Here is a 60,948-nt window from a genome sequence, read left to right on the forward strand (position 1 = left end):
TCATAGCTATCATCCAGCCATGTCTCAGTTATTCCCACTGTCATAGTTATCATCCAGCCATGTCTCAGTTATTCCCACTGTCATAGCTATCATCCAGCCGTGTCTCAGTTATTCCCACTGTCATAGCTATCATCCAGCCATGTCTCAGTTATTCCCACTGTCATAGTTATCATCCAGCCATGTCTCAGTTATTCCCACTGTCATAGCAATCATCCAGCCATGTCTCAGTTATTCCCACTGTCCTAGCTATCATCCAGCCGTGTCTCAGTTATTCCCACTGTCATAGCTATCATCCAGCCATGTCTCAGTTATTCCCACTATGTCATAGTCCTCCTCACACATCACTAATTCCAGTTCCCCGGTTTATTAGTCAGGCTTCTGCCATTAGTATACATACAATTGAGAGGTTTATGTATATTTTTCACCCTACACCTTTCCTTCTGAGCTGTTGTAGTCCCTCCTTCCATTCCTCCCCCAGTCCCACTACCTGCCCCCGGTCTCTATCTGCCCTATCTTCTCTCCCAGCACAGCTGCCCCTTCCCCATTGAGGTGCAGCCCGTCCCTACGATAGAGCCTGTACAGAGAAGTCGGCCCAGTTCTCCAGGAACCCAAACCCCTCCTTCCTGCACCAGTACAGGGAGCAGTGATCACTTGTGTCATCGCTCGTCCCCAGACAGAAGCGGTCCTTCCCCGCTCGTCAGTGGAGGAGAGACATTTACATGCAGCGATCTCCTCCACAGTACAGGGAGCAGTGATCACTAACGCCATCGCTTGTCCCCAGACAGAAGCGGTCCTTCCTGACATAACGCTCATTCATCTGGTGATCGGCGGCGCCTTTACACCGACAGCTCCTCTGAGCGCTGGCGATTATCTGGCCGATCCTCTGTCTCATCTTCTCAATAGTGGCCGCATCTTGTACCCTCGGCCCATATAAGTGACTAGAAGGAAGCTGCTGTACCCGGCCCCGGGACCACTGAGCAGACGAGGCTGCAGCGCTCGGGCGGTCGCCACAGGGTGTCCGGGTCATTCCCTCTACAATCGGACACCAAGTCCCCGCCATATTCCAGTCCTCCCCATCCGTCTGTGGCTGCGCTAAGGAAGTGACCACAGCAGCCAATCACTGGCCTCAGTGCTCTGGTGCTGTATGCTGCTGAGGTCAGTGATTGGCTGCAGTGGTCACATGGGTATACGGGCACGTGCTGCTGCGGCTGGTAATAGTTTCATCCCTTCCCCCGCTTTCTCCAAGGTTTCAGAAATGGACGACCCCCTTAAAGGATTTCACCCAAAGGTAACAATTTGCGTATTTCCGATGATGTCCGCGGCGCAGTCGCTAGACGCCAGTCGTTTGCAGCGGATATTGCTGTCCGGTGCCCGGCTTCGGTGATGGCTGTTGCTAGGCAACAACCACACAGAGGGTCGCCCTGATTATGGGTTTAAAACTTGCTCCAAAAACTCCTGAAACACCTCCCCCAAAAAAAATATAAATAAAAAAAAGTTACAAACGGTGAGTAAAAATGTACTGGCAATAAAGACTGATCCGGTGACGTCATGACACTAGCGATGACGAGAGCACCCGGCAGCCATTACTACTAGACCCATGGGGCTCTGTTTTTAACCCTTCATCTCTAGGCGGAGCCATGACGTGCGCTTAGTCACGTCCCACAGCTCGTGGGAACATTCCGCGTCCCGGCACCACCTCAGTATTTGGCTTCGTGACGTAAGACTAGCGCAGGAGGTCGCCATTTTGAGACTCCACCTTCTCCCCTCCTCCCTCTCTTTCTGTGAAAAAAGCAGCCAGGTAGGCAGCCTTAACCCCGCCCTCCTCCACAGACGACCGACACTATTGGTCGCCTCTCCCAGCGCTCGTCCCATTGGCCCTCATCTTCGGCCTAAGCCCCGCCCCCCCTTCTCGCCTTGCCGCGCGCTGATGTAGGTGTTCTATAGCGTTGGCGAGAAAGGGTCAGCTGCCGCGACGCTGATTGGCTGCTCTTCGCTCCGCCTTCCTCAGTCGGGCTGTTCCTATTGGCCGCCGGGGGTCGCTCTCCTGTCCACGCACAGTGGTCTCTCGGCGGCGGCGGTTGGAGCGAGTGTGAGGCGCGCCTCCGTTCTCCCGGCAGCTCCTCCTCCTCCTTCCGCTCGGTGTAACTCCCTCCCGGCAGTGACGGAGCTCTCTTTATCCTCCTGACCCCCGGGAATATGCTGAAGCAGCAGCCGTCGCAGGCCAATCGCAAACCTGCCACCACAGCAGCGGCTATGGCTGTCTCCACGCCAGGAAGCGGCTCTCCCGGGAGCCCTAACGGCAGCCTCCCCCCGGCCGGGAGCCGCAGCCAGGACAGAACTGGAGCGGGCAGGTGAGATGCGGGTAACCGGGGGGGGGGAGGGGGCTGCTAGAGAATAGAATCTACCGGTAACGGGAAGGCTGCGGATGACTGACGTGCTGAGCGACCAATAGCGCGGGAGAGGGGCGTGTCCTTTACTCCCGGCGTCACGTGGTCTGATCCGCCGAGGGGAGCCCAGTGATCCGCCGTTACCGGCTGTGCGCATGCTCCGTGAGAGCTCCGACCGGCCAATGACATCGCCGGCGTCCGCCCTGCCTGCTGCTCCGGGGGCGCCCCCCTACTCCCCGGCCTGCAGCCGTGACCTTCCCGTGCCCTCCTCCTGAGGAGCCGGGGCCACGTGAGGGGGCAGGGGCCGTGCCCTCCAGATGTGGGGTCCCTGGTCAATGCAGAGCAGATGATGGGCGTCCTCCCGGGGCTCTGAGCTTGTAGTCTAGGCTCGGTGCCTTGCGGTCCAGGATCTCTGCTGGATGTCAGTGAATAAGAACTGGCAGAATTTCAGATCTAGTATCTCATTGCTGTACACTGTCTCCAGCAAAACCACTACCCTCAACATGCGCAGGTCTGGATGCAATTGTAACAAACCCTCAGCTGTGAAGTATGAGGTGTGGGCAGGTTTTCAGCCTCCGGAGAGTCTCCTGTAGATCCTGCGCTCAGGCTGCCGCTGGATCGGTGATGAATCTCGGGACCCGCAGCCAGGGAAGTGCTGGGATCTGGAGGAGACGTTCCCGGGCCGGGCGTTATCCCGCCATGGGAGGACAGATGTGGCGGTAGTGTCCCTGGTATCACTAATACGGGGTGACCGACTGTATGAGATGGGGGCAGGATGGAAGCTCTCACCACCGGTCCGGAGCAGTCCAGTTTTCTCGTTCATGACCCCTCTGCAGATGGCGGCTGCGGTCAATGGCAGGACACGTAATGGGCGCGGGGACCGCAAATCTCCTTCTCCTAAGTGCCTGGAAATGCCTGTGTCTGGACTGGGGACGACGAAACTGGAGCTGCTTGTTAGGGGATCACATGATCCTCGCTACTGGTGTCTGTCTGGACCTCCCAGAGCCCGTTCTCAGTGTGTGCCATCATGTAACTACTACCCCCAACATCTCCCAATAGTGAGGCTGGAACAGTCTAGATGGCAGCAAGTCATCTAGACCAGGGATGCTCAACCTGCGGCCCTCCAACTGTTGTAAAACTACAACTCCCACGATGCCCTTCTGTAGGCTGTCAGGGAATGATGGGAGTTGTGGTTTTGCGACAGCTGGAGGGCCGCAGGTTGAGCATGCCTGATAGTCAATGATGCCTCCTCTCAATCTAACTGGGCAAAACGTCTTCCAGTGCATCATGGAGACATGCCTAGCAGTCACCGATCTCTCACCAAGAGGCACACTACCCCGAAGTAGCCTCTGAGAGTGTCTTGGGAGGACAGTGAGGGAAGCACTTATACGCCCTCTTGTGGCAAGGCCCAGTGTCTAATCAGACCTCACCTGGAATCACTGCGTATCTGCCTGAGACAGAAGTGCGGCGTCCGACATTCGCCTCTGACAACTATGTGCCATCTGACGTGGAGCCTCTATGGTGGGCATTGGTGGAGCCGCCCTGCAGGTTCTGATGATGGCGCTCAAGAACTGAATGGGGTGAAGGGGGATCGTGCCCGCTGCTGTGCCATGCCTGATCTGCATTCGGCTATCTCCAGCAGTGCCATAGTGATGAATCGGGCAGCAGCGGGCACGCTCAATCATCCCATTCAGTCGGATGCAGAAGCCGTGTCCTTGTAATCGGTGCAGGTTCCAGCAGTCGGACCTCCACTTACCCATAACCTGTGGGAATGCCCCTTTAACCTGTTCTATTCCAAGAACAGAAGCCCACGGGGGACATCTGTCAATGCTGAGTGGTGCGTAGAGCAGCGTGCTCCTCTTCAGCCTGGTTGATGCATCTGAACGCCGTTCTTCCCCTCGGCTCCGTCTACTTTTCTATATTAAATCCCCGGTAGACGCCATCAGTGTCTGAATGAATGAGGGTCCTCGGATCTTTGACCAGCCAGGGTGGTCCCGTAGAAGTGGCTCTTTGCAGGACGCCCACATAGCAGAGCTGGTACAGCATCCCCTGATCATTGCGCCGCTGCTCTCCTGTGATGTTACTGATGGCTGTTTCTTGTTGCAGGGGTCGGAGCATAGTAAAGGGCCTCCAGCCGCCGGTAAGTCGCGATGAAGGGCGCGCTGTTGTGTTTCTCGGTGCCCTCGCTCTGTGAGTAATCAGTAACCTCTCCCTTGTTTCTCCGCAGGTTTTTGAAGGCGTATATAATAATTCTAGGATGCTGCATTTTTTAACTGCCGTAGTGGTAAGTAGAAAGGGGGGGTGGGCAGTATGTAGTCATCGGCCCCGAAGCTTCTGCCCGGCCGCAGGGTCTGTTCTTGCTTTCTGGAGATGGCTTGGGCCTGGAAATCTGCCCCCACGTACCAGTGCCACAGTGACTGGTTCTCATACGTGTGACCTGTTCGCTTATCCTACCCCTAGTTGTGTGTCCTCAGGAGGACGCTGTATGGCTCCCCTACCGTTGTCTCTAGAGATCTGTGACCCTCTGGCAGAGGTCGCCCCAACAGCCAAGATGATGAATGCGTTTTCTCTTTAAGGGCTCAACGTGTGACGTGAAGGTGAAAAATGGCACCACTTACCAAGGCGTCTTCAAGACTTTGAGCTCTAAGGTGAGAGGCTGACCCCGGTCGTGCGCTGCCCGCCCGCCGGACTGTCGCCTGGTTTACATTAACATTCTGTGTGTTTTTTTCAGTTCGAGCTGGCCGTCGATGCCGTGCACAAGAAGACGAGCGACCAGGTCCCAGGACCGAGGCGAGAGGACATTATAGACACCATGATCTTCAAGCACTCCGACGTGCTGCTCGTCCACTTCCACAATGTAGATTTCAGCTACGCTACAAAAGGTAGGAGGCTGCAGGTCCCTGTTCACACGTGCACATTTTCCACGGCTCCGTCGTCCACCAGCCCCTATTGATGTACCTGATATGTTTTGGGCTGAGTTCACGCCGGCCAGTTAATTCCCTCCATTAAATCAGAGACTGCGAATTTTCCGTGCTTCATCGGTCACGCGCCGTATGTCGTAACCCTTATGCAGAAGTTCCTGGCATCTTCGGCTACTTTCTGTGTAGGTCTGTCAGCGCTCACTGTGTGATCATCGATATGTCCTCGGTTTTCAGACTGGTTTTACCCCCTTTCTCCTCTTGTGATCATTCACAGATAAATTCACGGATTCGGCCATTGCAATGAACTCCAAGGTGAATGGGGAGCACAAGGAGAAGGTTCTGATGCGCTGGGACGGAGGAGAAACTAACAGTGATGACTTCGACCTGGATACTGAGACGGTGAGTGCTGAGCAAAAGGAGAGTCTGCGGGGGGGAGGTCTGCTCTCGGACAGCACCCACACCTCTCTCTTTGAGCTTGTGGAGGAAGCGAGGTCCCCCAGCAGCACAGAGTATTCCAGGAGAAGAAGAGTTTTCTGATCTTGTGGTGGGAGGAGCGTGGTAGTATTTGAGAAGTGTCCTGTGGGACGTGGTGATGTCATATAGACCTGCCGTAGCTTTAGTTTCCTGCGCCTATAAGCCTTTCTTTCCTCCTGTGCAGTGCAATGGCTGGGATGCCATCGACATGTTCAAGTTTAATGAAGATAACTATGGAGTGAAGACGACGTATGACAGCAGCTTGTCCTCATACACGTGAGTCCCGTCACATAGCGGGTGTAGATGCCGCTGTGGCCGTCATACCGGATGAACTGCCTTCACTCTCCTCTTACAGGGTCCCTCTAGAAAAGGATAACTCTGAGGAGTTCAGGCAGCGGGAAGCTCGTGCCACCCAGCTGGCCCGGGAGATCGAATCCAGCCCACAGTACCGCGCACGGATAGCCATAGAGAACGACGAGTGCAGGACAGAGGAGGAGAAGCATAGCGCCGTCCTGAGGCCCAGCTCTGACCGGGACAGCCCCAGCCTCGTCTCCAGGTGAGTCTGATGCTCGAGTCCGGTACACATCATGTCTGTGTTAGGACGCGCGGTGCGGGTCAGTGCAGCTGCTCTTTTCATACTCATTAATGCTGTTTGCTCCACTCAGGGATGGAAAATACAACCCTCTACCGCAGCGGGTCAGAGACGGATCACGAGGGGCCCTGCGAACAAACTCCTCCAGAGGAGGCAGGTCAGGGATGGGGATGACTTCTCGTGCACCCCCTCAGCATTATCCAGAAACTAGTTCAAGCCCAGCCCCCGAGCAGCGAGGCATTAACGGAGGTAAGGCAGATGCAATCTTGGTAATGGCCGTCTCTGGGCCTCAGGTTCAGGAGATGACTTGTCTGTTCACTTTTGTAGGGCCTTCAAGAATGTCCCCAAAATCCCAGCGCCCTATCCGCTCTACCAAGCCCATGTCCTCTCCGTCCAGTCGTCCTATAGAAGTGTCTACTTCCCCATCAGGTTGACCTTTTTGTGCCTCACCCTCCTTCCAGCTCATAGTGTGCGCTGTGTTTTCTGCAATCTTCTTCTAATCTCTGAGATGTTGGTTATTTTCCCCGTCCAGCTGCCTCTCGCATCTACACGCCCCTGTCGCCTAAATCCGCCTCTTCCGCTAGTTCCATGGATTCGTCTTCTCAGTCTTCAACCCCAGATCCCCGACCTACTGTGGAGGCTGGCATCTCCCCTAAACCCTCGTCTCCGAAGAACGTCGCCCCCAGCTTGCTTGGGGAAGGTGAGGAAACCTTGTCGTCCTGTCGCCGGCAGAGGCCTCCTCTATTACGTGCGTATAACAGGAGGAGGAAATACAGGCCGTGATTGGATGTACTTGTAGCTTCACAAACGAGCTGTAATTGATGTGATCACATTTGATATGTAAAGTGTGCACCTAAATTTACAGGGTATATTTATATTTTTTTATTCTATTGGTGCGGTGCTGGGGGAGTCACTCGTCACTGTGTCAGATGCGTTTATTACACTATATACTTTTTACATGTAGATTCTAAATGAATAAAACTTGAGCAGTTATTGTGTATATTCTTACGGCCAAGTTGTGCCACCTAGATATTAAAGGAGTTATTCCAGGCTTTTAATATTGATGACCTATCCTCGGGCATCCCCGCCAATCAGCTGTGTGAGCGTGCAGTCTCCTGTCTCTCTTCCTACTTGCTATAGACAGGAGACGGCACGCGTGCGCGGCATGTCACAGCTGATTGGCGGGGGTTCCTGGTGTCTGATACCCGCCTATCTGATATTGATGACCCCTACTGAGGATAGTAAAAAAAAGTATCTGAAAGCAGCACCAATATCCCTTTTAAACGTTCTCTCAGAAATGCCTCAGCCGGTCAGCAACCATAGATCCTCCGGTTGCTCCATATATGAAACCAAGCAGAGTAGATGGTAGCATATCCTTCGAGATTCCTTTATTTCAATTGGGACCATAAAAATGTACAGAAAGTGCCACAGCTATAGTGGAAACGTTGCAATATCTTTGGCACTTTCTGTACATTTTTATGGTCCCAATTGAAATAAAGGAATCTTGAAGGATATGCTGCCATCTACTCTGCTTGCTAATCCTGAGGATAAGGTCATCAATGTTAAAAGCCTGGAAAACCCCTTTAAATGTAATGCCAGACACTGCCCATGGACAAGACCGATGCTCACAGTGCTGAGGCCTGCTGGGCATTATTTGGGGGGGACGGGACTGTTCTGGAGGTAGGTGCGGGTCCCGGAGGTAAACCGGTTCTATCTGACGTTGATGGCATGTCCAAGCAATACGCAATCAATGTCAGAAATGAGCCAACCCCTTTAATGTTGTTTTCCACGCCTTTAAACTTCCTGCGCAGACTGGGTCACGCGCACCACTGCAGCCAGTGACTGACCTCTGCTTAAGACGTGTCCCCAATCGGCACATGACCCAGCAGTGACCTGTTGCTTGGGGACACGGCTGAGTAAGTCATTGGCTGCAGCAGTGCATGCCACCCCGTCTGTGCAGAAAGTTTTCACGTGGGCACTGGAAAAACAGTGAGGACCGCCTAGGAACCACAGAGCTACAACCAAGCGGCGGGGAGCCGCTAAGTTTAGTCTCCTTCACAGGTCAGATACGGTGGGATTTAAAAAAAAAGTCAATCTTGGAGAACCCCTTTAAAATAAAATGTCTGTGTCTGCATCCACCACTAGGGGGAGCTGTATACTGGTTATACGATGAACCAGTATGTCGTGTGCTCCCCCTAGTGGTGGCTGCAGGCAGACTATGCAGAATTGTCATGTGTTAGGATTTGCTGCAAACCTTAGATTAAGGTCGGAAGCTGCTCCGTTATCTGAGGCTTACAGAGGTAATTAACATGTATTTTTAGTGTAATTTTCAATTATAAAAGGTATAACAAATACAAGTCATAAAACAAAAAATGATATTTATTACACATTAATGCCTGTGTCCATGGACTGCTGTTGGCTCTGCCTCTGATGTATGCTCGGGCGCACAGCTTCCTCCAGTGACCTGGCCCAACCTCTGTGTTACAGGGCTCCGAGCCTGTAGGTCCTTATTTCTAACCCATAGGAATTCAATTTTCCCCCCATACATTCTGTACATGCCGCATTGCCCTATAAAATGACACCGGCCAACTGCTGGAAGGGTTACCTGATGTACACCAGCCCTTTAAATAGCTGTAGTAATGCCTTCTGACCACGTCGTGCATGGCTGGGTTGGGGCCTCATATAGTGACACCCTCTTCTGGCTTGTAATGGGGGAACCCCTTCCGAAGTCCTTTAATTGCTTTGTGGGGCAGCACGATGTTTTTTTTTTTTTTTTTTTTTCCTCTTATGATGGTATATACATTTAATTTTTTACCAGATATCTGTTTAAATGATACAATTTTATGACGTTATTTTCCCACTTTGTCTGATTTTATTCTTAATTCTATATATACTTTTCTTTATTTCAGGCAAAGATGCTCAGCCGCCTGTCAAAGAGCCGAGTCGGACGGTGGAGCAGGGCTCCCCATGTGAGGTTGCCAAGCCGCCATGTAAAGGTCTGCGTCTTTGCGGTGTAGCGCTCCCCCCGCTCGTCGTGATGTTTGCTGATACTTATTTGCTGATCTTTCTCCTTCCTGCAGTGCTGCAAACTGAGCAGAAGAGGAACCAGCTGGACGAACTGCGCAAATTCGGAGCTGAATTTCGGGTAAGTGGTTGCTGGGTGATCGGGAGGTGAAGAGCTGACAAGGCTCACTACAGAGATGTCTGCAGATCTCGCTGCTGTCCGTGGACTTATTCCAGCAGTGTTAGGTGGCTCCTTTTAGGGCCCCCATACTCCAGTACCCATGCCGTGCAGGTGGAGGGTCAGTGGCCTTCAGCGCAAATCAGGCTTTTATTGTAGTAGTCTGTGGGTAAAGCCCTTTAACAAAACAGAACGCACCCTCTAAATGTAGAGCCGTGCTTAGGTCTGCCTTCACACAGTGCACATTACCTGACTGCCGAGCCCCAGGGTCTTCCTGTCCTCAATCTAGTTTTGTTTTGCCTCCTTCATATTTTTCCTCTAGCTCCAAGCGAGCCCGTGTCCAGACACCTCGGTGGACTCTTTCCCATTGAGGCAAAGAGAGCAATTAGAAAATAAAATGGCTCAGCCGGATCCAATCCACACGGATGTCCCTGAGACGCGTGACCTGGGGCAGAAAATTCCAGAGCCGGTTGAAGAAACCAAGGAGGAGCGTGTATGTGAGAGTAATGAGCGCCAAGAGGAGGCGGCGAGTCCTGCCAGCAAAGCCGAGCCTGACGAGAAGGAGGAGCAGGTGGTGTGCGAGTAAGTGTCCGGGCGCTGGGGTAAGAAGTGGGCCGCTCGTCAGTTTGTGTAGACGGCATCCCCCGTGTGTGTGTAAATATATCTATATCTCTGTCACACTGATTCTGTGCAGAGGAAGGTCTGGGGGGCATTGTGTGCATGCGTTAGCTAAAACCGTAGCAAACCCTTTCAGTATAACTTCTAACTCTTTATTTTGCATTTTTTTTAGCCAAGTGAAGAAATCCACTCTGAATCCTAATGCAAAGGAGTTTAACCCTGCCAAGTCCCTCCTGGCTGTGGTGAGTACAGTGCGCACTTTGCATTCTTGAACCGTGTACTAGGAAATATAAGCCTAGGTGGCCATTTCCCTCCGTGTAACGTGCCTGGCAAAGAATCCTGAACTGGGACCCTGCTCATTGTCAAAGGGGCAACCAGTGTGATTCATGGTCTTGCCAGATCTGGTTGTTCGCCGGGTCTCTGCTCTGATTCTCATCATGCGCCCCTGTAGAGGTTGAGGGGAGGCGTTGAGATGTTTATTACATTCCGGGTGACTCTTTGCTTCACTTTCAGGTTTATCTATTCTGTATCGCACGTCTAAGCTTACCTCATGTATTTCAGAACAAAGCCACTAGCACGCCTACGTCCCCAGGTCCAAGAAGCCATTCCTCCACCATCCCAATGCTGACGGCCGGCCAGAGCGGTGTCTACAGCCCCTACATCTCCTACATCCCTCCCATTCACATGAGCCAAGCCGTGCAGGTGAGCTCACACCATCAGCGAGGCCTGGGCTGACGGATGGGTTTACCACCTTTCATTAGTCCGTGCCCGCTTCTCTGACATCTGTCGGAATGCGTTTGGTTGCTGTAACGCCCCTCTCTGTCTTTCAGGCTCCTCAGATGTATCCATACCCGGTGTCTAACTCTGTCCCCGGCCAGCAGGGAAAATATAGAACAAAAGGTAAGCGGTCGATACCTGCTGGTGCGGATCTTGTTAGATGACATTTGACTCATCTTTTATACCTTTAAAGTGGTTTACCTATGATATGTATTTATTGGGGCACATTTATTAAGACCGGCTTTTTACACCAGTCTTAGTTTCCCCCCTTGCACTGCCATTAGAGTCGTCTAAATTGGTTGTGGCAGGCTTTATGCCTCGTGTAAAACCCACGTACGCCTCTGTCTGGCGTAGTTTTTCGCTAACCTTTGCGCCTGTTTTCAGACAATGTTAGTAAATTTTCCGGGGCTGGAGTCCAAGCCCCAGCATACGACTGGCTGTGCTACTAAATACCAAGCGGGGGGGGGGGGGATTTGTGACCATTTTACACCTAAAATAGTTGCAGGTCCCTTAGCAAATATGTCCCATTGCATTTTGAGTGGTCTCCATCCAGTGCTTAAAAAAGGACCTTTCATTGGTTTGTAATAAGTGAGATAAATACCTGTAACTGCAGGGTACCCCCCGCTGATGCTGCCACCCTGTCAGTTTTTTTAAAATAACGCTCCTGCACCCCGTTATGGCCCCCCGCAAATTTCGCACTCAGTATGCGAACACTGAGCATCGGAGCAATGGGGAGGAGAAACAGTCTCTGTCTGTGGGCGTCTCCTTCTCTCCTGGCTGTAGCGCTGTCCAATCGCAGCGCAGAGCGTCACAGCCGGGGAGATAACCCCTCCCTGGACATCGCTACAGCCAGGGGAGAAGGAGACGCCCACAGAGACTGCGTCTCCTCCCCATTGCTCCGATGCTCAGTGTTGGCATACTGAGCGTGACATTTGTGGGGGGCCATAACGGGGCGCAGGAGCGCTATTTTAGAAAACCAGGCAGAGTGGCAGCATCAGCGGGGGGTACCCCGCAGGTACAGGTATTTATCTCACGTACTACAAACCAATGAAAGGTCCTCTTTAAGGGTACAGCTACACAACGAAATTAGTCACGTGACAATAGGGTACATGTGTCGCAGTGATGGTCACTCTATAGTGTCGCACTGTGACTGCAACACAACAGTGGATGGATTTTTGTGCGACTGTCGTGTTGCAGCAAGTCTGTGTGACACCATAGACATCAGTACAAAAAAATATTGCGCAAAAATTGTCCGTGTAGACCCAGCCTCAAAGCCTTTAGTCCTGAGTTGTTTTCCAGTGACATCACGTCTTGATTCTCTGCGTATTGAATGGCGTTCTGTTTTACTTCCCTCCAGGTCCTCCCCCGCGCTCCGACCAGCCGAACTCCGCTCCCCCCATCATGCAGGCTGCAGCTGCGGCTGGTCCTCCGCTTGTGGCGGCCACTCCCTATCCGTCCTACATCTCCTATAGCCCCCAGCAGTTCCCAGGACAGCCAATGATGCAGCCCATGGCTCATTATGCTTCACAGGTAGGGGCGATGGCAGCGCATTAATCTGCTGCGTTAAGTTGCTGCGGATTGTGTTTTATTAACGGCGCTTTTAACTCCCTTTGTAGCCTGTATTTGCCCAGATGCTGCAGGGTAATCCTCGCATGATCGCATCTGGGAACCATCCACAAGCCTTAGTTTCTTCTTCCAATCCTCAGTACCAAACAGAGCAGCCTACGCCCCAGACGCTATATGGTGAGTGCGTGTACTCCGAGGTCCGTGTGTTCAGCTGCCTCGCGTCTTGTTTGAAACCAGTCTCATAATATCTGTCATTTTAGCAACTGTCCACCAGTCCTACTCTCATCATGCGCCCCAGCTGCACCCCCAGCCAGCCAGCACCCCTACTCAGAGCCAGCAACAGTCTCAACATGCCAATCCTAGCCCCGTGCAGGTGAGTCTCCATACAGATGTCTGAAGTCCAGGTGGCGGTTGTGTTTTTAGTTATACCGACTGGCATTGGTCCTTCTCTCTAGCACCAGGGTGGCCAACCTCCGCACCTAGGTGGCGGTCAGCCCCAGCAGAACCTGTACCACACAGCAGCCTTGACGGCAACACCGCCCTCGATGACTCCTGGACCCGGCGCCCAGTCCCCGCAGAGCAGCTACCCACAGCAGGCCATGTATGCAATCCATGCCCACCAGCAGCTGCAGCATGGCTACACGAACATGTCTCATGTGGCTCAGGTAATGCCCTTCACGTGACTGATCTCCCGTCCCCAGGAGGCGTCTTCAGAATTAATGTTGGTGTCTTTTTTCCCAGGCACATGTACAGAGCGGTATGAGTGGAGGACCTCCTCCCCACCCTCAACATCCTGGTGGCCCTCACCCCACACCCGTCATGCTCCTGCATCCCTCACAGACTCATGGTGGCCCCCCACAAGGAGGGGTCTCACAGACTGGTGTATCCACACCTTCCCCCTATACCTATATACCACATCCTCAGGGTGAGTAAAGCTCGGCCGCTTGTACGGGGGAAATTTCCAAGGGGAATTAATGGGCCGTTGTCATGAGCTCCTGTAACAATCTGTGTGTTTGTCGTTCCAGTTCAGTCTCATCCGTCCCAGCAGCTCCCGTTTCATCCTCCCGGTAACTGAGCCTCTTCCTGAGCTGTGATTCCAACCTCCACACAGTCATAACCCCATCGCCAGCCCTGCCTCCGGCCATCGCCCCCATCTACGCTGTCCAGGAAACTGGCTGGGGCAGAATCCAGGGCCCCGCACAGAGATGTCCTGAAACGACGGATCGGTGGGCCCTTTGCAGCGTCGTGGGGGTCTGCGCCCCTGGCCCTGAGAGTAGGGGGGGGGGGAGGGGAAGCCTGCCGCCACACAGAGGGTTTTACCAGGTGCGGATCGTGCAGCTGGAGGCAGTTTGTCCCCTTGTTTTTGGCGCCACAAGGAGAATGTTTTAGTTTTTGGTTCTATAACGCAGAGGAGGGGGGAGGGGGTCGGCCCTTCTCTCTCTAAGATCCTAGAGACTGGAATAACAAAAACCCAAGATTTTATTTTTTATTTATGACTGAGAATCGGGCAGTTTCACGCAGGTCCACTTTCATCTCCCATCCCCTTGTCCTTCATGTCCCACAATGCCCCTCCCTCCATTTAACATGAACGGAGTGATGGACTACTTTTACTTTTTATTGAAATAAAATATTTAAAAAAAAATGAAAATAAAAAGTTACAAAAAAACTATAAAAACAAAAACGAAAAAAATAAAGTTTTAAACTAAACTCTCTTGATTTTGTGGATTATTGAGGTTTTGCTGCCGGAGGTGAGTTACATGAATCGGCAGTTTGTGCCCCTTGATCCTGCGCTGATCACCTGTATGTATCCTGTCACGGCGTGAGATGTGATTACAAGCGCATGATAACACGCGGACACACGTCATGTATGCCTATAGGTTAAGGGCTAGCAAGCAGGTGAGATTATTGCATTAAAGGAGCCCTGACCTTGTCTGCACTTTGCAGCGTTCAGTCTCTTGCTAGTCAATAGCGAGAGTATTTAGTCACTTTAAGGGCTCATGCACACTACCGTACGCCCTGAGCGGGCCATATGTCCCGGAGCGGCATGCATCGGGCTGTCTGTGGGGCTATTGTCCCTCACTCATAAGAGTCCCGCCGGCGGCCCAATGCACACAGCATCATAGTAACTCGGAGGGCATACGGTCATATGCATGAGTCTAGGGCTGCAGTAAACTATTATTATAGTAATCTAAGAAGAAAAAAAATAATAGACGGTTTTCCTTTATAAAAACTCAGACCCCCTGCCATTAGTCCCCAACACCCTTTGTTCCCCCCTGTGCGATCAGCCCAAGTGCATCAGTTCCCCCAGTGCCAACAGCTCTCCCTCGTCCCCATTGTGCCAACAGCTCTCCCTCGTCCCCATTGTGCCAACAGCTCTCCCTCGTCCCCATTGTGCCAACAGCTCTCCCTCGTCCCCATTGTGCCAACAGCTCTCCCTCGTCCCCATTGTGCCAACAGCTCTCCCTCGTCCCCATTGTGCCAACAGCTCTCCCTCGTCCCCATTGTGCCAACAGCTCTCCCTCGCCCCCCGGATTGCACAGTGTCACTGGTTTCTATGACGCTGTGCACTCCAGGCGCCTGGCCTTAGTTGCGCCCCCACCCCCTCGGTTTCACCAACTTACCTTTCCAGCAGGGGCGCTGCCAACACTCCATGGTTCTGCGCTGCTCTGCTCCTGACGTCATACAGTGCGTCAGGTCACGGCGTGCGTATGTCAGGAGGTCAGAGCAGCGCGGGACCATGGACGTGCTGTGGAGTGTCCGGAGGCCGCCTGCTGGAAAGGTAAGTATTCCAAGCGCTGCGGGAGACCACAGAGCGGGAGTAATAGCAAGCGCTTTACTCCCGCTCCGTGGTCACATGACAGAAACGAATCTTCGATGCAAAAAATTTGCATCAAGGAATTTTTTGTGTCTAATTACTCGATTTAATCGAGTAATCGTTTCAGCCCTACATGAGTCCTAAGACTGGTTGTGGTCTGGCTTCTGGGACCCCCCCAACTGAGCCTGAGAAGGAAGCAGCTAAGACGCTGCGCTCAGGGAACAGCACCATGGAGTTCTGCTGCAGGTCCCTGAACACAGAAGATTATAGGGACACACATCTGCTGCACCTCTATTCTCAGGACTGGTCGGAAACCCAAATCGATCAAGATGGCGAACCTAGTAGTGGAGTACTCTGAAATAGCTACCGGCATACAGAGCCTCTAGGGGAGAACATGGCGGGGATGTACAGTAGTGTTAAAAAAAAAAAAAAAAATGGCAGCCCAACATCACGAGTACAGAGGTCCCTCAAGTTCCAATAGTAATCTGTTCTGGGACAACCATTATATTTTAAAACCATTGTAAGTTGAGTCCATAAGGCCCCTTTCACACGGGCGAGTTTTCCACGCGGATGCGATGCGTGAGATGAACGCATTGTGCCCGCACTGAATCCGGACTCATTCATTTCTATGGGGCTGTGCACATGAGCGGTGATTTTCATGCATCACTTGTGCGTTGCGTGAAAATCGCAGCATGCTCTCTTGTGTGTTTTTCACGCAACGCAGGCCCCATAGAAGTGAATGGGGATGCGTGAAAATCGCAAGCAAGTGCGGATGCGGTGCGATTTTCACGCACGGTTGCTAGGAGACAATCAGGATGGAGACCCGATCATTATTATTTTCCCTTATAACATGGTTATAAGGGAAAATAATAGCATTCTTCATACAGAATGCTTAGTACAATGTCCATTGAGGGGGTTAAAAATAATAAACAAATTTAACTCACCCCATCCACTTGGTCGAGTAGCAGATCTCTTCTTTCTTCAGGACCTTTGGTGATGTCACTGCGCTCATCACATGGTCCATCACCATGGTGATGGATCATGTGATGAGCGCAGTGACGTCATCAAAGGTCCTTTTGCCAGGTCATGAAGAAAGTAGAAAGAGATCTGCTACGCGACCAAGTGGATGGGGTGAGTTAAATTTGTTTATTTTTAACCCCCTCAATGAACATTGTACTCTGCATTCTGTATTCAGAATGCTATTATTTTCCCTTATAACCATGTTATAAGGGAAATTAATATAATCTACAAAACACATAACCCGAACTTCAGTGAAGAAATTCGGGTCTAGGGTACCGAACATGCCGATTTTAAAACTCTTTGCACTCGCGGGGAAAAATCTAAAAAATTTTCCGCAACGCACCTGCATCTTTTCCCGCACGTCACCCGCAACGCCCGTGTAAACCCAGCCGAAGGACTCCTGCACACGACTGTAGCCTGTTTTGTAAAGTGCAGATCCTGGCCGTGTGTTCCGCATTTTGTCTGTAATACGGACAAGGATAGGAAATGTTAATGTCTAACGGATGTAGACATGTGGATGCAGACAACGCTCGGTGTGCTGTCTGCACATTTTGTGCCCCTGGGTTTGCATCCAACCCGCATAAAAATACAGATCGGATGTAAGAAGAAAAAAAATATATACGTTCATGTTCATGAGCCCCAACAATGTGCACACCGTATCACGGATGCTGAACCATTCAATTAAATGGGTCTGCAATCCATAAGATTCTGTGCGGAACAGAGGCACGGAATGCTTGCGTGGGTTTTCTGTCCGTACCGCAAAAAAAAAAAAAGCGGAGGACCCATTCTGAGGAGCTAGAAGTTGGTTGAATCCGTGCACCACGGACGTCTAGCAGTTCCCAGAAGCAATGGCGATGCTGCCAAATATTAGTCCACTCCTTCGGAGGAAAGGGAAATCTCGACTCGTACCTTGTTCTCAGTTTATACATTGAAGCGTTAATTATTTTTCATATTTCAGAGACCTCAAAAGCGGCTTGGCGGGGTCTGCGTGTTGAGACCCCCACCAGTCTCTAGGATGAGGGGAGGGTGGTGCACATACATCGCGCTCTTCTCTATGGAGCCCGTCCTGTGCAGCGATGAAAGTGAGCACGATAGGGACGTACTTCTCTCCCCTTATTCTAGAGCTTGGCGGGGGTCTCTGCACTCAGACCCCCCAAATCACAGCTTTTCATATAACACATCAAATGTTAAAGTTAGTGACGCTCTAAATGTTTGAATTTTTAAAGAAAAAAAACCAGCCTTAAAGGGAGCCGTCTCCTCTCCTGAGCCGCCTGTATTCCCCGTGTAATTCTGGAGCAATTGTCCTTATAACGAGATATTGTGCAATTCCTCTAGTATTCCTATTAGAAGTTTATAAATGGATTGGCTGCTACAGAGGTCCCGCTGGGTGCCCATCTAATGTGAATGGAGGTCTCTCAACTCTACCCAGACATCAGTTATTGAGGAGGAGGAAGAAGGATCAGACAAGCCGGATTTCAACATGTCCAGTTCTAAAGGGAGATAAGTGGCCGCCACATGGGTCTGACGACAGCTTATCCCCCACCGAAAAAACACAGGCATACTCGGCCAGCAGCGAATCGGCTTGGATAAGACACGGACATGGCGTTCATCAGCGTTTAGCAACCTCCAACACTCCAGCTGTTGTAAAAACTACAACTCCCAGCATGCTCCATTCACTTTATATGGGACTTCTGAGAACAGCTAAGCAAGTGTGCATGCTGGGAGTCGTAGTTTCACCACAGCTGGAAGTTGCTGATCCCTGATAGATGTTTGATTTGTGGCGGTTTGTAAAGCAGAATTCAGAGGCGCTGGTGACGATGGCCGGGCATTGACAACTCTCACAGCTCCTGGCTCAATCGGGCTCTGTTCACACCACGGTCAGAGGTCCGGGTCAAAAATAACAAACGCGCCTCTTATACTGGTCTAAGACCCCGTTGCCCCGTTGCAACCAATCAGAGCGCCGCTTTCATTTCAAAACAAAGTTTTGCAAGATTTAAGCTACAATCTGATTGGTTGCTACTGGCAACCCTGACTTAGAACCCGTTTTCTATGGGTGAACATAGTCCTGTACGGTCTTAGACATCTGCTCCTGGTTTATTCAACCTCCCCCAACAAAAGCAAATGCAACTTTAACTTGGGGCCTCAGTTCAGCTGAGAGGATGCCACGACCAAGAGGGCTGCTATGTTCTACCATTTAGGGGCGGCCATATTGCTTGTGGCACGCCGATAGCTTACCGATGTATTTCCTGTTCCGGGTCGTCACTTCCGTAGTCTCCCAAGATGGCGGGGCGTGTGGTGCTGTCTGCATGCAGATCTGCCGGTGAGCAGGCGGACGTGTGGCGGGGAGCCCGGAGGGAGGCAGCGGGGGGGGACGGACGGCCCTGAGCGGGGTATACCGGGGCAGTGAGGAGGCGGCGAGGCCACGGGCTCCCCCTTGTGGCCAGTGAAGGTCATGTGATTGCAGAGGTCACATGTGTGGTACATGGAGGCTGTGACAGGTGATGGGGTGCGGGCAGAGACCTCCCTGGTGTGACCCCCATAAAGCCTGACAACCCCTCTAAATACAAGCGCAGGCAGGGGGGTGAATCCTCTGTAGGGTTGTATCTGCTGTCACCCAGCTTTCCCAGGCTCCTGTGACAACCAGCAGGGTGTCAGAGCCATAATGGCAGCCCTGTAGTTGTCACCCAGCTTTCCCAGGGACTAGGTGTATTTTTGGGGGTGACGTGTCTATATTCACAGACTTGGGGGGGGGGGGGGGGGGCATTGCTCTTCATGACTCCCTGCTGGTCAGACCTGGGTGAACAGCGCCACACCTGTCTGTGGGTTGTGCCTGGTACTGCAGCTCAGCTTCATGGATGTGAGGGGGCCGGAGCTGCAGTCCCGCACACGACCTGTGCACAGCTGGGGCGCCGTTTATGGAAGAGAGAGTCCATATGGTGTCAGATCAAAGCTGCACTGCAGGGGGCAGTGTCTCCCACCCAAAGTCCTGTCCGGTCTCCAGGGACATGTGGCACAGGTGGCGAGCGCCCGTTATCTGGTGCCCGTTATCTTGCTGATGGTTTCCCTTTAAACATGTACTTAGATAGGGCGGGCCCCCTCACTTCGCTGTGCTCTGGTCCTGGACACCGCGGCCATCCTCCCCAGTGGACGTGATGCGTCGCTGAGTGATGGCGCTGGACGCCAGGGTGCTGTTTGAGTGACTCCACCCACAGCTCTTTGGCTGGTGGAGGGTTAATGACTGGTTGCTATGGAGATACGCCCTCCTCATTGACGTTCCCTTCTTCTCTCCGCAGTGTTCAGCCGCCTCCCGGCTCGCAGTCTGCGCATTGCGGTAAGTAATGGCGATCTCTGTCCGCGGCGCCGGGGAATGCTTCGGTCTCTCGCCCGTTTTCAAGGCCTCCGCTCACCGTCGGTGAATTGGGAGCATTGTCTAGACTTGGGTAACATGGGCAGCAGACCCTCAGCTGTGAGAAGGATTGGATCAGGATGGGTTTTTCTCAGCCTCTGGATGCCAACAGGAATGTTCCCGTTCACTGACAGCACGCAGAGATCTTGAAAATGATGAGGAATTGAAAGTCTGTTTGAGAACTTTTTGGAATATAAAAAAATAAGAAAACGAACCAGATAGTCCCTTTAACCCTTTAAGGACCCATGACGTAGCTGTACGTCATGGGTCCGATCCCCAAACAAGGCGCGTGCAGCGGGCGCCTTAGCCGCGGGGTTTCTGCTATTGTAAATGGCAGAGACCCGCGGCATCTGTATGCGATCAGCCATAAGGCAGAATGCATACATCTTACCTTTCAGATGTCGTGGTCAAATGTGACCACGGCACCTGCGCAGACCGGAACCGGAAGTTGTGCGCTTCCGGTCCAGTAACAGCGTTCCCCGGCTGTGATCGGGGAACCTGTTACCTCCATCTAATTGACTGAATCCCCAAGCCGGCTTCTGAGTCAATTAGATGTATATATTGATACAGGCCACTGGGTGGCAGCCTTGTATAGGTATCGTGTAAATGAAGTCTTCAATGATGAATATTTAGCCTCAACTGAATACTATCGGGCAATGGAATGATTGCCAGTCATTGTCACCCAAGGTGACGTAAAAAAAAGTTTTTACAAATCATCTAAAAAAAAAAAAAAAAAAAAAAAATGTTCAAATAACTCCCCTTTCCTTAAAATTAAAATAAAACTACTTAACCAATAAAAAAATAAACATCATGGGCATCGCCACGTGCGAAAATATAACAATATCAATGGCAAATGGCGTAGTGTGAAAAAAAAATAAAAACGGCCAATTTGCCATTTTTTGTCACATCAACTACCCAATCATTTTTTTTTATAAAAAGTGTTCATAAAGTCGCACACACTTAAAATTGGTATCACTGAAAAGAACAGATCGTCCTGCAAAAAATGAGCCGTCACACAGCCCTGTACACATAGGGGTCAGAATATGGTTATGGGGAAAAAAAACTTTCCTCAAAGGTTTAAGTTTTTCTTTTCAGTATTAAAACGCAAGAAAAATTATACAATTATACAGTGTGGTATCGTTGTAACCGTACTGACCTGGAGAATGAAGATTACAGGTCAATTTTACTGCACAGTGTAAAAAAAAAATTAAAACCTTTATCAGACTTGCGTTTTTTCCCAATTCTACCCCATTTGGAATTTTTTCCCCGCTCCCTACTACATGGTATGCAACCCTAAATGGTGCCATTAGAATGTACAACCTGTCCCTCAAAAAGTAAGCCCCCCATGAGACTATGTGAATGGAAAAATAAAAAAGTTAGGACTATGGGTTGTTCTCGGAACGTCCAGGAGAGAAGCTGATGTCTCCTCCCAATCGCTCCGATAGTAGTTATTGGCATACGGAGCAGGAGACTGTAACTAGGGCACGGCGGGCGAACGGAGCGGCGCCCAGAAATAATAGTAGGTGCAGGGAGATCCCTGGGCACCGCTCTACATGTCCGAACCCACGAAGGGTAGTCTTTAACTTTTAATACAGGAGGCGGGGGCCGGCAGCAGAATCACATTGCCGGCGCCCTGCCTCTGACAGGGAGCTGCGATCAGCGGCAGTTAACCCCTCAGGTGCGGCACCTGAGGGGTTAACTGCTGCTCATTTGCTGCCAGTACCAGCCTCCTGTATTAAAGGTTAATTATCATTTGTGGCGTAGTGTGCCCCCCCAGTATTAGAATCATTGGTGGTGCAGTGGCAGTTCTGATCGGAGCCCCAGCAGTGTAATCCTGGGGCTCCGATCGGTTACCATGGCAGCCAGGATGCTCCTGAAGCCCTGGCTGCCATGGTAACATCCCTGAGCAGCAGGGACAATGTGAGGTCCTATTCACCCTCATAGAGCTCTATCAGGGTGAATAGGACAAGGGATGAAAAAAATCCCAGGTTCTGGCCCCTAAGGGGGGAAATAGTTAATAAATAAAAAGTTAAAAAAAACACCAAAATAGGTATAAATTACATATAAAATATATAAACAATAAATAAATAAACATATCACACATCGCCACGTCCGAAAAGTCCAAACTATTAAAATAGAAAAAAATCTATGCGGTGAACACCGGAACACAAAAAATAAAATAAAAACTGCGCGATTCGCAGTTTTTTAAAAATGCGGAATGGACGTGGCTTTTTTGGTTTATTTTTTCCGCGTGGAATGGTATCGAGTATTGCAATACTTTTTTTATGGTATCGAAATCGAATCAAAAATTTGGTATTGCAACAACTCTAGTTAGGACTATGGGAAGGCGGGGAGTGAAAAACGAAAACGCAAAAATGGAAAATCCCAGGGTCCTTAAGGGGGAAGCCGGTGACATCTGTGACGTTTGTTTGCAGACATGGCCCAGCCCTGCCACCCGCTTCTGCCCCCTGCTGTACAGAAACTACGCTGCGGAAGCCAAAAAGACCTACTCTCGGGAGAAGCCCCATGTCAACATCGGAACCATAGGCCACGTAGATCACGGCAAGACCACGCTGACGGCCGCCATTACCAAGAGTGAGTGACGAGGGACTGCGTCCAGGTTATGGGAGAGGCGGGGAGAAATGGCCTGTATGCTAATGAGGCCCCACCCCTCAGATATTCCCTGCCTCTTCCCGCTTCATTAAGGCCCCTCCCCTTTTTGCTGGGGTTTAATTCCTTGTATTTCTGTCTTTGCGGCAGTCATCTTTTCATACGCTGACATTTTGCAGCACTCCTGCTTATGCACGGCAGCCAATCTGAGCAAGCAGAGCTGCAGGGTAAAGCAAGGCCATATCAGGAGTCCAAACCTCTGATGACAGGAGGTGAATTTCATGCTACTTTAGAATCCAATTCAGGAGCCAGCTGCTGTGAAACTACAACTCCCAGCATGCACAGTTGCTCGGCTCTTGAATGAAGCGTGCTGGGAATTGTAGTTTCAGAACAAATGAGTGCCAGAGGTTGCTGATCCCTGCTGGAATAGACCAGGGCAGCTCATGTACAGTCACGGATCGTGCTGGAGAAGAACTGCAGTGTAAAGCATGAGGAAGGGAGAAAGAAACCTACTGAGGAGGTGGAGTTCACCTCAGACTCCAATAGACGGTGCAGCCATAGCTGAGCCTTCATAGAGAAGAGCTGTCCATTGTGCAGCTGAGCGCCCCCTTGTGGCTGCATGCAGGATCACTCCTATGGTGTCTGTCAGTATGAATATATGTATGTCTTATCCCAGTCCTGGCAGAGGCCGGAGGGGCCCAGTTTAAGAAATATGAGGAAATTGACAACGCCCCAGAAGAGAAGGCGCGAGGTATCACCATTAATGCGTCACATGTAGAGTACACCACCTCCAACCGCCACTACGCGCACACAGACTGCCCGGGGCACGCTGACTACGTGAAGGTGGGTGCAGCCTGTGACGGAGGACGGGTTGGGGGGGTACAGGGCGATATCAGATCCTATAATCTGTCCGTACCTTGCAGAACATGATCACAGGAACCTCCCAGATGGACGGGTGCATCCTGGTCGTAGCTGCCACCGACGGGCAGATGCCGCAGACGCGGGAACACTTGCTGCTGGCTAAACAGGTAGGACTGCGGGCTCTGCTGCGTCTGTCACGCAGGGCGGGGCTGGCCTCCCTCTCATGCCCTTACTAATGCCCGCTGTTCTGCCACAGATTGGGGTGAAGCACATTGTCGTCTACATTAACAAGGCCGACGCCGTGGATGACAAGGAGATGCTGGACCTGGTGGAGCTGGAGATCCGAGAGCTGCTGACAGAGTTTGGGTACGATGGCGAGAACACCCCCGTTGTGGTGGGATCGGCTTTGTGTGCCCTCGAGGTAAGAGGAGGATTATCCTGGGCATCTGAGGGTGGTGGTCAGTGGTCACGTTTGCTGTGGATGTCCCCAGAATGATACGGGCGGGGGGGGACACACACGTGTATCTCCTGCCACTTGACATTCTGCTCCTTGTTTGCTCCCCCTTTTGTTAGAAGTGGTGATGGGGCTCACACGGCGCTGGGTGTCCACTGAGGGTTTATTGGTGGGCAGAGAACTTTACACTGCAGCTTCTCCTCCACCATAGAACCTTTTCACTTTACCCACCCGCTGTGATGAAGATGAGGATATAGCCCGTAAAATCCCATTCCTCCAGCCTCAGTGGGACCTGGATTATCAGATGTTCTGGATTAGAAAGAGAATTTATAATTGACGAATGGACGGGGGAGATACCTGCAAGATTGGCCGGGGTCTGATTGTTGGGACCGACACCAATCCTGCCCTCCCGGAGCGTTGGTCGAGCACTGCCCCATGAACGCCCGACCGCTGCTCCGTTCAAGCGGGGACACGTTCTTATGATCGGCTGCAGGGATTGAGCCGCACATGACGAGCTCTCCTCTCATTATTACAGAACCGCAGCAAGGAGATCGGCTTGGACTCCATCATGAAGCTCCTGGACGCCGTCGACAGCTACATCCCCATCCCTGAGCGGGACCTGGACAAGCCGTTCCTGCTGCCGGTGGAGTCCGTCTACTCTATTCCAGGTATGTGACACGTCCGCGCTGCCCGCGCGCCGCAGCTTGTGTCTGGCGATGTCTGCAGGGCTCCTGTCATGTGTCCACTCTCTCCCAGGCCGAGGCACCGTGGTGAGCGGGACGCTGGAGCGAGGCACCATCAAGAAGGGAGACGAATGCGAGTTTGTTGGGCGCAGTAAGCACCTGAAGTCGGTTGTAACAGGTAGGAGCCCCCTTTGGTGTCTGCTTGGGGGTCATTTCTGACCTTTGTGACCTGCTATGCCTTCTTCATGGGGACATGTAGCATTGCATGGTGGCCACTCCTATGAATGCCCATAATGGGAGGTGTGGAAATGGCCAGGTCACTGCTTGGCATCTGATGGGGTGTCCTCTCTGGCGCAGGCATTGAGATGTTCCATAAGAGCCTGGACCGGGCGGAGGCTGGCGATAACCTTGGAGCTCTGGTCAGAGGCCTAAAGAGAGAAGATGTCCGGCGAGGAATGGTGATGTGCAAACCAGGCTCCATCAAACCCCACCAGAAGGTCATGGCTCAGGTACGGGACTGCGGTAACATGGCGGCGGCGGTGCGATAATCTGCCCCTGGGTGCGATGGTGACGTCTTCTGTGCTTCCTTCAGGTCTACATCCTCAGCAAGGAGGAAGGGGGGCGCCACAAGCCTTTTGTCAGCAACTTTCTGCCCGTGATGTTCTCCCTGACGTGGGACATGTCTGTTCGCATCACGCTGCCAGATGGCAAGGTTTGTTGCTTTTCTTTCAGTTGCCCCATTCCTGCGGATGGTAGAGGCGGCCATTGTCATGTGTGTAGTACTTACCCATCATCCATCCCTGTGGTGCAGTGGCCTCCCGCTTACCTGCTATAGGGATTGGCAGGATTTCCCTGCTGCCTCCCATTCTAAACGCCATGCCAACGTTAACCCTTTCCATTCCAGGAGATGGTAATGCCCGGGGAAGACTCCGGCCTAATTATGACCCTGCGACAGCCCATGGTGCTGGAGAAAGGACAGCGCTTCACCCTGCGAGATGGGAACCGGACCATCGGCACCGGAATCGTCACCGACATCTTGGAGATGACCAAACAGGATGAGGAAGGCTGGGTGTCCTGAAGACCCTCACTACGAACTTGTATCGAGGGGGGGGGGAATTCCTATTGAGACGACGTATGAACCAAACAGCAGCAGAGTAGCACTTAAGCCCCCCCCTCCCCCCGCAGCCTCCTCTGTAAAATACGCCCCTCTGTCGATAAAGTTCAGCCCCCGGCGCCTGGGACGATGCCGCAGGGGGATCTCTGGTTCAGTTTGTGGTCTCCCCCCAGTCAGGCTCCCATTCTTTGCCATTGGGAAATGATATGGAATAATAATGGTAATATCACGTCACACCCCCACCCCCCCCAGGATGCAGTGAGCGGCGGGCAGACGTGATCTGTACATTATTCTCTCCCTACATTTTGTTTGCTTCATTATTATTATTTTCTAATAAATATTTCTGGACAGAGATCGGTCTGCGGAAGTCGTTACTGAATGTGGTGAAAGAGCTAAAATACACGGCCTTCTCCAATCACTGCCAAAGCTGCACCTTTCCTTCCTTCCCAGGGGTGCATGGCTCTGGTAGCCGGACATGAGAAGATCCAGACGCGTTATCTGATTAGCAGGCTTTTATCATTTAGGTCCATAGTGTAACAGTCGTGACGTCATTAACACTGCCGGACCCTCCCTGAGAAGTTCTCTCCTCTCCTGAAAGTGTTAAATGTTGGGGAAGTGGTCAAATTTCTGAGGCCGCGGCTTGTTCTTCCCCTCTGGAGCAGGTGAGACGCCATTCCCTGAAATCTGAGGCAGCAGCTGCGTCTGAAAGAAGAGAGAGGTGATCAGAGGTCTCCGCAGCGGCTGCTCTGACAACCCTCTGATGACGGGTGTTGTCAGCAACCCCCGCGCACCGCCGTGATGCTTTGTGCATAGTCCTAGGGGGCGCGTTTGAATCCCTGTGTCATGCGACGCCCCCCAGACCCTGCACAAGACCATTTCGCTTTCTGTTTTGTGTTTCTTTAACCCCCTTAAGAACCGGGCCTATTTTGGTTTTGCATTTTCGTTTTTTTTGTTTGTTTTTTCTCCACGTTCCAATAGCCGTACATTTGCGTTCATAGGGCTTTTGCGGAACAAGATGCATTATTTTTTTTTTTTTTTATGGTACAATTTAATTAAGGCTACTTTCACACTAGCGTTCGGAGCGGATCCGTCTGATAATGCAGACGTTTGCATCCATTCAGAACGGATCCGTCTGCATTATTACTTAGAAAATTTTCTAAGTCAGAAAGTAGCCTGAGCGGATCCGTTCAAACTTTACATTGAAAGTCAATGGGGAACGGATCCGCTTGAAGATTGAGCCATATGGTGTCATCTTCAAGCGGATCCGCCCCCATTGACTTCCATTATAAGTCTGGACGGATCCGCTCGCCTCCGCACGGCCAGGCGGACACCCGAACGCTGCAAGCAGCGTTCAGGTGTCCGCTCACTGAGCGGAGCGGAGGCTGAGCGCTGGCAGGCGGATGCATTCTGAGCGGATCCGCCTCCACTGAGAATGCATTAGGGCCAGACGGATGCGTTCGGGGCCGCTCGTGAGCCCCTTCAAACGGAGCTCACGAGCGGACACCCGAACGCTCGTGTGAAAGTAGCCTTACCGTGTCTGTTATTGGAAAATGAGGAGGAAAAAAATCCCCCAAGGTTTTTGGGGTTTTTACGTCACAGCGTTCGTTGTGCGCTAAAATTGACTTGACGTTCTTATTCTGCGGCTCAATGCAAATACGGCGATACCAAACTTGTACAGTTTTTTTTTTTTTGTTTTTTTTGCTATTTAAAAAAAATAAAAACCTTCAAATTGTATTTGCATTGCCATTTTCTGACAGCCATAACTTTTTTATATTTCCGTCCACGGAGCTGTATGGGGGCTTTTTTTTTTTTGCGGGATGAACTGTAGTTTTTATTGGTACCATTTTTGTGGTACATACCACCGCTATTCAAATTTTTTGGGGGGCGGGGGAGCGACAAAAAATTGTGATTTTGTCTTTCATTTTTTTTTTAATTACGGTGTTGACCGCGTAGGATTTTTAACAGTTCAGACATTTTTGGGATGTGGCGATAACTGATGTGTTTATTTTTTACTGTTATATTTTATATGTAAAATTGGGAAAGGGGGCGATTTTAAACTTAATATTTTAGTTTTTTATATATATATTTATTTTTATTTTTTTTAACTTTTTAAACTTTTTCTTTAACTATTAGCCCCCTTAGAGGGAGGGGGGGGGCCTAAAACCTAGGATCTTTTGATCCCTTGTCCTATTCACCCTAATAGAGAGCTACGCGGGAGGGAGCTTATCGTGGGAGCCATGGAAGGCTTCGGCAGGCTGCCATGGTAACCGATCGGAGTCCCGCGATTTCACTGTGGGGGCTCCGATCGGAAGGCAGATGGTGGTGCCACAATCGGTGTTGATCGCGGCACCTGAAGGGTTAAATGACTGTTCGCCGGGGATCGCCGTTTCCCGTCATTGCTCACTGCAGCAGCCCGCGCCATACAAGCCCTCCACTGTGATGTATCGGGGGTTAAAGGGGTATTCCGGTTGTTTCAAGTTATCCTGTATCCATAACAGATCGGTGGTGGTCTGGCTGCTGGGAATGGGGACCCCTGAAATAAGTAAAGCGGCCGGCTGGGCAGGCACACTACCATTCATCTCTAAGGGAGCACCAGGGATAGCCGAGTACTAGTCATCTTATTAAAGGGATAGGTTCTGGGGGTACTTGCCTGTCTCCTCCTTCCTTTGCCTTTCTTCTTCTCCGGCTCCTCACGGGTGGGGTTTAGATAAGCACTTTCGAGGAGCTGCTCACAGGTGAGACGATCATCAGGATTCATGCGCAGACAGACCTGGGGGGGGGGAGAAGAGCCACATGTCCAATAGGGAGTGTGTAAAACCTGTGTCTGCCACAAGATGGCGCCAGATACTGGGTGAATCTGCCTGAGAGTGACTGCTTATCATAAAAAACCCTAAAACCTCATATTTCCCAGAAACCTCAATTTTTACCTTCATGAACGTCATCGCCATGGCCTGAATATTTGGGAATTTCTCTTCCAGAGTTTCCTGTAGAAGAAGAAAAAATGGAACTGGAAATATTGAAAAAGTGTTTTATAATTATTTGCGCCCCTGATCATGTGACCAGGCGATACCCACCACATCATCGGGGTCAGGTTCTGGGATACTTGCACCATTGAAAAACTGGTTACTGTGGAAGATGTACTGGTGTCTCGGGATCAGTTTTCCTGGAAGAAAGGCACAGAAATCACAATTTTTGAAAAAAAAATATACTAAATCGTCTTAACAGGACTCTGAACTCCAAATTTGCAGCTGCCACTAGGGGGAGCTCACTCCATAGGGATAAATACAGCAGCCATTGAAACCAAGCTGTGTAACTACATGTGCAGTGTGCGCCCTCTAGTGGTGGTAGACAGAATGCCATCTGTAGCTATGGGCTCATACAATCACATCAAGGCCACTTCTCCCATAGGGGTATGGAGCTGACCTGAGCTGTGGCCTCCCCTTTCCAGGACCCCGCAGCACCTCCAGAGTATGGCCTGATTGTGTGTGTGTGTATATATATATATATATAATTAGAGAGAGGAGATCATTGCTGTGGTGTGTTCCTCACCCAGGGTTCTGATGATGAGGTACAGTTGGTCCATGTCTGATTTTCCAGGCCACACAGGCTGTCCGGACAGCAGCTCAGCGAAGACGCAACCTATGGCCCACACATCCACTGCTGCTCCATACTGTGTGTCCCCGACCAGCAGCTCCGGGGCCCGATACCAACGAGTGGCCACGTAATCTGTGTAATCGTCACCAGGCCGAGCTGTGAAGACAAGAGGGTAATGACCAGAGAGCACCAGGGGCCACACTACCATGGGCCGTGTATAATACCGCGGTCGTCTTGTATGGCCCTGTAACCTCTGCACCCCTGCAGACAGTGGAGCCAGTGCATTCCTGCCCATGATACTATATACTCGCATTGCCAGACTTCTACATGTATTACATCATCTAATATTCCTGGTGCTCTGGGATGGTGAAGAGGTTAATGGCGGCAGTCCAGGGTGTTCCTGGTGGTTTTGGATGGTGAAGAGGTTAATGGCGGCAGTCCAGGGTGTTCCTGGTGGTTTTGGATGGTGAAGAGGTTAATGGCGGCAGTCCAGGGTGGTCCTGGTGGTTTTGGATGGTGAAGAGGTTAATGGTGGTGGTCCTGGTGGTTTTGGATGGTGAAGAGGTTAATGGTGGCAGTCCAGGGTGGTCCTGGTGGTTTTGGATAGTGAAGAGGTTAATGGTGGCAGTCCAGGGTGTTCCTGGTGGTTTTGGATGGTGAAGAGGTTAATGGCGGCAGTCCAGGATATTCCTGGTGGTTTTTGGATGGTGAAGAGGTTAATGGTGGCAGTTCAGGGTATTAAATAAAGGGGTCCTCCGTTCCAAAGAAAATGATGGCCTGTCTGTCAGATTTGAGAGGGGTCCAACATTCAGTACCTCCCTGCTGATCCACCGAACAAGTCGCATACCAGTTCCTATTACATAGCTCCTGTGTGACCACTAGAGGGAGCTCACTGCATAGGAATTACACATACTGTATCACTGATGAATCCTATACAGTGAGCTCCCTCTAGTGGTGGCAGAAAGAATCTTGAGCTTTTCTTAAAGGGCTCTGAGAGGTCTCAGATTATTGGGTAAGCCCCCTATGTGCCCCCCCCCCCCCCCCCCCTGTCCTGGGGAACGGTTTCATCTGTTAGAGACATAGAAGCTGTAGTCATTCATTACTAACACAAGCGTTCTGGCTGTAGTGGCGTCAGTCGCCGCAGCGTCGCACGCAAATCACTCACTTAATATTCGAGCAAAGCCGAAATCGCAGAGTTTTATGACCCCTTGTTTGGTGAGCAGAATGTTCTCGGGTTTTACGTCTCGGTGAATGCACTGCACGACAGGAAGACACAATGAGGAAGAGATACATTGTATCAAGCAGACTCCACCCACCCTTAAAAAAAAAACCACTTAAAGGGGAACTTCATCTTTTGTCGTCTGGTATGTCATTGGTCACCATCACACGATGGCTTCAGGTGGAGTTCCCCTTTAGCTCTACAATACCTATATTGTTATCCTTACACTGTTCTTGTGGCAGTAGTTTACCGCCTGCAGGATCTGCTGCACAATGATTTTTGTCATCGCCTCAGGGACTCTGAAAACAGAAGTCATGGAAGGGTTAATGTGAGATCTGAAACCTTAAAGGGGGCACCCCAGTGTCAGTTTGTCTCCTCTTCATTTGCTGACTTTAGGGTTACTGGCCCTTTAAGATACCAGATGGAGAGACGGGAGCAGCCTGCGCTGCGGACACGGTGGACGTACCCATTGGGGTGCCTCTCCAGCTCGTTGAGGACGGTGTGGTCGCAATATTCGAAGACCAGGTGCAGCTTCCTCTTCCTGCGGAAAACCTCCAGCAGGTTCACCAGGTTACTGTGCTTCAGTTGCTGCAATAGAGGAGACCAAGGAGGTGATCGACTAGTCAGGGCTGAAATTCTGCACATTCTGATTCCAGTTCTGCCCTGGAAACCATCAGCATGGAGATGGTACAAACTCCAGCCTTCCATCAGTGAGCAGAACCAGGCTTACACTGCATACACATTCATGTCGCGGCCTCACCTTTAACATCCGTATCTCTCTTAGCGCAATCTTTTTAATGACAGGGTCGTCCTCAGACTCCACAAACTTCTTGATGGCCACCACCTGTCCCGTCTCCTTATTCCGACACTTGAAGACGACCCCATATGAGCCTTCACCGATCTTGGCCAACTTCTCATACTTCTCCATCCCTTAGCGTGAGGTTAGTCTGTTGTAATTAATAAAGTATAGAAATATCAGCTCTATTCAGTAATCTCCCAGCATCTCCTGCTTGTTCAGTGTCTGCACAGAGTTGGCTCAGGTGCCTGCATTATAGAGGATGCGCATCAACACATTTACTGACTGCTTCCAATAACAACCAGCAGAATTATAAATGCAGCTCTGGAGTATAATACAGGATGTAACTCAGGATCAGTACGGGATAAGTAATGTATGTACACAGTGACTCCACCAGCAGAATAGTGAGTGCAGCTCTGGAGTATAATACATGATGTAACTGAGGATCAGTACAGGATAAGTAATGTATGTGCACAGTGACTGCACCAGCAGAATAGTGAGCGCAGCTCTGGAGTATAATACAGGATGTAACTGAGGATCAGTACAGGATAAGTAATGTAATGTATGTACACAGTGACTCCACCAGCAGAATAGTGAGCGCAGCTCTGGAGTATAATACAGGATGTAACTGAGGATCAGTACAGGATAAGTAATGTAATGTATGTACACAGTGACTCCACCAGCAGAATAGTGAGTGCAGCTCTGGAGTATAATACAGGATGTAACTGAGGATAAGTAATGTAATGTACACATTGACTCCACCAGCAGAATAGTGAGCGCAGCTCTGGAGTATAATACAGGATGTAACTTGGGATCAGTACCGGATATGTAATGTATGTACACAGTGACTGTACCAGCAGAATAGTGAGTGCAGCTCTGGAGTATAATACAGGATGTAACTCAGGATCAGTACAGGATAAGTAATGTATGTACACAGTGACTGCACCAGCAGAATAGTGAGTGCAGCTCTGGAGTATACTACAGGATGTAACTCAGGATCAGTACAGGATAAGTAATGTAATGTATGTACACAGTGACTCCACCAGCAGAATAATGAGTACAGCTCTGGAGTATAATACAGGATGTAACTCAGGATCAGTACAGGATAAGTAATGTATGTACACAGTGACTGCACCAGCAGAATAGTGAGTGCAGCTCTGGAGTATAATACAGGATGTAACTCAGGATCAGTACAGGATAAGTAATGTATGTGCACAGTGACTGCAGCAGCAGAATAGTGAGTGCAGCTCTGGAGTATAATACAAGATGTAACTCAGGATCAGTACAGGATAAGTAATGTAATGTATGTACACAGTGACTCCACCAGTAGAATAGTGAGTGCAGCTCTGGAGTATACTACAGGATGTAACTCAGGATCAGTACAGGATAAGTAATGTAATGTATGTACACAGTGACTCCACCAGCAGAATAATGAGTACAGCTCTGGAGTATAATACAGGATGTAACTCAGGATCAGTACAGGATAAGTAATGTATGTACACAGTGACTGCACCAGCGGAATAGTGAGTGCAGCTCTGGAGTATAATACAGGATGTAACTCAGGATCAGTACAGGATAAGTAATGTATGTGCACAGTGACTGCAGCAGCAGAATAGTGAGTGCAGCTCTGGAGTATAATACAGGATGTAACTCAGGATCAGTACAGGATAAGTAATGTATGTACACAGTGACTGCACCAGCAGAATAGTGAGTGCAGCTCTGGAGTATAATACAGGATGTAACTCAGGATCAGTACAGGATAAGTAATGTATGTACACAGTGACTGCACCAGCAGAATAGTGAGTGCAGCTCTGGAGTATAATACATGATGTAACTGAGGATCAGTACAGTATAAGTAATGTAATGTATATACACAGTGACTCCACCAGCAGAATAGTGAGCGCAGCTCTGGAGTATAATACAGGATGTAACTGAGGATCAGTACAGGATAAGTAATGTAATGTATGTACACAGTGACTCCACCAGCAGAATAGTGAGTGCAGCTCTGGAGTATAATACAGGATGTAACTGAGGATAAGTAATGTAATGTACACATTGACTCCACCAGCAGAATAGTGAGCGCAGCTCTGGAGTATAATACAGGATGTAACTTGGGATCAGTACCGGATATGTAATGTATGTACACAGTGACTGTACCAGCAGAATAGTGAGTGCAGCTCTGGAGTATAATACAGGATGTAACTCAGGATCAGTACAGGATAAGTAATGTATGTACACAGTGACTGCACCAGCAGAATAGTGAGTGCAGCTCTGGAGTATACTACAGGATGTAACTCAGGATCAGTACAGGATAAGTAATGTAATGTATGTACACAGTGACTCCACCAGCAGAATAATGAGTACAGCTCTGGAGTATAATACAGGATGTAACTCAGGATCAGTACAGGATAAGTAATGTATGTACACAGTGACTGCACCAGCAGAATAGTGAGTGCAGCTCTGGAGTATAATACAGGATGTAACTCAGGATCAGTACAGGATAAGTAATGTATGTGCACAGTGACTGCAGCAGCAGAATAGTGAGTGCAGCTCTGGAGTATAATACAAGATGTAACTCAGGATCAGTACAGGATAAGTAATGTAATGTATGTACACAGTGACTCCACCAGTAGAATAGTGAGTGCAGCTCTGGAGTATACTACAGGATGTAACTCAGGATCAGTACAGGATAAGTAATGTAATGTATGTACACAGTGACTCCACCAGCAGAATAATGAGTACAGCTCTGGAGTATAATACAGGATGTAACTCAGGATCAGTACAGGATAAGTAATGTATGTACACAGTGACTGCACCAGCGGAATAGTGAGTGCAGCTCTGGAGTATAATACAGGATGTAACTCAGGATCAGTACAGGATAAGTAATGTATGTGCACAGTGACTGCAGCAGCAGAATAGTGAGTGCAGCTCTGGAGTATAATACAGGATGTAACTCAGGATCAGTACAGGATAAGTAATGTATGTACACAGTGACTGCACCAGCAGAATAGTGAGTGCAGCTCTGGAGTATAATACAGGATGTAACTCAGGATCAGTACAGGATAAGTAATGTATGTACACAGTGACTGCACCAGCAGAATAGTGAGTGCAGCTCTGGAGTATAATACAGGATGTAACTGAGGATCAGTACAGGATAAGTAATGTATGTACACAGTGACTGCACCAGCAGAATAGTGAGTGCAGCTCTGGAGTATAATACAGGATGTAACTCAGGATCAGTACAGGATAAGTAATGTATGTACACAGTGACTGCACCAGCAGAATAGTGAGTGCAGCTCTGGAGTAAAATACAGAATGTAACTCAGGATCAGTACAGGATAAGTAATGTATGTACACAGTGACTGCACCAGCAGAATAGGGAGTGCAGCTCTGGGGTATAATACAGGATGTAACTCAGGATCAGTACAGGATAAGTAATGTATGTGCACAGTGACTGCACCAGCAGAATAGTGAGTGCAGCTCTGGAGGATAATACAGGATGTAACTCAGGATCAGTACAGGATAAGTAATGTATGTGCACAGTGACTGCACCAGCAGAATAGTGAGTGCAGCTCTGGAGGATAATACAGGATGTAACTCAGGATCAGTACAGGATAAGTAATGTATGTACACAGTGACTGCACCAGCAGAATAGTGAGTGCAGCTCTGGAGTATAATACAGCATGTAACTCAGGATCAGTACAGGATCAGTAATGTATGTACACAGTGATTGCACCAGCAGAATAGTGAGTGCAGCTCTGGAGTATAATACAGGATAAGTACAGGTAATGTGATGTACACTGGTGGGTACTGTAGTTCCCAATAAAGGGCTCCTAAACCAGGTTTGCGCCTCTCTCCCGGCTGATAGATGTCAGTATTTTGGGCAGGTGCTAGACCAGCAAATGTCAGACAAATGGGGTTTAAGGAATCAGCAAATCAATGATATTCAGACTTTGCTGGGATTTCCAGGAACACAGGTAAACAGATCAGTGCTGCCATCTGTCACCTACGGCGTCCCCCGCCTCACACGTATCTGCTAATCTCAAGTCAATATTTGCCACAGCTCAGCGCAGACCGCAGGCGGCACGACGGCGACAGATACCGCTATCTAATGATGCATTAATAGGGTCAGTGCGGGGGAGGGGTGAGGTGGGGTACATAGAGGGGTGCTGTGTGGGAGATTATAATGTCATATGATATAATGCACACAGTGACCTGCACTCTCTTGCCTCTAGGCTCCTTGGTCTTAGGAGCTTACAATCTACCCTGCAGCAGGTACGTAATACATTTTGGGGTGAAGAGGAGCCCCCGTCTTGTGACACAATATACAGGTAATATGAAATACGTCACCGCAGGCTGGAGCAGTCTCAGGAGGAGGGTGACTATTCCCAGGATCCCGGCGTCACCTGCTGCATTTCCAGAGCTCTGTGGCCACGTACACTAAAGTCTCCCCCACCAGTAGTAATAGGAGTCTATGGGTTGCCGGGGGCAACCATTCACAGGCTGCAGAGGGAAGCGCCGCCCGGCCTCCCTCCACTGCTATTTGTTTGCAGTCAGAGAAGGCGTTTCCATAGTGACAGCAGAGAGCAGCCGGCCTAGTCTGTAGTACTACCACCACCATTATCTCACTGCTGTGTGACGTCTATACAACAAATAGCTTATAGTATAACAGAGGGACCCCTCATTCCTGAGACCACCCTCGGGTGCTGTCATTGTCCCTCACTTCTGCCATCAGCTTGTTATTATTTTGGGACCCTTCTAACAAAAATTTGGCTATCCAGGCCGGATCTGTACTATCGCCATTATGCGTAAGCCATGCCCACTACGCCAGCAACTGCATCCTTCAGGACTGTGCCCCCTCGTACACCCATACAGGGCACCCTTACCAATACCCAGACCCTCATTTTGGATGATCCACATGTTGTGGCTCTCCAGGTGCTGTGAAACTACAACTCCTAGCAGGTAATGCAACCTCCAGCGCCCCCGCCAGTCCTGCCACACCCAGGGCACCAAGTCTATTGCCACTTGCAGGAGCCTCCAGATGCCTGAAGGCGGCGCTGCAGCGTCACCTAGAATACTGCAAACGCTAGGGGACGTTGGCATACTCTCCCGCGGTCCCTGGAGGGCTGAGGCATGTCCCTCTTGAATGCAATGGTGAAGCAGGGAGTCATCAGCTCCACTATTGAACCAGCCAGTGCTCTCCCCTGCATCAGGCGCGATGCGGTGACATCATCGAACCTGCTTAGCTCAGCGATCAGCGGGTGTGATGACATCACCGTATCACACCTGCCTGCTGAAATTGTGAAGTGTCCATGTCACACGACACCCGCCTGGGTGTTACACAGTCAGGACATTTCATCTAAAACTGATTCGGCAGATTCAACCCTTCCTAAAAAAACAGGAAGGATTGTGCGCTGACTCGGCAAAAAGTGACCTGACGGACAACATACAGAGCTTCATCCCGCTCAGCCTCGTGCCCTGCAGCGTGGATCCAGAGGAAGGCAGAAGCCAATGGGGCCCATTTTTTTTTTTTTTTTAAATGATCGTTGTTACCCATAGCAGCCAATCACAGTGCAGCTTTCATTTCTCAAGAGCACGATACTAAATGAAAGCTGCGTTGTGATTGGTTGCCGTGACCAACAGAAAATCTGCCCCTGGAACCTGTATTATTATTACACTCCAGGCCCTTCCTTCTTGGACTCTTTTAGTGAATTCACCGTCACCACTTCCTCCATAGTCCTGAACTCGCAGGGACTCTCTAATTTTATGAGACAGTCCCTGCAAATTCAGGCTGTCCTGAGCTGAAAATGAATGGGGCTTATGTAAACACATTCATAAATGGGCGGCGCCACAGGGTTTGGAGTAGAGGAGCCTATATGTCCCAAACTTATTAATTGCAAAGCTGGTAAGTATGAGTCCTCTGGCAGCGAGCTCCACAGCCCCACTGCTCTTACCGTAAAGAACCCCCTTCTGTGTTGCTGTAGTTCAGTCCTTAAAGTGTAGTCTTTGTGGGGTGGATGACGTGATTCATGTGACCCTATTTTCTCCTAAAATAAAATAAGTCCCTGGTATTTAGAAGTCCTAGAGTGTCCCTTCCGGGGAAAGCTGGGTGACAACCAACATGGCCGCTATTATAGCTCCCACAGGGGTTGTTCTATCTGCTTCTCTGTAGCCAGCAAGCAGCGATCCCAGTGTGAGGGATGTGTCACTGTATCACTGAGCAGATTTACCATGCAGGAGGCTGGGAAAGCTGAGTGACGGCCATTGTGGCTTTAATTCAGCTTTACCAGAGGCTGTTATATCGCACAACGGTGTTAATGAAAGAGATTAGCTCATTAAATTTTTATACCAAAAGCTGCTTAGAGCATGAAAATATTGCTTCTGGTGGCGGGCTCTGGGCAGAATCAGTCTCCTTCCACTTCTGGCAGCTGACAATATAGATCGCAATATCTTGCAGCGTATTGCTGCTGCCAATCCAGGGGGTCAGTGACATTTATATCAAACTTAAAAGAAACAAATCCAATATTGTTCCCACGTCCACGCAATATTCTGCCATCATCCATCTTGACCATCTCAGTGGCAGCTGGAGGCCATACCTTCTTTTAAAGGGAGTCTGTCAGCAGTTTTGACCATGCTAGACTGCTGACAGCACTAGATAGGGGCTGGGGACAGGACAAACATACCTTTTGCATGCCTCCGAAGTGTCCCTCTTTTTGACCCAGGTCCCTTTGTCCCTCTTGTTGACCTGGGGAATTAATGTATAAATGTGCACTAATAAATGTACTACATTGCTCCTCACTAAACTATCTGCATGGTTTTTACCTGTATATTAGACCAGAACTTCATTATTTGGTGCAATTTGGACCTTAAAATCTCTATAATTCGATGATTTATGTGCTAATATTTAAATAGATATTGACGTGCAAGAAAAAAAATTGTCCCAGGGGCTCCACATGCTGTAAAAAAAATAAAGGAACTTACTGTCCCCAGCTGCTACAGTTGTGACGGAGTCAGGAATTATGCTATGGGCAGAATAGAGGCGCAGCCTAGTCTGGAAAAAAGAAACTGCCGTAATGCGCGCTGCACATACTGTCCCTCTTTGCGATTTTCAAATGTTGGGAGGTATGCTTTTGTGGAGTAGCGTGAATATTAAGTTGTTTTCTGCTCCTGCAAGCGTCCAGGAGGCGGAGCTTCACTGTGAAGCACTCCATGCATTGCGCTCTTACAGCCCCGCCCCTCTGCCAAGCAGTGGTGTGATTTGTACAGTGGGCGTGTTATCTGCAGCTATCAGTAGATAAGGGCGGCTGGCACTGCTGGCTTTGACGCCTGTCTGATTTTTAAAGCTACAGCGTCCCTGCTTATGGCTGAGGTTATCTGATGACTGCTCGGAGCTAAAAATAATAATAATATTTATTTCTATAGCGCCACCATATTCCGCTGCGCTTTACAAACTCATAGGGTTCATGTACAAAAGTAACTGGCTAATATACAACTGAAACACTAGGGGTCAGGGCCCTGCTCGCAAGAGCTTACAATCTATGAGGAATTGGGGGTGACACATAAGGTAGTTGATTGTGATAAGTCAGATTCAAGCCATTATTGAACTGACAGGAGCGGTGCGGCCGATCTGCTTGGGGTTTGGGACTGCTAGGAGGATCGAGTTCAGGCCAGAGGAGTTGGTGAGGGAGAGGTTTAGTCTGGGAATAGTCATTTTAAGATGTGTTTTTAAGGCACGTTTGAAGGTGGAGAAGTGAATTGACCTGATATTCCGGGGCAGAGTATTCGATGGAGATGAGGAGGAAATGTATGGAGGTGCAGCACTGCGGAGAGCACGAGTAGGGTGGTAGATGGAGATGAGGAGGAGATGTATGGAGGTGCAGCACTGTGGAGAGCACGAGTAGGGGGTAGATGAAGATGAGATGTATGGAGGTGCAGCACTGCGGAGAGCACGAGTAGGGTGGTAGATGGAGATGAGGAGGAGATGTATGGAGGTGCAGCACTGTGGAGAGCACAAGTAGGGGGTAGATGAAGATGAGATGTATGGAGGTGCAGCACTGTGGAGAGCACAAGTAGGGGGTAGATGGAGATGAGATGTATGGAGGTGCAGCACTGCGGAGAGCATGAGTAGGGTGGTAGATGGAGATGAGGAGGAGATGTATGGAGGTGCAGCACTGTGGAGAGCACGAGTAGGGGGTAGATGAAGATGAGATGTATGGAGGTGCAGCACTGCGGAGAGCACGAGTAGGGTGGTAGATGGAGATGAGGAGGAGATGTATGGAGGTGCAGCACTGTGGAGAGCACGAGTAGGGTGGTAGATGGAGATGAGGAGGAGATGTATGGAGGTGCAGCACTGTGGAGAGCACAAGTAGGGGGTAGATGAAGATGAGATGTATGGAGGTGCAGCACTGTGGAGAGCACAAGTAGGGGGTAGATGGAGATGAGATGTATGGAGGTGCAGCACTGCGGAGAGCACGAGTAGGGTGGTAGATGGAGATGAGGAGGAGATGTATGGAGGTGCAGCACTGTGGAGAGCACGAGTAGGGTGGTAGATGGAGATGAGGAGGAGATGTATGGAGGTGCAGCACTGTGGAGAGCACAAGTAGGGGGTAGATGAAGATGAGATGTATGGAGGTGCAGCACTGTGGAGAGCACGAGTAGGGGGGTAGATGAAGATGAGATGTATGGAGGTGCAGCACTGCGGAGAGCACGAGTAGGGTGGTAGATGGAGATGAGGAGGAGATGTATGGAGGTGCAGCACTGTGGAGAGCACAAGTAGGGGGTAGATGAAGATGAGATGTATGGAGGTGCAGCACTGTGGAGAGCACAAGTAGGGGGTAGATGGAGATGAGATGTATGGAGGTGCAGCACTGCGGAGAGCATGAGTAGGGTGGTAGATGGAGATGAGGAGGAGATGTATGGAGGTGCAGCACTGTGGAGAGCACGAGTAGGGGGTAGATGAAGATGAGATGTATGGAGGTGCAGCACTGCGGAGAGCACGAGTAGGGTGGTAGATGGAGATGAGGAGGAGATGTATGGAGGTGCAGCACTGTGGAGAGCACAAGTAGGGGGTAGATGAAGATGAGATGTATGGAGGTGCAGCACTGTGGAGAGCACAAGTAGGGGGTAGATGGAGATGAGATGTATGGAGGTGCAGCACTGCGGAGAGCATGAGTAGGGTGGTAGATGGAGATGAGGAGGAGATGTATGGAGGTGCAGCACTGTGGAGAGCACGAGTAGGGTGGTAGATGGAGATGAGGAGATGTATGGAGGTGCAGCACTGTGGAGCGAGTAGGGGGTAGATGGAGATGAGGAGGAGATGTATGGAGGTGCAGCACTGTGGAGAGCACGAGTAGGATGGTAGATGGAGATGAGGAGATGTATGGAGGTGCAGCACTGTGGAGAGCACGAGTAGGGTGGTAGATGGAGATGAGGAGGAGATGTATGGAGGGGCAGCACTGTGGAGAGCACGAGTAGGGTGGTAGATGGAGATGAGATGTATGGAGGTGCAGCACTGTGGAGAGCACGAGTAGGGTGGTAGATGGAGATGTATGGAGGTGCAGCAGTGTGGAGAGCACGAGTAGGGTGGTAGATGGAGATGAGGAGGAGATGTATGGAGGTGCAGCACTGCGGAGAGCACGAGTAGGGTGGTAGATGGAGATGAGGAGGAGATTTATGGAGGTGCAGCACTGTGGAGAGCACGAGCAGGGTGGTAGATGGAGATGAGGAGATGTATGGAGGTGCAGCACTGTGGAGAGCACGAGTAGGATGGTAGATGGAGATGAGGAGGAGATGTATGGAGGTGCAGCACTGTGGAGAGCACGAGCAGGGTGGTAGATGGAGATGAGGAGATGTATGGAGGTGCAGCACTGTGGAGAGCACAAGTAGGGTGGTAGATGGAGATGAGGAGGAGATGTATGGAGGTGCAGCACTGCGGAGAGCACGAGTAGGGTGGTAGATGGAGATGAGGAGGAGATTTATGGAGGTGCAGCACTGTGGAGAGCACGAGCAGGGTGGTAGATGGAGATGAGGAGATGTATGGAGGTGCAGCACTGTGGAGAGCACGAGTAGGATGGTAGATGGAGATGAGTAGGAGATGTATGGAGGTGCAGCACTGTGGAGAGCACGAGCAGGGTGGTAGATGGAGATGAGGAGATGTATGGAGGTGCAGCACTGTGGAGAGCACAAGTAGGGTGGTAGATGGAGATGAGGAGGAGATGTATGGAGGTGCAGCACTGCGGAGAGCACGAGTAGGGTGGTAGATGGAGATGAGGAGGAGATTTATGGAGGTGCAGCACTGTGGAGAGCACGAGCAGGGTGGTAGATGGAGATGAGGAGATGTATGGAGGTGCAGCACTGTGGAGAGCACGAGTAGGATAGTAGATGGAGATGAGGAGGAGATGTATGGAGGTGCAGCACTGTGGAGAGCACGAGCAGGGTGGTAGATGGAGATGAGGAGATGTATGGAGGTGCAGCACTGTGGAGAGCACAAGTAGGGGGTAGATGGAGATGAGGAGGAGATGTATGGAGGTGCAGCACTGTGGAGAGCACGAGTAGGGGGTAGATGGAGATGAGGAGGAGATGTATGGAGGTGCAGCACTGTGGAGAGCAGGAGTAGGATGGTAGATGGAGATGAGGAGGAGATTTATGGAGGTGCAGCACTGTGGAGAGCACGAGTAGGATGGTAGATGGAGATGAGGAGGAGATGTATGGAGGTGCAGCACTGTGGAGAGCACGAGCAGGGTGGTAGATGGAGATGAGGAGATGTATGGAGGTGCAGCACTGTGGAGAGCACAAGTAGGGTGGTAGATGGAGATGAGGAGGAGATGTATGGAGGTGCAGCACTGCGGAGAGCACGAGTAGGGTGGTAGATGGAGATGAGGAGGAGATTTATGGAGGTGCAGCACTGTGGAGAGCACGAGCAGGGTGGTAGATGGAGATGAGGAGATGTATGGAGGTGCAGCACTGTGGAGAGCACGAGTAGGATGGTAGATGGAGATGAGGAGGAGATGTATGGAGGTGCAGCACTGTGGAGAGCACGAGCAGGGTGGTAGATGGAGATGAGGAGATGTATGGAGGTGCAGCACTGTGGAGAGCACAAGTAGGGTGGTAGATGGAGATGAGGAGGAGATGTATGGAGGTGCAGCACTGCGGAGAGCACGAGTAGGGTGGTAGATGGAGATGAGGAGGAGATTTATGGAGGTGCAGCACTGTGGAGAGCACGAGCAGGGTGGTAGATGGAGATGAGGAGATGTATGGAGGTGCAGCACTGTGGAGAGCACGAGTAGGATAGTAGATGGAGATGAGGAGGAGATGTATGGAGGTGCAGCACTGTGGAGAGCACGAGCAGGGTGGTAGATGGAGATGAGGAGATGTATGGAGGTGCAGCACTGTGGAGAGCACAAGTAGGGGGTAGATGGAGATGAGGAGGAGATGTATGGAGGTGCAGCACTGTGGAGAGCACGAGTAGGGGGTAGATGGAGATGAGGAGGAGATGTATGGAGGTGCAGCACTGTGGAGAGCAGGAGTAGGATGGTAGATGGAGATGAGGAGGAGATTTATGGAGGTGCAGCACTGTGGAGAGCACGAGTAGGATGGTAGATGGAGATGAGGAGGAGATGTATGGAGGTGCAGCACTGTGGAGAGCACAAGTAGGATGGTAGATGGAGATGAGGAGGAGATGTATGGAGGTGCAGCACTGTGGAGAGCACGAGTAGGGTGGTAGATAGAGATGAGGAGATGATGTATGGAGGTGCAGCACTGTGGAGAGCACGAGTAGGGTGGTAGATGGAGATGAGGAGGAGATGTATGGAGGTGCAGCACTGGAGAGCACAAGTAGGATGGTAGATGGAGATGAGGAGGATATGTATGGAGGGGCAGCACTGTGGAGAGCACGAGTAGGGTGGTAGATGGAGATGAGGAGGAGATGTATGGAGGGGCAGCACTGCGGAGACCACAAGTAGGATGGTAGATGGAGATGAGGAGGAGATGTAAGAGGGGCAGCACTGTGGAGAGCTTTGTGTGTGAGAAGCTTGAACTGTATTCTGTGGTGGATGGGCAACCAGTGAAGTGACTGGCACAGACTAGTAGCATCAGTGTAGCGGTTGGATGGATAGATGAGCCTGACTGCAGCATTTAGAACAGACTGAAGGGGGAGAGCCTAGTGAGAGGGAGACCGATTAGTAATGCGTTGCAGTAGTCAAGACGAGAATGAATCAAGGCGACAAGAGTTTTTGCTGTTTCCACCGTAAGAAAAGGGCGGATTCTTGTGATATTCTTGAGGTGCAGACGACAAGAGTGAGGAAGTTATTGAATATTGGGAACAAAAGAAAGATCAGAGTCAAATGTGGCCCCAAGACAGCGGGCATACTGCCCAGGAGTTATGATAGTGCTGCAGACTGAAATTGAAATATCAAATTTAGGTGAGTTAGTAGATGGGGAAAGACAAGAAGTTCAGTTTTTTAGAGGTTCAGTTTTAGATACAGAGAGGACATGTCAGAGACAGCTGCCAGACAATTACTGGTGTTTTGGAGTAAAGCAGGGGTGATGTCAGGGGACGAAGTGTATAGTTGGGTGTCGTCAGCGTAGAGATGGTACCGAAAGCCAAATCTGCTGATAGTCTGTCCGATGGGGCTGTGTAGAGGGAGAAGAGTAGAGGACCTAGTACTGAGCCCTGAGGAACTCCAACATCAAGAGGAAGAGGAGCCTGCCAATGATACACTAAAGGAACGGCCATAGAGACAGGAAGAGAACCAAGAGAGAACAGTGTCCTTAAGGCTAACTGAGTGGAGCATGAGGAGGAGTGTTATGGTCTACGGCAGGGATGCTCAAACCTGCGGCCCTCCAGCTGTTGCAAAACCACAACTCCCAGCATGCCCTAATAGCTGTAGACTGTCCAGGCATGCTGGGAGTTGTAGTTTTGCAGCAGCTGGAGGGCCGCAGGTTGGGCATCTCTGGTCTACGGTACCAAACGCTGCAGAGAGATCCAGAAGAATCAGTAGAGAATAATCACCATTTCATTAGACACTTTAGTAAGGGCAGTTTCTGTAGAGTGAAGAGGGCGAAAGGCAGATTATAATGGTTTAAGAAGAGAGTTTGCCGAGAGATAGCTTATTAAGCGAGAGTAGACCAGACGTTCAAGGAGTTTAGAGATGAAGGGGAGGTTAGAAACAGGTCGGTAGTTATCAGCAGGAGCAGATATTTCCTGGACCTAAATACGGACCAGAACTACCTGCTTCACTGGCGCATGCACAAACCCCACCTCATCCACCAGAATGACGAGTAGTTCTGGTCCCATCCACAGCTCCTCCCTGTCCTCGGCTGCAGAAATGGTGTCCACATCCAGACTGGAAACCAGGTGAAGGAGGTGACGTGGGCAGATGAGCATTATGTGACCGGGTTCTCTGGTCTGTCTGCGTGGTCAGAACTGCAGAGACTCCCTTTATAGGGGTTTTCTAGACATTTAAATATTGATGACCTATTCTCAGGACAGGTCGTTAATATCAGATCTGTGGGGGTGTCAGACGCCCAGAACCCAACCAGTAAACTATTGGAACAGACAATCACTGCAGCCTCATCTTGGTAGCACAGCGCCATACTGTGCATAGTGGCCGTGTTTGGTATTGCAGCCCATGTATGTAAGCCTTCTTGTGTGACCCATGTGTTTTCCTCTTCTCGTCTATCCCACCGTGTACCTCCTCTGCCTCCTGCTGTGCCCACACTGGTCTGTGGCAGAGGAGGGATCATCAGGCCACACTACAGATGGAGGGCCTCTTTAAACCCCACACGAGATCTTACCACCCGTAATCCATGGTGAAAATAATTATAGAAGCAGGACTGACGCCGGGGCGCCGCTTATCTGTGAAAAAAAGCTTCGGACTCCAGAACGTATAGATTGTAATATAATTTATTGAGTTACAGAAGGCAGCTCGGGGAGAGAGGAAACGCCAGCACGTGTCGTACTCCGACGCGCCTCAGCCCTGAATACCGCAAATATCGAACTGTTAATACACAACCGTTACCTGAAGAATGAATGGGTGAGCAGCGTCGGCGGGAAGGCAGCCATTTTCTGAGGTAACCCCTTATCTAGCCTGCAGTCATGAGGTGTGAGGCACAACGTGTTTTGTACCTCAGTGGTTCCACATTTTCTTACTCTGCATCTAAGCTAAGGTCACCAAAATGGCTACTCCACCACGTGTCTGTCACTGGGGAAAGTTACAGGGCGTCCCCCAATCATAATAAAAAGCCTTAGGCTGAGTTTACACGGGCGTTGCGGGAAAAGGTGCGGGTGCGTTGCGGGAACATGCACGATTTTTCCGCGCGAGTGCAAAACATTGTAATGCATTGTGCACGTGCGTGAGAAAAATCGGCATGTTTTCACAGAACTTCGGGCTTGGGATCGGTGTTGTGTAGATTGTAATATTTACCCTTATAAAATGGTTATAAGGGAAAATAATAGCATTCTGACTACAGCATGCTTAGTAAAATAGCGCTGGAGGGGTTAAAAAAAAATTAATAATAATTTAACTCACCTTAATCCACTTGCTCGCAGCAGCGGCTTCTCTTCTGTCTTCTTCTTTGCTGTGTGCAGGAACAGCACCTGTGGTGACGTCACTCCGGTCATCACATGGTCCGTCACATGATCTTTTACCATGGTGATGGATCATGTGATGACGGAGTGACGTCACCACAGGTCCTTTTCCTGCACACAGCAAAGATGAAGACAGAAGAGATGCCGGCATGCGCGATCAAGTGGATTAAGGAGAGTTAAATTATTATTTATTTTTTTTAACCCCTCCAGCGCTATTTTACTAAGCATTCTGTATTCAGAATGCTATTATTTTCCCTTATAACCATGTTATAAGGGAAAATAATAATGATCGGGTCTCCAATCCGATCGTCTCCTAGCAACCGTGCGTGAAAATCGCACCACATCCGCACTTGCTTGCGATTTCACGCAGCCCCATTCACTTCTATGGGGCCTGCGTTGCGTGGAAATCACAGCATCATGTGCGACAGCGACCATAGAAATGAATGGGTCCGGATTCAGTGGCGGGTGCAATGCGTTCACCTCCCGCATTGTACCCGCGCGGAATACTCGCCACGTGTTAAACTCAGCTTAGTAAATAAGTGCATGAATCGTCCTCTCTACCGCTCACGAACCAATATGGCCGCCATCAACCCTCCGCAGGTCCATGTAACAATAAGAGACGCATGTGGCAGCACAAGGCGGGATCCCACTGAAGCCACTAGAAAAGCTGTACGGCGGCCATGATGGCAGTCACCCAGCTTTCCTAGAGGCAGAATAATTAGTAAAAAATGTAACGCATAAAGAAGTGAATGATTTCCAGCTTGAGCAAGGAATACAGGCACGAGATACTGTCGTCTTAGTGCAAAAACCTCAGCAATGGGGGAGGGGGATCTAAAAATCTACAAGGAATCCTGGCTCCTTATAACAAGATGGATTCCTCTCGTGGCAGCACCAAACCGTAACACTTTAAATTCATGAAATTGTCTTTGGGAGCGTTGCATATATTGGTTCCATATGGCTACATCCTGTCATCTAACACGAGTGGGGGATGGGCGTCCCTTACTATACCGCCATGCTTACTATATGGGGAGTAAAGCACGGGGACGGCTTCTTAAAACCTAATGTGTGCCTGGGGATCACTGACCTCTTACCGTAGGCGGTAATATATGCAATCTGGACATGAAGGAGTTAATTGCCCCTGAACCTTGGCGGTTCACTTATGGCAGAGTCCATACGGATCAAGCAGGTCAAGTTCACAGCATCGTCTAATGTGCCTTGGGGGAGGGGCATTATGGCGGATTCTAGAAATGAAAATCTTCATAAAATCTTCATTAAGTCCTGGATTTATTGAAAGCCCCAAAAATCATCCTGTGTCCCCGCGGTGGGACCCCAATCACATGAGGTACCAAGCGATGGTGGCAGCAATGGCGGCGGCAAAGGCAGCTAGCACCGCTTTTACTTCAGGACGACTGGTAAGAGCCACGACAGCGTGGAGTGGACAACCTGAGGCGACGGCACCTGGGAGAGGGAAGGACGGAGAAGTAAGTCCCTGCACAGGACTCCACTCTGCTACATGTGCACATGTGCCATGAACACTCACCTTTAGCAGCATAGTAGGGGCATTTCCGAAGATCTCCCTTCCCGTCGTGCACCGGAAGACCGTCTTCTTGTGGTTCATCCGGGATGGTGGCTCCGATTTTATCCAACTCCTCAAAAACCTGCAAGAAATGGAGAATTCAACTTCTACAAATACAAACCATCTGAACCCAGAGGGAGAGAAGGATTCAGGATTGTAGTAGTTCTATTCCTGTACACAGGGGGCAGTATTATAGCAGTTATACTTGTGTACACAGGGGGCAGTATTATAGCAGCTATACTTGTGTACACAGGGGGCAGTATTATAGCAGTTATACTTGTGTACACAGGAGGCAGTATTATAGCAGTTATACTTGTGTACACAGGAGGCAGTATTATAGCAGTTATACTTGTGTACACAGGGGGCAGTATTATAGCAGTTATACTTGTGTACACAGGGGGCAGTATTATAGCAGTTATACTTGTGTACACAGGGGGCAGTATTATAGCAGCTATACTTGTGTACACAGGGGGCAGTATTATAGCAGTTATATTCGTGTACACAGGGGGCAGTATAAAGTCTGAATCACATAACCATACTTGGTCCGAGCAACACGGTCCATGTGTCAGCCGCATCCCCAGGACTGACGTTGGTTCCCCTAACCTGAAGTGTTTTTTGATACCGTCAGTTCCTACCTGATTGCGGATCTATCGTATACACGATGATGCGAGTACAGTACAATAGACCCGCGACCAGATAGGAACTGTATGATGCAGTCTGTTCGGGTCCAGAAGATGCAGTCGACACACAGGCCATGTTTTCCGGACTGAGTACGGTCGTGTGAATCAGCCCTTACAGTACAATAGGAAAGCAAGGGGCGCCAGCAGACATTAAAGGAAACTTTTTTGATAATTTAGTTAAAATCCAACAGACACATACAGTTCATATCTCCATCACAGATGACCCGGCAAAAATGCCGGATGTCGGCCACTACATGCAGTAGTATTTGTCCAGCCGAGACCCAGCATTTAGCCGGATCACCGTTGGACCGCTGTGAACAGGGCCTGGCACTATTCAGCCATGTGACATATAAGCTCAGTTTTTTTCGTATGTGTCTGTTGGCTTTTCTCTAAATTACCAATACAGAAGGTTTTTTTAATGGCTGCTGGTCCGGATCCTCCTGCTTTCTGCTCCGGTCTCCACCACTTCAGTTGAATGCACTTGATTTCTAAGGCAGTCATATAGAAGTCACATTCTTGTACACACGGTAGACTAGTATAATTCCAGATGGTGTTGAACACTTACGTTCATATTAAACTGGAAGGCTTTGTTTGCTTCCTCCACAATGCTCTTCTTGGCCTCATCGCTCAGTTCCAGGGTGTTGAGTCGGGCCCTGTAGAGCTGCTTGAACTGCTGGGCGTTTGTGACATTATCAAACAGGTAGAATTGGATTCCTTCCCCGGTGCCGGGTAGATGCAGGGCTCTCTGGGCCACCTTCTTCAGGACTTGTCCCCCTGACAGATCCCCCATGTACCTGGTGTAGGCGTGAGCCACCAGCAGCTCTGGCTTGTGACGACCCAAGTGGTGGATCCGGTCCACGTAAGCCTGAGTGGCCTCGGAGCACTGTATAGTGTCCTCCCAATCTTCTCCATAGAAGTAGGCGACATCTTTCTTCAGAGCCTCCGCCCTGTGCAGCTCCTGAGGGAAATACAGGGCAGTGATGGACGGGTTCTCCTTGTTCCGATCGAGCTCCTCCTCCAGCGCAGAATACGTGTAGTAAAGGGCGCCGGTGGCCAGCTGTGGACAAGAGACAGACAACGGGGGTGTAAATGGTTCCGAGGGCATCGAGCCTTCCCTCCATTTAACTGTGCCACATACATTATCATGGAAGGATATTACGCTGATACCAGCCCTACTGACACCGGTCAGATGTCCAGTCTATCAGCTTTCATGAGCATAACGGGATATAATGCTGTAATTCACATATAGTTACATCCTTCTGCCCCATCACTGGTTACCTACTCCCATGGGGGCAGTGATGTTAGCCATATTGATGGTCGCCCAATACAAGTGGTTACATCACAAGTTTTAACGCCCTTGTATTGCACCCTGGCTTCACCCACCTTGAACAATTCTCGCTTGATTTGACCCTTCAGAAAATCCTTCACAAACTTGGTATTTTCCGCCTTCTCGTGAGATTCCTTAGTTCCTTCCTTGAGGAGCTCGGACAGATCTGTCGGCCTAGGGAGACACAGAGAAGACCTGTCTTATCATTAAGCTTCTTCTTTGTTGAATCCAGTTCTAGGCCGCGCCATTTACCAATGACTGACCCCCCCACCGATCCTGAGAAAGGAGGTCCTATTTCCCCATCCTGAAGGGAGCAGCAGGGCGCATGTATGGCCAGCCGCTCCAGCAGGATGGGGGAACCGAACCAGTGGTCGGACCCCCACCAATTCTGTGGATAGGGGGTAACTTCAAAATTTAGCACAACTCCTTTAAACCGAGCAGCTCTTGCAGTTACCCAGGACCCGGCAATCAAGTGATTGCTGGTACGGTCACGGCCGGAAGACAGGCACCGCAATAAACTGTCTCTGCCTTCTCTATGGAGATCCCGGCCATCACTGACAAACCAGCACCCCACTCAGGACGCCTGGAGTGCATGGGTGGTCTGCAAGGGGTTAAAGGAAATCTCAGCTTTTTCAAAAAAATGGAAGAAGTGAAAGTCTGCATAAAATTGTGCAACTGTCAATCCTTTCTGTCTCGGATTCTGAGTCACGCGGTCTTCTCTTCCCCATTCACATTCAGAGCAAAATTCACAATTCTGCTGTTTCCTGTAACCAGAGCTCAGCACTGTGAGCTCAGAGGGGAGTCTCAGACTGACGGAGGCCGGAGCCAAACTGCATTTCCATGGAAATCAGAAGAACTGTGAGAGCAGCTCTGGGTGTAACTGGAGAGACCTATATAAATGATAGAACATTGAGCTAGAAAGTGAAGTGACTCCACACTCCTAGGCCCGACGCGGCAGGCGATTGTTGGGAGGGAAGCGTTCCTGCCCAGTAACCACCTGCTCGTCAGTGGAGGAGACCTCTGCTATTACATGTAGTGATCTCCTCTACAGTATAGGGAGGAGCATTCCCTAACGCCATCTCTCGTCCCCATACTGAACCACTGTTTGCCGGCAGCAGGGCGTGATTAGATAGCACAATCTGCCGCCGGCAATCGATTCAGCCTGCTTAAAGACTGCGATTGCCCGATGAGCAGTTGCTCGTTTATCATATATTTGGCGGCAGTATTACACAGGCGGATCTGCTACGCACTGTGCACGGCTACGGACTTTACACCTGGACCATTGTAAATGCAAGCTGGTGCAATCTAGCAGGAGCAGGCGTCTGACACCCTGAGCAGAAGGTGGAAGCGGTCTATAACCACTTCTGTCTTCATACATAGCGCGTGGAGAACAGGCAGTGGAACGAGGGCGGAGGAGAAGGTTCGGCCTCATGGTGGGCGCTAGGACTTACAAGAAAAAAAGACACAAATCGATAAAAAAAAATAAAGTCGGGAGAGATGGTGCTGATGATGTGTGCAGCCCATGGAGGATTGTGGAATCTTCTCTGCCACGTTATATGTGAATCCATATTTTTATTTACAATGTGGCAGTGAAGCCTCAAAACCTGCACCACAACAGAAGGTGAGGGGCTCCTGAGACATCACATGTCTGACCCCGGGACCTTCAGGTGACCACAACTGCTGCACCACAACAGAATGTGAGGGGCTCCTGAGACATCACATGTCTGACCCCGGGACCTTAAGGTAACCACAACTGCTTAAGCATAATAGAAGTTGAGGGGTTCCTGACACATCACACACCTGACCCCTGGTGACCACGACTGCTGAACCACAACAGAATGTGAGGGGCTCCTGAGACATATCACGTCTGACTCCAGGACCTTCAGGAGACCACGACTGCTGCATCACAACAGAAGTTGAGGGGCTCCTGATACATCACATGTCCGACGCCAGGACCTTCAGGAGACCACGACTGCTGCACCACAATAGAAGCTGAGGGGCTCCTGATACATCACATGTCCAACCCCAGGACCTTCAGGTGACCACAAATGCTGCACCACAATAGAAGGTGAGGGGTTCATGATATATCACATGTCCGAACTCAGGACCTTAAGGTGACCACAACTGCTTAAGCATAATAGAAGTTGAGGGGCTCCTGACACATCACACACCTGACCCCTGGTGACCACGACTGCTGCACCACAACAGAATGTGAGGGGCTCCTGATACATCACATGTCCAACCCCAGGACCTTCAGGTGGCCACGACTGCTGCAACCACAATAGAAGGTGAGGGCTCGTGATACATCACATGTCTGACCCCAGGACCTTCAGGTGACCACAAATGCTGCACCACAATAGAAGGTGAGGGGCTCGTGATACATCACATGTCCGACCCCAGGACCTTCAGGTGACCATGACTGCTGCACCACAATAGAAGGTGAGGGGCTCGTGATACATCACATGTCCGACCCCAGGACCTTCAGGTGACCATGACTGCTGCACCACAATAGAAGGTGAGGGGCTCGTGATACATCACATGTCCGACCCCAGGACCTTCAGGTGACCACGACTGCTGCACCACAATAGAAGGTGAGGGGTTCGTGATACATCACATGTCCGACCCCAGGACCTTCAGGTGACCACAAATGCTGCACCACAATAGAAGGTGAGGGGCTCGTGATACATCACATGTCCGACCCCGGGACCTTCAGGTGACCATGACTGCTACACCACAAGAGCAGACACGCAGGGAAGAAGGAGACATTATGAGATGTGCCCGAACATGTACAGCTGGAGGGTTACAGGTTGTCTCATTCTCCTGCTGGTCTATATGTGAGACCCCCGGAGATACATACTATAACCTGCCCCCTACAGAGAGGCGGTAGACGCTCAGGAGTAAATATTGCGCTCGTGGATACACATCTGCGCCATCCTCTCCCTAAATACAGTGTGAGGAGCTGCTGGGCGGACGTAACACGGTGACATACGGACTACGTGCTCGCCTCTTCTGTTACCTCCTCTATACCGCTGGCACAGGACATCATAAAGGGGGGCACAAACTTTCAAAGCGCTAGAGGACCCTGCCCACACGGCGCCCCCCATGTACGGGGCGGGTTTCTCACTCACCTCAGGGGCTGATTTTCCTCCTCTCTGGGCCCGGATCCGTACAGGTCGCTCTCTCCCGGTGTGGCGGACATGGCTTCTCGTCTTCTGTGCGAGGTGATGAGTGCTGAGTCCTGCGGTACAGAGAGGGAGACTGAAGAAGAGCACAAAGCCCGAGTAATCCCTCCCCTCCCCCCAGCTACGGACAAAGCCTCCCTATGTCACCCCGTGAACACCGTCCTCCCCTCTCACTTACTGGGCAGCCTGTGGTCTGTAGCTGGGTGCAGGGTGACCCGTATATATAGCGCTGGCCCCGCAGCTGACGATCACTTCCGTGTTTCTCGCCCAGCTCTGCTGCAGTCAGGGCTTTTTTTTTTTTTTCTTAACGTGACTCAGCGGACTGAGAGGATCCGAAAACAGGAAGTGACTGGCGGTGGCGTGACTCAGCACAACGTGGCGGTGCGCTGTGTGCAGGCAGCGCGGGCTCAGCGGATAACTCAGCAGAATTACTGATCGGGCGTCTGGGAAAGCTGGGTGACGTCCACTGTGGATGTCAAGGGTGGACATAACATATGGCGAAGGGTGCGAGGACACGTCCATCTACATGCTGAATGTGCGGAGGCGGCACAAGAGGATCCGTGAATCGCCCCCCTGTACCTGTGCACACCAACAACCACCACCCTCATCATCATAACAACAGTGGGAGGGTGACCTAAACACCCGGGGGTCACATCTGCCTTATGTGGCATCTATAGGGCGTGTGTAAGTGGTGAGAATAAGGTCCATGTATATGGGGTGTATACAGGGTAGTATCATTGGGGCGTTGTACAGCGCCTCCATTTCAGCACTATATGGCGGTATTATTTGGGCTCTATACAGCTCTTCAACTCCGGTACTACATCGCATTATTTCAACACTATACGTAATCCTCTATTCCATCACTATATGGCGGTATCTTTGGGGCACCACACAACTCCTATTACAGCACCTCGTGGTGTTATTATTTCAGTATTGTACAGCTCTTCTACATCTACACTACGTGGCGCATTATTTGGGCACTATTATTAGGGTTCTCTTATTTCAGCACTATGGGGCAGATTTACCAATTACTTCAGCTTGATATGGAGTATTGTGTCTGCATTACGTCTGCACTATATGGCAGTATTATTTGTGTGTCAGTTTTACCTCTGCAGTATTATAAATGTGTCAGTAGGGTCAGGGTCTGCACTATATGGCGGTATTATGTGCCGGTATTACCTCTGCAGTACATGGCAGTATTATTTATGTCAGTAGGGTTAGGGTCTGTGCTATATGGCGGTATTATGTGTCGGTATTACCTCTGCAGTACATGGCAGCATTATTTATGTGTCAGTAGGGTTAGGGTCTGCGCTATATGGCGGTATAATGTGCCGGTATTACATCTGCAGTACATGGCAGTATTATTTATGTCAGTAGGGTTAGGGTCTGCGCTATATGGCGCCGGTATTACATCTGCAGTACATGGCAGTATTATTTATGTCAGTAGGGTTAGGGTCTGCGCTATATGGCGGTATTATGTGCCGTATTACCTCTGCAGTACATGGCAGTATTATTTATGTCAGTAGGGTTAGGGTCTGCGCTATATGGCGGTATTATCTCTGCAGTACATGGCAGTATTATTTATGTCAGTAGGGTTAGGGTCTGCGCTATATGGCGGTATTACGTGCCGGTATTACCTCTGCAGTACATGGCAGTATTATTTATGTGTCGGTAGGGTTAGGGTCTGCGCTATATGGCGGTATTATGTGCCGGTATTACCTCTGCAGTACATGGCAGTATTATTTATGGGTCAGTAGGGTTAGGGTCTGCGCTATATGGCGGTATTATGTGGCTGTATTACCTCTGCAGTACATGGCAGTATTATTTATGGGTCAGTAGGGTTAGGGTCTGTGCTATATGGCGGTATAATGTGCCGGTATTACCTCTGCAGTACATGGCAGTATTATTTATGTGTCGGTAGGGTTAGGGTCTGCGCTATATGGCGGTATTATGTGCCGGTATTACCTCCGCAGTACATGGCAGTATTATTTATGTCAGTAGGGTTAGGATCTGCGCTATATGGCGGTATTATGTGCCGGTATTACCTCTGAAGTACATGGCAGTATTATTTATGGGTCAGTAGGGTTAGGATCTGCGCTATATGGCGGTATTATGTGCCGGTATTACCTCTGAAGTACATGGCAGTATTATTTATGGGTCAGTAGGGTTAGGATCTGCGCTATATGGCGGTATTATGTGCCGGTATTACCTCCGCAGTACATGGCAGTATTATAAATGTGTCGGTAGGGTTAGGGTCTGCGCTATATGGCGGTATTATATACGTGCCAGTATTACCTCCGCCCTATACTATGTGGGCAGTGGTCAGCACTGTATGCATAGTTCTCTTGCTGCGCCATTGCCCTGTATAGAATATAAATGTGTGAGAAGAAAGCTCTGTGGTCCAGGAACGACAACTCCTAACATGGCACAATCACTATGTAGTCCCCCGGTTTTCCTCCACTAGGATTGCCCGCTCTCCGTACACACAAACCGATGGGCCCCTCGGTGTCCCGGTCCTCACCAGCGGCGGGGTCTCCCGGTCACTGCTCCCAGGGCGCTGAGAGGCTCAGGTAAACAAAGCTTAGCTCAGCTCTGGCCGAAAACAGGAAATGCTCGTCCCCATAGCAACCAAGAGCGCGAGCCCGAGCCTGCAGTCACAAGACGCTGTTTACCGCTGAGGCGGAATTTTTTTTTTTTTTCCTGTGGAACTTTATTAACGAATGAACAAAGTCAGAGAGGCGAAGACTTGAAGTGCGATAGGATTTGTTTGGTTGTTCAAACTTTATTAGAAAGTGAACAAAAGTGTCCAGAAAGATCAAATCCTGTGACATTCCAGGGATAATGAGCGGGGGGAGGGGCGGCTCTGGCGTCCTGTTGATCATGTTCTCTGTAAATAGCTGTATTTTTCGTGTTTTGTTTTTTCCCCATAAATTTTGTGGAGAACTTATCGCCAGTAATAAAATCAGTTACAGCGATCTCTCCTGAGGAAAAGTCAGTTGCAGTGAGCTCTCCTGAGGTAAAATCAGTTACAGTGAGCTCTCCTGAGGTAAAATCAGTTGCAGTGAGCTCTCCTGAGGTAAAATCAGTTACAGTGAGCTCTCCTGAGGTAAAATCAGTTACAGTGAACTGCCCTGAGGTAAAATCAGTTGCAGTGAACTGCCCTGAGGTAAAATCAGTTGCAGTGAACTTTCCTGAGGTAAAATCAGTTGCAGCGAGCGCCGAGCTCTCCTGAGGTAAAATCAGTTGCAGTGAGCTCTCCTGAGGTAAAATCAGTCGCAGTGAGCTCTCCTGAGGTAAAATCAGTCACAGTGAGCTCTCCTGAGGTAAAATCAGTCGCAGTGAGCTCTTCTGAGGTAAAATCAGTTACAGTGAGCTCTCCTGAGGTAAAATCAGTTGCAGTGAGCTCTCCTGAGGTAAAATCAGTTGCAGTGTGCGTTCTGAGCTAAAATCAGTTACAGTGAGCTCTCCTGAGGTAAAATCAGTCGCAGTGAGCTCTCCTGAGGTAAAATCAGTTGCAGTGAGCTCTCCTGAGGTAAAAATCAGTTGCAGTGAGCTCTCCTGAGGTAAAATCAGTCGCAGTGAGCTCTCCTGAGGTAAAATCAGTTGCAGTGAGCTCTCCTGAGGTAAAATCAGTTGCAGTGAGCTCTCCTGAGGTAAAATCAGTTGCAGTGAGCTCTCCTGAGGTAAAATCAGTTGCAGTGAGCTCTCCTGAGGTAAAATCAGTTGCAGTGAGCTCTCCTGAGGTAAAATCAGTTGCAGTGAGCTCTCCTGAGGTAAAATCAGTTGCAGTGAGCTCTCCTGAGGTAAAATTAGTTGCAGTGAGCTCTCCTGAGGTAAAATCAGTTGCAGTGAGCTCTCCTGAGGTAAAATCAGTTGCAGTGAGCTCTCCTGAGGTAAAATTAGTTACAGTGAGCTCTCCTGAGGTAAAATCAGTTGCAGTGAGCTCTCCTGGGGTAAAATCAGTTGCAGTGAGCTCTCCTGAGGTAAAATCAGTTGCAGTGAGCTCTCCTGAGGTAAAATTAGTTGCAGTGAGCTCTCCTGAGGTAAAATCAGTTGCAGTGAGCTCTCCTGAGGTAAAATCAGTTGCAGTGAGCTCTCCTGAGGTAAAATCAGTTGCAGTGAGCTCTCCTGGGGTAAAATCAGTTGCAGTGAGCTCTCCTGGGGTAAAATCAGTTGCAGTGAGCTCTCCTGAGGTAAAATCAGTTGCAGTGAATTCTCCTGAGGTCAAATCAGGTAGGCCCCTTTCACACGAGCGAGATGAACACATGGCACCCGCATTTAATCCTGACCCATTTATTTCAATGGGTCTGTGTACATGAGCGTTTTTTTTTCACGCATCATTTCTGCGTTGCGTGAAAAACGCAGCATGTTCTATATTCTGCGTTTTTCACGCAACCCTGGCCCCATAGACGTGAATGGAGCTTCAGTGAAAAACGCATTGCATCCGCACCTGCTTGCGGATGCAATGCGTTTTTTCACTACTGGTTGCTAGGAGATGTTGTTTGCATCAAAACGCACTGCACCCGCGCGGAAAAAATTGAACAACTGAACGCAATCGCAGACAAAACTTACTGAACTTGCTTGCAAAATAGTGCGAGTTTATAGTCCATAACACTGAATGCACCCTGAGAGCATCGTTCGTGTGAAAGAGGCCTCTCAGCCGTGTTAGCCCCCCCCATATCAAAATTTTTGAACAAAACATATGCAGTTGGTTAGATCTTTGTTAGATCAGGTTAGATCAATTGCTGTTTGCGTTAGATCTCATACAGAAGTAGAGATATTAACAGTTATTTGCAGGGGGGCTAACCCGTCATCAGCCCCCCCCCTTATCAAAAAATTGACCAAACAATTAGCTATTTTGAAAGATATTTGTTAGATCCGGTATGATCAACTAGTTGTTTTGTTAGATCTCACATAATTACAGACTTATTAAGTGGTTAATGAGGGGGGGCTAGCCCCCCCACATGCAATTTTCAGGTAAAATTTGATGCAGAGTAATAGGCCTTCGTTAGATCCGGTAAGATCAAGTGGTTTCAACGTTAGATCTCATATAATTACAGAGATATTTCACATGAAAACACAGATATTAGGTAGTATTAAATAGGGGGGCTAGCCCCCCTTATGTAATACCAAATAATCATAATATCTCATTAATTATATGAGATCTAACATTGAAACCACTTGATCTTACCGGATCTAACAAAGGCCTATTAGCCTGAATTAAATTTTACCAGAAAATTGCATGTGGGGGGGGGGCTAGCCCCCCTATTTAATACTACCTTATATCTGTTTTCATGTGAAATATCTTTGTAATTATATGAGATCTAACGTTGAAACCACTTCATCTTACCGGATCTAATGCAGATCTATTAGTCTGAATCAAATTTTACCAGAAAATTGCATGTGGGGGGGCTAGCCCAACCCTTATATAATACCAAATTTCCATAATATCTCTGTAATTATATGAGATCTAATGTTAAAACCACTTGATCTTACCAGATCTAACGAAGGCCTATTAGTCTGAATCAAATTTTACCAGAAAATTGCATGTGGGGGGCTAGCCCCCCTATTTAATACTACCTAATATCTGTGTTTTCATGTAAAATATCTCTGTAATTATATGAGATCTAACATTGAAACCACTTGATCTTACCGGATCTAACAAAGGCCTATTAGCCTGAATGAAATTTTACCAGAAAATTGCAAATGGGGGGCTAGCCCCCCCCTGACGTAATACCAAATATCCATAATATCTCTGTAATTATATGAGATCTAACGTTGAAACCACTTGATCTTACCGGATCTAACGAAGGCCTATTAGTCTGCATCAAATTTTACCAGAAAATTGCATGGGGTGGGGGGGCTAGCCCCCCTATTTAATACTACCTAATATCTGTGTTTTCATGTGAAATATCTCTGTAATTATATGAGATCTAACATTGAAACCACTTGATCTTACCGGATCTAACGAAGGCCTATTACTCTGCCTCAAATTTTACCTGAAAATTGCATGTGGGGGGGCTAGCCCCCCCTCATTAACCACTTAATAAGTCTGTAATTATGTGAGATCTAACAAAACAACTAGTTGATCATACCGGATCTAACAAATATCTTCCAAAATAGCTAATTGTTTGGTCAATTTTTTGATAAGGGGGGGCTGATGACGGGTTAGCCCCCCCCTGCAAATAACTGTTAATATCTCTACTTCTGTATGAGATCTAACGCAAACAACAATTGATCCAACCTGATCTAACAAAGATCTAACCAACTGTATATGTTTTTTTCAAAAATATTGATATGGGGGGGCTAACACGGCTGAGGCCTTACAGTGAGCTCATACTTACCAACGTTTAGGTTGGTAAAAATTGTGACATTGAAAACCCCGCCTAACTCCCGACTTTGCCAGGACAGTCTCTGAAAACCAGGGACAGTCCCTGCAAAGTCAGGATAGTTGGCAACTATGTGAGCTCTCCTGAGGTAAAATCAGTTGCAGTGAGCTCTCCTGAGGTAAAATCAGTTGCAGTGAGCTGTCCTGAGGTAAATCAGTTGCAGTGAGCTGTCCTGAGGTAAAATCAGTTGCAGTGAGCTGTCCTGAGGTAAATCAGTTGCAGTGAGCTCTCCTGAGGTAAAATCAGTTGCAGTGAGCTGTCCTGAGGTAAATCAGTTGCAGTGAGCTCTCCTGAGGTAAAGTCAGATGCAGTGAACTGTCCTAAGGTAAAATTAGTTGCAGTGAGCTCTCCTGAGGAAAAGTCAGATGCAGTGAACTGTCCTAAGGTAAAATTAGTTGCAGTAAGCTGTCCTGAGGCAAAATCAGTTGCAGTGAGCTGTTCTCAGGTACAATCAGTCACAGTGAGCTCTCCTGAGGTAAAGTCAGTTACATTGAGCTCTCCTGAGTTAAAATCAGCTACAGTGAGCTCTCCTAAGGTAAAATCAGGTGCAGTGAGCTTATACTTACCAAAGTTTAGGTTGGTAAAAATTGTGACACTGAAAACCCTGCCCCTGGGAATGCCTGACTTGCTACTGTCTCTGAAAACCAGGGACAGTCCCTGCAAAGCCAGGACAGTTGGCAACTACGTGGGCTCTCCTGAGGTAAAATCAGGTGCAGTGAGCTCTCCGGAGGTAAAATCAGTTACAGTGAGCTCTCCTGAGGTAAAATCAGTTGCAGTGAGCTCTCCGGAGGTAAAATCAGTTACAGTGAGCTCATACTTACCAACCTTTAGGTTGGTAAAAATTGTGACACTAAAAACCCCGCCCCTGGGAATGCCTAACTCCTGTCTCTGAAAACCAGGGACATTCCCTTTCGTCCTAACCAGCAGCACAAGTGGGGTATTTGCCCCTGTGAAGCTGGTCAGGACAGGCAGAATTTTTAATGAACAAAAAATTTCTGCCTAAGTATCCTAATTAGTAATTAATTAAGCCCCTACCCCATATAACCCGGCCCCTAACTGGACGGGGTTGCTTTTTTATTGTCCTGTGGACTCCAGGACAGGCTAGACTCCTTATTGGAGTCTCCCATAGTTATCTGTAGCGTTATAATAATGGTTATTATAATGTCTAATTCTGCCTTCTTGTTTTTCTAGGTATCCTGAGAATGTCCTGCCCTCTCCTGCCTCGGTGGGAGCGTGCCTCCGCTGGATTACATTCGGGGCCCATCTATCTATGTTCATATCGATGCCTCTTACCTCGTGTGCCACATAAGCAGTCGCTTCAGCGCTCCTCCCGCGTCTCGCGAGTACCGGAAGTGCGTCATTGACGTCACTTCCGGTCCGCGGCTCCGTCCTCCAGCGCTGTGTTCATCGCTTCCTCTGTATTAAAATCCTCTTAAGTCCGTGCCCTCAGGTTTGCTGGGGTACCCAACGGGGGGAAATAGAGGAATTCGATTATTTCTATTAAAATTATAGTTTTAACTTCGGGAATCCACCCCCAGGGTGGGGGAGTGACTATAAACTCCTCCCCCTTGCGCTATTTAAGGCACCTGTGTGAGGCAGGTCAATGTTGCTCTCAGTTTTCGGAGCTCAACTGACTTCTGATGTTTGGCTACTCCTGCGCTCAGGAAGTTCCTTGAAAGTCACCTTGTTTTTTTCTAAGATGGCATCGCCACCTCATGGTAAGGTACTGCTCTCCTTTTTTGTACCATTTTGGGTCCAAATTCTTATCCTATTGTCTGTTCTTAGGCAAATCTACTCAGAAGCAGAAACATCTCGCCTGCTCCAGCTGCAGCACCCCATTGCCGGATTCATACGAATTCCACCGATGCTCAGGCTGCCGACCCAGACCAACGGACCCAGAACCAACCGTGGTGGATATGTTTTCATGGATGAAACCGTTCATGGATACGTCCATTGCCGAGATTAAGGGAGCAGTCTCTAACAAGAGGCCCAGACAGGCTTCTCCTGATCCTGTAAACATGTCTGAAGACGTCGTCTCCATTGAGGATAATTCTTCCTCTGAGGAAGAGAGTTCGGCCTTCCTTTTTCCGGCCGAAAACACTCAAAGACTGTTACGCTC

At 49.6% G+C, this 60,948-nt stretch overlaps 4 protein-coding genes across 5 annotated transcripts; 2 read left to right on the forward strand and 2 right to left on the reverse strand.

The window, feature by feature from the left end:
- The first annotated feature begins 2,005 nt into the window (after positions 1–2,005).
- Positions 2,006–14,214, forward strand: ATXN2L (ataxin 2 like). Its single transcript, XM_040439453.1, has 23 exons — positions 2,006–2,351; positions 4,494–4,527; positions 4,615–4,671; positions 4,964–5,035; positions 5,119–5,269; positions 5,583–5,707; positions 5,967–6,058; positions 6,138–6,338; positions 6,448–6,623; positions 6,702–6,803; positions 6,907–7,074; positions 9,284–9,370; positions 9,455–9,519; positions 9,878–10,137; positions 10,346–10,415; positions 10,735–10,875; positions 11,004–11,073; positions 12,308–12,480; positions 12,567–12,693; positions 12,777–12,889; positions 12,972–13,181; positions 13,258–13,441; positions 13,542–14,214. Exons 1-23 carry the CDS (start codon positions 2,197–2,199, stop codon positions 13,589–13,591), a joined length of 2,883 nt encoding a protein of 960 aa, XP_040295387.1. The 5' UTR covers positions 2,006–2,196; the 3' UTR covers positions 13,592–14,214.
- A 4,373-nt stretch (positions 14,215–18,587) lies between these two features.
- On the forward strand, positions 18,588–25,828 carry TUFM (Tu translation elongation factor, mitochondrial). The gene is made up of 11 exons (XM_040440561.1): positions 18,588–18,671; positions 19,645–19,682; positions 22,193–22,352; positions 23,044–23,210; positions 23,291–23,395; positions 23,485–23,649; positions 24,218–24,350; positions 24,439–24,543; positions 24,723–24,874; positions 24,958–25,077; positions 25,270–25,828. Exons 1-11 carry the CDS (start codon positions 18,632–18,634, stop codon positions 25,441–25,443), a joined length of 1,359 nt encoding a protein of 452 aa, XP_040296495.1. The 5' UTR covers positions 18,588–18,631; the 3' UTR covers positions 25,444–25,828.
- A 70-nt stretch (positions 25,829–25,898) lies between these two features.
- CDKL4 (cyclin dependent kinase like 4) lies at positions 25,899–35,624 on the reverse strand. Its single transcript, XM_040440563.1, has 10 exons — positions 35,439–35,624; positions 31,053–31,239; positions 30,759–30,880; positions 30,519–30,591; positions 30,239–30,329; positions 29,029–29,229; positions 28,554–28,642; positions 28,407–28,463; positions 28,130–28,249; positions 25,899–26,181 (listed from the first exon to the last, which is right to left on the reverse strand). The coding sequence occupies exons 2-10, from the start codon at positions 31,218–31,220 to the stop codon at positions 26,080–26,082; spliced, it is 1,023 nt and encodes a 340-aa protein (XP_040296497.1). The 5' UTR covers positions 31,221–31,239; positions 35,439–35,624; the 3' UTR covers positions 25,899–26,079.
- A 10,583-nt stretch (positions 35,625–46,207) lies between these two features.
- On the reverse strand, positions 46,208–55,100 carry HMOX2 (heme oxygenase 2). Of its 2 annotated transcripts, none has more exons than XM_040439354.1 (6): positions 54,962–55,100; positions 52,387–52,496; positions 49,315–49,432; positions 48,497–48,988; positions 47,216–47,333; positions 46,208–47,133 (listed from the first exon to the last, which is right to left on the reverse strand). In XM_040439354.1, exons 2-6 carry the CDS (start codon positions 52,455–52,457, stop codon positions 47,009–47,011), a joined length of 924 nt encoding a protein of 307 aa, XP_040295288.1. In that variant the 5' UTR covers positions 52,458–52,496; positions 54,962–55,100; the 3' UTR covers positions 46,208–47,008. The 2 variants fall into 2 exon arrangements, with proteins under 2 accessions (XP_040295288.1, XP_040295287.1); XM_040439353.1 differs by lacking the exon at positions 54,962–55,100 and adding an exon at positions 52,619–52,764.
- Between the last annotated feature and the right edge of the window lie 5,848 nt (positions 55,101–60,948).

This window comes from Bufo bufo, chromosome 7 (assembly GCF_905171765.1).
Source record: "Bufo bufo chromosome 7, aBufBuf1.1, whole genome shotgun sequence".
Taxonomy (NCBI): Eukaryota; Metazoa; Chordata; class Amphibia; order Anura; family Bufonidae; genus Bufo; species Bufo bufo.

What these genes read in the sequence shown, in the direction of transcription:
- ATXN2L (XM_040439453.1), top strand. Translation starts at nt 2,197, where the DNA reads ATGCTGAAGCAGCAGCCGTCGCAGGCCAATCGCAAACCTGCCACCACA. An exon ending in TCGACCTGGATACTGAGACG is followed by an intron (nt 5,708 to 5,966) that starts GTGAGTGCTGAG and finishes CCTCCTGTGCAG; the next exon opens with TGCAATGGCTGGGATGCCAT. An exon ending in AATTCGGAGCTGAATTTCGG is followed by an intron (nt 9,520 to 9,877) that starts GTAAGTGGTTGC and finishes TTTTTCCTCTAG; the next exon opens with CTCCAAGCGAGCCCGTGTCC.
- TUFM (XM_040440561.1), top strand. Translation starts at nt 18,632, where the DNA reads ATGGCGGGGCGTGTGGTGCTGTCTGCATGCAGATCTGCCG. An exon ending in GTCTGCATGCAGATCTGCCG is followed by an intron (nt 18,672 to 19,644) that starts GTGAGCAGGCGG and finishes TTCTCTCCGCAG; the next exon opens with TGTTCAGCCGCCTCCCGGCT. An exon ending in CTCGCAGTCTGCGCATTGCG is followed by an intron (nt 19,683 to 22,192) that starts GTAAGTAATGGC and finishes GTTTGTTTGCAG; the next exon opens with ACATGGCCCAGCCCTGCCAC.
- CDKL4 (XM_040440563.1), bottom strand. Translation starts at nt 31,220, where the DNA reads ATGGAGAAGTATGAGAAGTTGGCCAAGATCGGTGAAGGCTCATATGGG. An exon ending in GAGAGATACGGATGTTAAAG is followed by an intron (nt 30,881 to 31,052) that starts GTGAGGCCGCGA and finishes CCTCTATTGCAG; the next exon opens with CAACTGAAGCACAGTAACCT. An exon ending in CGGCTTTGCTCGAATATTAA is followed by an intron (nt 29,230 to 30,238) that starts GTGAGTGATTTG and finishes TTGTCTTCACAG; the next exon opens with CTCGGCCTGGTGACGATTAC.
- HMOX2 (XM_040439354.1), bottom strand. Translation starts at nt 52,457, where the DNA reads ATGTCCGCCACACCGGGAGAGAGCGACCTGTACGGATCCGGGCCCAGA. An exon ending in GAGGAAAATCAGCCCCTGAG is followed by an intron (nt 49,433 to 52,386) that starts GTGAGTGAGAAA and finishes GTGTCTCCCTAG; the next exon opens with GCCGACAGATCTGTCCGAGC. An exon ending in CCTTCCAGTTTAATATGAAC is followed by an intron (nt 47,334 to 48,496) that starts GTAAGTGTTCAA and finishes CATTTCTTGCAG; the next exon opens with GTTTTTGAGGAGTTGGATAA.